Source organism: Prionailurus bengalensis, chromosome D2 (assembly GCF_016509475.1).
Source record: "Prionailurus bengalensis isolate Pbe53 chromosome D2, Fcat_Pben_1.1_paternal_pri, whole genome shotgun sequence".
Taxonomy (NCBI): Eukaryota; Metazoa; Chordata; class Mammalia; order Carnivora; family Felidae; genus Prionailurus; species Prionailurus bengalensis.
Window position 1 is genome coordinate 46719271 of NC_057351.1, and position 71413 is coordinate 46790683.

General features: G+C 50.0%; 1 protein-coding gene, 3 long non-coding RNA genes and 1 other non-coding gene across 5 annotated transcripts; 3 read left to right on the forward strand and 2 right to left on the reverse strand.

The window, feature by feature from the left end:
• Nucleotides 1-12313: 12313 nt before the first annotated feature.
• Nucleotides 12314-12386, reverse strand: TRNAR-CCU. The gene has a single exon. It is a non-coding gene; the product is annotated as a tRNA-Arg (tRNA).
• Nucleotides 12387-20985: 8599 nt separating this feature from the next.
• Nucleotides 20986-21546, forward strand: LOC122492968. Its single transcript, XR_006299795.1, has 2 exons — nt 20986-21211; nt 21446-21546. It is a non-coding gene; the product is annotated as an uncharacterized LOC122492968 (long non-coding RNA).
• A 1941-nt stretch (nt 21547-23487) lies between these two features.
• Nucleotides 23488-41142, forward strand: LOC122492966. Its single transcript, XR_006299793.1, has 3 exons — nt 23488-23889; nt 40630-40733; nt 40980-41142. It is a non-coding gene; the product is annotated as an uncharacterized LOC122492966 (long non-coding RNA).
• LOC122492967 lies at nt 34622-36127 on the reverse strand. Its single transcript, XR_006299794.1, has 2 exons — nt 35589-36127; nt 34622-34838 (listed from the first exon to the last, which is right to left on the reverse strand). It is a non-coding gene; the product is annotated as an uncharacterized LOC122492967 (long non-coding RNA).
• Nucleotides 41143-45224: 4082 nt separating the features above from the next.
• CD2H10orf71 (chromosome D2 C10orf71 homolog) lies at nt 45225-50373 on the forward strand. The gene is given in 2 exon segments (XM_043596833.1): nt 45225-49125; nt 49128-50373. Coding segments are annotated over 2 exon segments (4254 nt in total). The 5' UTR covers nt 45225-45404; the 3' UTR covers nt 49661-50373.
• The last annotated feature ends 21040 nt before the right edge of the window (nt 50374-71413 follow it).

Here is a 71413-nt window from a genome sequence, read left to right on the forward strand (position 1 = left end):
AGGATCCAAGAGACCCAAGGAAGGATGATGGGTTCTACCTCCCTTTCCTGGGTGCTGACTGTCCCAAGTCAGCACTCAGCTGAAGGAGTTCTTCCAATAGCAGGAGAAAGGGTGACGCCATCACTCCTCTGTCCAGAGCTGTGCTCATCATCCCACTCAGACAGAACTGAACTTGATCTTCTTCCTGACCACCCCCTGCAACACACACACACATACCCCCCACCACCTCCCCTATTCTCTGGAGCATCCCGGTATGAGGCCGGCCAGTCCTCTTCGGCCCCCATGTCCCCTTGTTGTCAAGACCTGTTGTGGGACTTCTGGCTGCCTCCCTCCTCCCTCTGCCGCTTCCGGTCAGACCCTCACTGCACCTGCCACACTGTCAGAACAGCCTCTTAGAGCTCCATCGGCCTTGCCCCTTCCCTTCCCAGACTACCCCACATCAGGAGGTCTCCCCGACAGGCAGCTCCAAGAACAAAGCAGGGCGATTGGGTGGATCTGGACACTGCCCCTCAGCCTGCAGTACAGGAGGGTCTCTAAGAATGCTTAGGTTTGGAACCTGCATTTGTCTTACAACCTTGAGCCTGGAGAAACAGACCCACGCCTGCACGTTCAAACAACCCGGAGAAGAGTTCCACCACCCACTTAGGGTGCCTGTCGTGGCACCCACTCCCTCCAAGCCCCAGAAGCTGGCTCCTCACACACCCGGAACCGATCCGGAGCCAACAGCAGCACCTGCCCCAACACACGCACTCATGCTCACTCACACACACACACACACACACACGCTCACACCCATGTGCACACGCTCGTATGTTCTTACACATCTGTCTCCATGGCAGGTAAAGAGGAAGGCGGAAGAGAAAGGCCGTGCCCCCGCTGTGTCCAGCTGGGAATGAGAAGCTCCACCTTCGCGAGTGGCTGGCCACCGTGTTTCCCGCACACACGGGAGAGTGCCCATTGCCTCCAGCTCCGCCAGAGGACTCTTGGGAAATGCTCTTCCCAGACCCTCACACGGGGGAATGGCAGTGGCCAACAGCCTGTGAGAGAGCCCAGTCTGACTCTAATGGCTGCAGCTCAGCACTGGCCAGGCGATGCGGGTCCACTCCCCCTGTCAGTCCCCGGGGCCGTGGGACAGGAAGGCGGTGCACCAGCACATCTAGAGCACCTGCTCTGAGCAGGCCCCGATCCCACCTGCTGCTCCCACTGTGGGCACCGTGGTTACAAGACAGCACCCCCTGGGCCCTTGCTGGAGAGGCACATTCTCAGAGCCGTCCCAGATCTGTGTTCAAGCAAGACTTCCTCCACTGACTAACATGGAGAGCTCCCCCACACCACCACATCTGGTCCTCAGAGTGTCCTCTATGTCACAGCCAAACTTGCTCCTCCTCTGTGGGGGGCTGCCAGGAAGCAGAAACCCAGGCAGCTGAGCCTCTGGGATCAAGCAGTCTTCCCTCCGGCCCATCGCATTAATAACTGTCATAATAACAAGCCTTGTCAGGAACGGTAGAGACAGGATTTGAACCCAGACCTGGTTACAGGTTTGGACAGCCATAAATCAACGTGAGCTGAGAATAACCTCGGTGGTTACCAGAGCCAACGGTACTCAGAGCCACAGTAAGAAGCGGGGGGCGAGCCAGCTCGCCAGGTCCTCTCAGAGGTCCCTCCCCCAGCCTCTCATTCATCCTCAGGAAATCCCACAAAGTCTTCTCATATATTAATCAGATTTGCAAAGCAGTTGACAGGGCAGTGTCACTCTTGCCCCATTTGAGCTTCTCAGCAGCTCTGGCCACATGGGGAGGTCAATGTCTAGAGACGGTGCTGTGGCGGAGGAGGGTTGTGTCCCCCAGACCTCAATAGGAAGGCAAAGTAGACCTGATCTGGGGTCTCCTTGGAGAAGGAGAGAAGCCCGGAGTAGTCAGGGCAAAGGTGGTCTGGATCCAGGTAGTGCTATTGAGACCTGAGGTATCTGGTAGGGTAGACGGAGGGTTGGGACAACAGAAATCCCAGGGCAAGCTCATGCCTGCTAAACTGTGAGTACTGGGTCCCATTAGAATTGATGCTAAGGCCCGGGCACCCACAGGAGGATGGGAGACTACAGTTGGGTGGCCAGGTGGCCAGGCCGGCCCCATCCACTGGTAGGGGTGGTTCTGAAGATGGCCATCCCAGGATGGGCCTGGAAAGGACAGAAAGAGAAAGCCAGTGGCATCTGACAAAGAGGTCTTTAAAACAAAAAAATTTAAAACATGACTCTCACGTAGGTAAAAAGATGTTCAGACAAATTAAATATGCTTAGGTCCATGCCTAGGTTAGAATCCCAGCTCCTCTACCTATAAAGCCTTGTGACTGTGGGCAAGTTTCCTGGCTACGGTGGGCTGAATGGTATCCCCTAAAATATATGTCCACATCCTAACTCCAAGAACTTGTGAAGGTGACTTTATTTGGAGAGTCTTCGCAGGCCCTAAAGCCAGTGGCAAAGTGTCCTTACAAGAGGCACTCAGAGGACAGAAGCATACACAGAGGTGAAGCCGTGTGAAGATGGGGGCAGAGACTGGGGTGATGTGGGCACAAGCTGAGAATCACCTGGAGCCGCCAGAAACTGGCAGAGGCAGGGCATTTCTCCAGTAGGATCTTGGAAGGCAGCTCAGCTCTCCAGGCACCTTGATCTTGGACTTCTGGACGCCAGAATGGTGAAAGAATAAACTTCTATGTTTCAAGCCATTCGGTGGTAATTTGTTACCGCAGCCACAGTGCAGTGGCATATAAAACAGGTTAATATCTGCCTTTTCCAGTTATAAGTTATAGAGGACTAAAAAGGGAGTGTTCATAAAAGAAAGAATGTAAGCATCCAACACTAGGAGATCGGCATAGGTCACATGCGTTCATGTAAAGGAATAGTACACAGCGGTACAAGAAGTTTAGGGACAATTGTCAGGGATGAAACAGATGTACACATCATAATATCAAGCCAGAGAATCAGAATATTAAATTATAAATGTATGTGAATCCAATTTTATTTTTATTTTTTTAATGTTTATTTATTTTTGAGAGAGACAGAGACAGAGACAGAGACAGAGTGTGAGTGGGGCGGGGCAGAGAAAGAGGGAGACACAGAATCCAAAGCAGGCTCCAGGCTCTGAGCTGTCAGCACAGAGCCCAATGTGGGGCTCATACCCATGGAACATAGGATCACGACCTGAGCCGAAGTCAGACGCTCAACTGACTGAGCCACCCAGGAGCCCCAAATCCAATTTTATTTTTGAAAGTCTGCCAAAAAAGGGAAAAAATCACATTGATGGTCTTTGGGCAATATGACACCAGTTCTGTCTTTTCTTCTTTGGTATTTTCTGTATTTTCTAAATTCTCCTCAGTATTACTTTTATTATAGACAATGAAGGCGCTATCCTGAAATTTTCTTCCTGCATCTATCAGAGTTGTGCAAGAGTATCTAGAGGCCCACTTTGCTTCCAGCAAAGTCCTTACAGCACCGCCATGGGTCGCTCCTGCTGTTACTCATTTTGTAGGTGAGAAAACCAGGCACCAAGAGGTGATGGCCCAACCCCAGAGCCAACCCGGGGCCAAATCTGGGAGAGGACCGTCTCCGACCTGCCTTCTGAGACTTGCTGGGCCCAGGAACCCATAAGGACGGCCACCGCTTTGTCCTCACTTCCCTTCCCTGACCACCCCCAGGGCTTGGCTGTGTCCTTCAAGCCAGGGTGGCAGATCAAAGTCTCAAGTGCCCTCCAGGCAGAGATAAATAACAGAGAGCGTGATCCTAGGATTCCGGTTTCTTATTTTTAAATGAAATGAAGGATAAATCATTTCTGCTAACTGTTTTTACCTGGCTGCAGGAAATGATGCATCGCCATCTTTTAAAAGAAAATTAAGCCTTTAATTCCATGGCACATGTAATAAAATGGCACTTCAGCTCTCTGCCCTGAATATATGGCCCGTCGTGTCCTAATTTACTATTTCGACGCTGCCTGAAATGTTCTGAAGTTATTAATGTGGCAATATATTCAAGCACAAAACCCGGCCTTCAAACGCTGCGAAGCACTCAATTAACACAATGGATGGCCGTGTGGGAGCCAAAGAGGTAACGGCAAGAGGCACGCCACGCGAGCCCGGCTGGGGTGCCACTGCGAATCGGAGCCTCAGTTTCTCCCTCTGGAGAACAGAGATGGTGGTACCTAGTTCACAGGTGGCCCTGAGATCCCGAGGAACACCCTTGTCCTCCCTTACCTGGATCTCTGGCTGCACTACCACCTCATCTCTGCCAAGGATGCCCCAAATGCCAATCTCTTTATCCTGCCTCCCTCGCAGCCCTCCCGTGGGTTCAACCTCACGGGGAGCGGTTCAGTCCCGGCCTCTGAGCTGGCGCGTCCCACTGTACTTTGAAGAGCAGGCACTTGTGACCGGGGAACCGGCCCAACGATCCGTGCAAAGATGTCCTGGGACGAAGTTGCAACGTAAGAGAAAGGACGGGGGCCTGGGGCTTCTGTGCCCGTCCGCTTCTGCGCTTCTCCCCTCTCCCCCACAGCGTGTGGCGCTAACCAGCATGGCCATGGCCAACTTCCAGCCGACATCACAAGCTCTCCTGGATGGCTAGCAGCCAGAGCCGCCGCTGCGTGTGTGCGTCTGGAGGGGGCCACCTGAATGAGAGCCCTTCTGTTGTGCAGAAACTTCCAAACAGGCCCAAAGGTGCTGCTGGGGTCGCTGGGGTCAGGGACTCCAGATCGTTCTGGGGTCCAGCCCCCTGGAAGGTACAAGGCAGCCCTGCCATCCTACCCCTTCTCCAGGGTAAGGCTCATCTCTTGTTCAAGGGACGGGGAGTAGGGATGGCACGTTTAACCCTCAGCGAACTCACGAAAGGAATTACAGACCTATGTTTGCAGAAGGCGAATGTCCGCTTCTCAAGTGCGGACATGATCGCTTAGCCATGGGTGTGAGCAAAGCTCCAGCTGATTACCAGAGCTGGTGGCCCAAGGAGAAGCTGACAGCCACTACTGAGACCAATCTTCTCGAGGAGCCAACTGCCAAGTGACTAGAGCAAATTATTTGCATAGCAATAGCCCCTCTCTCGTGGGATTGCTGTGATTATTGAAGTGAGCCAATACATAGCGATCACTCAGTCACAGACACGTGGTCACCACCGGTTAACCGTGGCTACTGGGCCATTGCACGGTGACTTCCCAAAACATACACATACCGCATGTACCTGGCAGACAGTGAGTAAATGCTCAATACGAGAAGGCCTGCTTGAATCTCTTCTTCCTCATCCCTCACACCCAAGCCTTCAGAGCCAGATTCTATCCCAAGTGATCTCCTCCCTGGTCTCCTTGAGTCTCTGGGCCACCGTCTGTCTCACCAGGACCTGCACATGTCCCTCTGACTGACCCCCTGCCCCCGTCTCATTCTACAACATTCTGTATTCCATTCAGCAACTGCAGGAGTCTTTTTAAAATGCACATCAGATCCTTTTGGCCCCCTGATTGAACCCACCGTTGGCTTCCCATAACACTGGATGAAATGCAAACACTGTGCCTGGCCTTCAAGGCTCCACACTTTTAACTCGAACTCCCCACCCTAACCCCCAAATTTAAGTTTGGGAAAGCAGGGACCCTGTCTGTCTTCTTCACTGTTATATCCCCATTGCCTGGCCCATGATGCTTACAAGACAAATGTTTTCAGAATAAAAGAAGGCCACAAACCCAGGCAAACTCACTATATATTGCATTGTAACACTGAACAGGGCAGTGGGCACTCATGAGAATAAATCACTGCAACTAAGCTAAGTTCACTTCCTCCTCCTAAACTGGGAGCCTGTGGGGCTCGGGGAAGTGAGGAAAGAGTTTGTGCATACCCAACTATATTTCCAAGGGGCCAAGGTGGCCTGGAAGAGAAGTGGCCGTAGAGGGGCCACCACATTCATCTGCACAGGTTGTGGGCTGCACAAATCCGGGAATGCCACTGATACAGCATAGGGTGCTCCTAGAGTTTCCAGGTGGGGCATTGCAGCAGCCTTGGCACCCCCAACCTGCTCCATTGGGAGTGAGCCCCACTGAGCCCCCTCCCTCAGCCCTGTCCAGACACCTCTGTGCTCCTTTGCCCTCACCTGGTTTCCTTCTTAAGAATTCTCAGAGCAATAAACCAAAGAAAAATTCAAGTGATCCTCACCTGGGGAGGAGGGAGGATGGAGCATCAGACAGGGATTGTGCAGACTTGGGCACGATCAAACCCAGCCTTCAATCCTGTCTCTGCTGCTTACGGTCTGTGTGCCCTTGAACGCATCACTTTCCTGGGCCGTGGGCTGCCAGCGCACAGAGACGCTCAGAAAATCTGAGCTGGGCTGAACTGGGTATCCGTATGGCAGGGCTGGTGGAGAGATGGGAAACACAGCAATTCCACCAGTGTGAGGAGCTTCGCTTCACAAGAGAGTCAGCACGCACTTGCTGGTCTGCAGTCACCACGATGGCAAGCACGAAGTTACCATTATTCCTTCGTGCACATGAGGCCACTGTAGCTCAAAAGGGTCAACGGCTGCCCCAGTTCCCACAGTGCTGGCGGTGAGACAGTGATGTAGCCTGGCCCTAGGGATGAGCCTTACAGCTCCTGTGAGGCAGCGGTATGCCCAAGGCCAAGGGGGATAGTAGTCAGAGACTTTGATCTTGAAGACTCGGACCAATGGGCTCTCTCCAGCCCCACCCCATTCCACACCTGCCTTCCAGTCCTCTCTGTGGGGTCCATCCCAGTGCCTAAAATTGGAGTGGGAGGGAGGGTAGGCCTCCTGAAAACAAAATCCCGACCCTATAACTGAACTTGGCTGTCAAGTCACAGCCTGACGCTAAGTCTGAAACCCTGGGACATCACTGACAGTGCTGATGACAGCCCAGCTGGGAGAGCAGCTATATTTAGCCACATGCTTGACCTAAGATGTTATCAGGAACAGAACCACAAGGTTGGGGAGCGGGAGGGAGGGGTAGAGAGAGCCCCCACCCTGTGCCGCCCCAGCTGTGCAGCCTTGATTAACTGCTCGGGTAAGTTTCCACTTTCTGAACAATCTTTGTTCCCAGTGTTAGGGAGACTTTGCGATTTGCCAAGCGATTCTGGTCTGGAGCTCCATATGCAGCAGGAGGTGTTCGGCACAAGAGAGGTAAGAAGCGTGCTGGCCGTGGGTCACAAAGCCAGGCTTTGCTTCTGTGTGTCCGGGTGCCTGCACCGGCGGGCAGTCTCTGTGCGGTGCATCGGTGCTGGGAAGGGGGCCTGGGCTGTGCCGCAGGCTGGATCCAAATCCCAGATAATGATGCTCCCCGCCTCATACAGTTTTTGAAAATATCAAATGAAATAGGACCTGAAAAGTGTGCAGCACAATACACTCTGCGACTTTCTCTCCCCTTCTGTCTCCTACTAGGTGGGATTTCGTCCATCTCTCCCCATTCTGCGGATGAGGAAACAGAACACAACACTCAGAGAGGGTGCTCTGCCTAAGGTCTCAACCGGGGGCTCAGCAATATTTGTGTTGCAGACACATCAATATTTCCCATCTCTGGGTTTGACCTGTGTTAAATGGTCCAAGAAAATCGAGGTTGGGGGCGGAGGTGGTGGTGCTAATTTCCCAGAAGCAATCTTACCTCTGCTCTTTGAAGTGTCACGAAATTGGCTGGAGATTGCTCCCGTCAGCAGCAAGGCCCAAGGCTGCTGAAAACACTTTTAGCACCTGATTAAAAAGGAGCCTTCTTTTCCCGGGCAATTACCAGCCTGCATCTCATGATCTCATCCCAAAGACGAGAAAGAAGAAAGATGGAAGGCTGGCCTCCAGATACTCACCCCGCAAAATGCTGAATGGCCTGGCCATGCCCACTGGGGGGTATGCCGGGCACAGCTTGGGCGAGGTGATCAGAGCTGCTGGGTTTGCCATGGGGTTCACCTGTGTCCTTTCCAACTCTGACAGAGGCCTCCTACGTGGGCTGTGGCAGCTGTGGTCTCAGTCATAACCAGGGACATTTCTGTGTATATCAGGCCCCATTTCCTACAACTCATCGTAGCAAGAAGCTGTAAAAAGGAAATACTCAATGCTGCCAGAGATGTGGTCAAACAGGCAGGCTTTCCCACTGCTGGCGGCAGTGGAAAGCAATTTGGCAAGATGTATGCATACAGAGCTTAATAATGTGCATCTCTGCTCCGGTAATTACACATCTGCAAATACATCTTAAGGCAGTGAGTCCAAACAAGAGTAAATCTTACCTACAAACATCTTTATGGTGGCATTTTTCTAAGGAGCCAAATACATTGAAATCCCAGAGTATGGAATATAAAGCCATTAAAAATAATGTTTCACGGGGCATCTGGGTGGCTCAGTCAATTAGGCATCTGACTCTTGATTTCAGCTCACGCCATGATCGCAGGGTTGTGGATCGAGGCCTGCATTGGGCTCAGCGCTGAGCGTGGTACCTGCTTAAGATTCTCTCTCTCTCCCTCTGCCCCTCTCCCCGACCCGCACTCTCTCTCTCTGTCTCTCTCTGTCTCTGTCTCTGTCTCTCTCTCTCTCTTGCGCTCTCGCTCTCCATAGCAATGGAGAGAACATGACCTGCAATGTCAGCAGCCCACCAGCAGGGGGCTGAGGGACAAAGCTGGGTGGGGGCCAGGGCTGTGTATGTATCTCAGAGTCCCCAGTAGCCAGAAACAGAAGTGGGGACACAGGAACGTTAAATGAATGAGTGGATGCATCCGTAGGCCCATTCTTGGCCCTCTTTGCAGCGTTAAATTGGGAAATGGGATTTTCTGGGCAGTGATGGTGGAGTTTACATGCATTAGATCCCGCCACGGAAGAACAGTCCACAGCTAGTGCTATGGTCTCTGGTAGATCACTCTAAAGGCCAATTCCATCCGGCTGCTCTGCAGAAGAGAGAAGCCAGCACTGGGGTTTGTCGCACACACACCACATAACTCTGGACCCGGCTCCTTCCCTCTCAGGGCCTGCATTTCCCCAGAAGTAGAATGAGGAGGTAAGATGATCTCCTTCCATGATGCTATGATCCCATTAAGGATCACTTGAATATATAATGAATTCTCAACACGGACGCTCTTCTAAAATATGAGATATTTGTTTCTTATGTTGTACATAGTAATGTGTACAAAGAACTTCGGGTAAGATCCTTAGAAAATTTTCTAATTAGAAAATAAGATCCTTAGAAAATCCTTAGAGCTAAGGAGTGAGCTCACAGTGGAAATCAGCTTCTTGTTATCTTTTCGGTAAGATAATAATGCAAAGTCTGACCCCCAGGCCTGCCCGTGGTGCACACACACACACACACACACTCACATTCATACATGGATGCATATTCTGTCATACTCACACACACATCCATATACATTTCATCATCACCTCCACTCCCTCCCCACCCCCCACAAATTACTGTATTGTAAGTGTACGTGGAAAATGTTTAGGAATGAGACCAGCCAATGGAACGTAAAAGGAAAAGATGAAACTTGGGTCTGAATTAGGAGGAAATGACACTGGGGAAATGGAGGCCACAAGCTCCCCGGGGGGTTTAAAATAGATCAAAGTCTGGGCTATTTTTGTCTTTCTGGGGCGGGAAGCATTCAGGGGTGATGGTACTGACTTTTTGCCCAGAACACTTACTAAGGGCAAAGAGGCATCCTGGCACTGCTTTCTGTTGTCTAAACTGGTGGCCCCAATCACCAGGGCAGGGTCTGTTCAAAGACACTTCTCTTAAGGACTACAACATACCATTCTCTTAATCTGAGCTGTTTCTCACTGAGGGCCAACCTCACGTCAAGTATGGAATACACATTGTTTATTTAATCTGTACCAAAACTGCCAGGTCAATATTATTATGCCCACTTTATAGAGAAGATCACTGAGGCAGAGGGTGGATTAACAATGTGCCCATATCATATAACTAATAAGAGACCAAACTGGACTATGCAGTCAGGGGTCACCCCTTTTCTCTCCTCTGGCTGCCTCGCCATCCCCTTTCATCCGGAAGGGTTGGGAGAGCATGGATGGGTGGCCGACATTCCTTACAGGAGGTGGAAAACATTCCCTGAGGTCACAGCTCTGCCTTTAAGTCTTGCTCCTTGTTCAAGCCCAGCCGCTCTGGAGGTTTCCTCTCTACTCTGGGCTGACCTGGCATTTCGACAACAATCTCTTTTAATAGTTCCTGCAGGGTGTGACCCGGGTCTGGTGGTTTGATCTTGCTCCAAATTAGAACTTCAGTCAATGGCAGTCCTGTTTTCTGGTGTACACAATTCTCGTGGATGACATCCATGGGTGGTGACATCATATTTCTGTCCGATTTGCCTACTTGGGCAATCCTTTGTTCTTCCCCTTTAGTGTAATTTAGAATCCTAGACTTTAATTGTAGGACTTTTGTCTGGCTGGGGGTGGTGGGGGTCAACGGTTGTCTTTAGATGGGGGTCATTTATGTACTTATTAGCCAAATATACTCTAATTTATATGAACAGCATATATTTCTTTCCTTCTATCCTTGGATCTCCACATCCGTGGCAGTGAAGCTCGAGGCGGGGATAAGAACCTCCTGAACACCCAGACTCCACGCTCATCCTTCTCCACCCCTATGTTCTCTGGGGAAGTTCATGGGAGTTCTTAGACCCAGAGTCTGGAACCATGGCTTTGAGTTCTAGCTCTGAGCCCCATTCAGTGTCTGACTTTGGGCAAGTCATGCTGTTCTCTGGGTCTTGGCTTCCCACCTATGAAACATAAGGGATAAAAGAGGTAATGTGTGAAAATGCTTTGTGAAGACCAGCAGCTGCAGGGGAATCTTCTGGAGGGCTTGAAAAACAGAACTCTCTGGGGACCACCCGCAGAGTCTGACCCAGCAGAGCCTGAGAATCTGAGTTTCTAACAAGCCCCAGGATGCTGATGCTGCTGTTTCAGAGTCCATACCTGGCGAACGGCTGGCTAGGAGCGAACAGACACACTGTGAGAGATGCATTATGGCGACACAGGGCAGGGTCTGGACGCCTCACCACCACCCACCCACTTTAGGGCCGTGTTTCCTCACCCCAGATAAGTATCATCTGCGGAACTCATGCAAAAACAAAACAAAACAGATTCTCCTGCGCCGACCCAGACTTACCAACAAGTTCCAAGGGAGAGGCCTGGTAATCTGCATTGGAACAAGCCACCTGGCCAGTCTTATCATCAAGATGGTTGGGAAACACGGTAGCTTAACCGCTGGTTCTAGATGCAGAGGCTTTCTGCGAAAGCAAATGGTCCATGTCCCCTCCAAGTGGGGACGTGGCTAATAAGTGACAGCCTCTTTTCCACAAGGGAGAGGTGTCCCCAGCCTACCAGCGGATACCTTGTAAGGCATGCAAGCCAGACTTCAGCCTGGAGCCTGTTTCGGATTCTGTGTCTCCCTCTCTTTCTCTGACCCTCCCCCGTTCATGCTCTGTCTCTCTGTGTCTCAAAAATAAATAAACATTAAAAAATTTTTTTAATAATAAAATAAAATAAAATAAAGCCCCATTAAGTGATGTCTTTAAGTTCTGATATTTTTGAAAAGATGCTCACCGTCACTAATCATTCGGGAAATGCAAATCAAAACCACAATGAGATACCACCTCATGCCCATTAGGATGGCTACTAGCAAAAGCGTTTTAAAGACAAGAAGAAGTGTTGATGAGGATGTAGGGAAGTTGGAGCCCTTACGTGCTGTTGGTGGGAATGTCAAGTGATGCAGCCACTATGAAAAACCACATGGCAGCTCCTCAGAAAATTAGAGAACCAATCTCACTCCCAGGCATATGCCCAAAAGAAATGAAAACAAGATCTTGAACAGCTACCTGCACACCCATGGGCATAGCAGCACTATTCATAATAGCCAAAAGGTGCAAACAACCCAAGTGTCCATGAATAGATGAACGGGTACAGAAAATATGATATATACACACAGTGGAATATTATTCAGCCTTAAAAAGGAAGGAAATTCTGACGCAGGCTACAACATGGATGAACCTTGAGGATATTATGTTAAGTGCAACAAGCCAGTCACAAAAAGACAAATACCTCATGATTCCACTTACACGAGGTACCTGGAGTTGTGAGATTCAGAGAGACAGAACGTAGAATGGGGGTTGCCAGGGCCTGAGGGGAGGCAGGAAGGGGGAGTTATTGTTTAAGGGGTGCAGAGTTCCCGTCTGGGATGCTGAAAAAGTTCTGGAGATGGATGGTGGCGACTGTTACCCAACAGAGTGAACACACTTAAGGCCACAGAATTGTACACATAAAAATGGTTAAGATGATAATTTTGTTTTTAAGTAGGTTCCACGCCCAACGTGGGGCTTGAACTCACGGCCCTGGGATCAGGAGTCACATGCTCTACCGACTGAGCCAGCCAGGAGCCTCAGTTAAGACGATAAATTTTACGTTAAATGTACTTAACCACAATTTTTTTAATGACATTTATTTAAAAAAATAATAACCTGCTCTTTTATGGAGATGACTAGGGTCTCCTCCACGATAAGGTGGATTTTATTTGAACCACGTGCCGAAGTCAGGACTAATGCTAAGGCAAGCGTGGCATGCATGTGTCAGTTTTCAAAACAGCTCCTACCAAAGGCACTAGAGAATCCAGGAGACATTCCATCCTCTTCCCAAACACAGAAACAACCTGCAAGGGAAAAATTGTAAGTGAAGAAAGTCTCAGAAGGTCATATATCAATGCCAGGCACATGTTTATATGATTGTGTTTTGCTCACTCACCCCCGATGCTTTCATTCATTCGTTTACTCTTTCACTGTACAAACAATTGCCAGGCACCGGGGCAGGAGGTACCCAGAGCACGGTCTCTACCTTGGTGAGCTCATGGCCCAGCAGGTCCTTTTGGGGAGAAGTGGGCCAGGGAGGGGCACGAAGGAAGAGGACAAGTAAGGGAGAACCAGAGACAGGAGAGCCACGGAAGCTCTCACAGGCTGCAGTGGAACGTTGAAGGGAAACAGATGGAGAAAGTTCCCTGTGGAGCCTTGTCTGGGGACAAGGCTTCCAGGAGGCCCTAGGCTGTATCTGGTGCCCATCCCCCAGCACACAGGAGGGACCCAGCAAATGTCGTCTTATGACGTGTCAGAGCAGGGCTAATTTTTTTTTTAATTTTTTTAAGTGTTCATTTATTTTTGAGAGAGAGAGACAGAGAGACAGAGTGTGAGCCGGGGAGGCTCCTCAGAGAGAGAGGGAGACACGGAATCTGAAGAAGTCTCCAGGCTCTGAGCTGTCAGCACAGAGCCTGACACAGGGCTCAAACCCACGGACCGTGAGATCATGACCTGAACCAAAGTCGGATGCCCAACCGACTGAGCCACCCAGGCACCCCAGAGCAGGGCTAATTTTATGAGAAGCCCAAAAATGCCACCTGATCTGGGCCTGGGAATGAATTTAAAAAGCAGCCCAAGCTGCGCATGCCTCTTGGCCTGGGTGGAGGTCGGCGGGAGAGACAGAGGAGGCCCTGCCCACCCACCGTGGGGTGCTGGGAGGCCTCACTACCCATCCGAGACATTTCGGAGGGACAGCGCCTCTGCACAACTCTCTCTTCTCTAAGCCAGCGATGGATTGTTTTCATTTCATTCGGAATGAACAGCAAGACTAAACTGAGTCCAATTTCTGATCAGTGTCATTTCTCAGGCTTGCTCAGAGAAGACAAAATCCATTAAACTACCCGCCTGCTCCCCTATGAGAGGCACTGAGCTCCCCGTGGCAGCGAGATGGGAGCTCTTGAGGGTAAAGACTCATTTTATGTGGATCAGTGACTGGCTTATTGTAGGTGCTTAATAAATATTCAATCATAACAATCTTAATTACTGGATTACATCATGTCTGTCTTAGGGTGGGATATAAATAAATAATGTCATAATAATAATGAGGCTCTCACGGAGCGCTGCTCAGTTTGAGTTCCCACCACTTCGCAGGCGGTTTTAATAAATTTGGGTGGATTTCATATTTCATGAAGACATATCTGCTCACAGCAGGTAAATGCTTCTGAAGATAAGCCTTATTTAGTATTAATGCCAGTAGGACACGTCCTGGTTTATGTCCTAGTCAAGGTTTAATTCAACACAACATGGCTCCCGGTTCTGCAAGTATTCGACGGGGTCCAGCAGCAAAGAGGGTGGCGGAGTTGGGGGTTCGGGGCCCTGGTTTTAGGGGAGACATTGAGACAGGCTAGCTCTGCTGCAATCAGCCATCCCTCTCCAACACCGTCTAAACCATCCCCTGCTTAGAAAGCAATTGCAAACACCAAAATCTTCATCCTGACAGGTTAGGTAAAGGAGCGAAGTTACCGGACGGATGGTAGGAGGGCGTGTGCCTTATCTGAAGGGGCAGCCTCAGCCCCAGCACCTCCTCCCACGCATGAATGCTACCCAGTGGTGCCCAATCTTCCGTTAAAAAGAACCAGAAATGCTGCTCTTGCCACAAAAATCTGGTCTTTAAAAGCCACTAGCCGATCCAGATTCTGTTAGAACAAAACCCTCCCGCAGCCTTCTGGGCCACATCCGGCCATGGACCACTCTAGGTGAATCTGGGGCTTAGAGCTAAGAGCCAGGGATGTGCAAGCAAAGGTATATGCTGGTCACTCCACGAAGGTCAGGAAAGAGCCAGAAATCACCCACCTTAATTGTTGAGCACCTGAGGTCTGTACTATCTCTGTTATCTGCTCTATCAGTCATGTGACTTCCATAAATCCCTAAGACCCTCCTCCCTCTGCTGGAAAGTGAAGGGTCACAAGGTGGCAGAGCCTTCCTCAAAGGGCTGCACTAAGAACCAGCATCCCATAAAGTGATGGGGGAGCATTCTGCAGACCAGACAGCCCCACTGGTGCCAACAGAACGGTGACTAGTGGATGCCGGGAAGCTGTGAGAGAGTTCCCTGAGGTCTGGCCTCTGGAAGCCTCGGGAAACTTCTGGAAACTTGTCTTGGGGATTTGGGATCAAAATGTCCCAGTTAGGGAAGCTGGAGGGGAAACGGTAACCTGCAAAGCCAGTCATCTGAGAGTGCACAGATTGACCCTGTCTCCACCTTGCAAGTTGCTTGAGTCAGTCCCTGTCCCACTGTGGCTGTCCTCTTCCTTCTCTGTGCCCTAAAACTGGACAGGAGAATGCAAATGAACCTTCTCTGGTGGAGCTGAGGTGCCTGAATGAAGTCTTGGTGTCCTCTTTCCCCCCCAACAGGAAACTAGATTAAAAGTATATGAGCTGGGCAGCCCATCTGTGGTTGTGAGCACCCCCCACCTCCTTCCTGGGACCCTCTGCAGCAAAGGCAATGCCTTGGGGACTTTGGGATATGCAAGCGTCCAGGAAACAGTATCTGCCCCAGACACGGTCATCACATCACAGCACTGCCCGCAGGGGAGTGACCTCCCCAGCCCTTGGGAGAAAGTAGACAGCTACGGGCTTTCTAGAGAAACTCCTCCTGCACCGGGGTATTTTTAGCCCCACCATCCCATATAGCCATTCCAGGGGTGTTAACATCATGGGTGAAATTAGCCACTCACCTTTGCCAGGGGAAGGTGGCTCCAGCAAGGCTAGTGGGGTGGGGGAACTGAAGGTGCCCCACTAAAACTCTGGACTCAAGTTTCCTGCAAGTTGGTCCAACTATGATCTCTTGTCAAAAGTAGGAACAGGTTTTCTTCACCCTGCTGCAAATCATCTCAGTGAAAAATGCATTAGCGTGATTTTTAAAAAGAAAAAATCAACACACACACATATTCCACTTATGAAACAGCATCTGTTGGTTTTAGGTATCTTCTATACCTAATGCTTAGTGATACATTACTGGGGAACTTTTTTTACATAGCTACCTTTTTACAGGGTTTTTTTTTTTTCTTTCCTTGAACATACACATTTTTACTTGGTTACTTAACAATCTACCATAAATATTTTCTTCTATTTTAAGCCTTCAATTTTTAAGCATAGGCTGAGCCAACCAAACTCTAAAAGTGAACATTTAATTGTTTCTGATGTTTTGTACACCTGCCAACATTTGTAGAGATGTTGGCCTTCTTGAAGCTACTTTATATCAAATAACCCTAAGTGAGGTTACCAGACAGACTGGAGTCTACAGGATGGGCCAGGCAGACCCAGGTGCCACCTCCTGTGCCACGTGGCCCCAGGGACAGTCTCAGATCTCACCCTGGCTCCCACAGAGCCTCCTGACTGCCGATTTCTCTGACTTCCCTGCAGCGTCTCTCTCCTTCCCCGGAGCTCCCACCTCCCCCCCCCCGCCAGCTCACCCTGACCCTCTCTTTCCACTTTTTCTCTCCTCCCTGCCCCAGAGAATTTTCTGTGTTTTTTTTTAATCATGGGACTTTCCAAATGTATACAAAAGTTCAAAAGATAGTATAGCAAATGCCCAATGCCAAAAATCATGTTTCACGTACTCCGACCCATGACCCCATATACTGCATTACTTAGAAGTAAGTCCCAGATACCATCTCATTTCATTCATAAATATTAGTGCAGGTCTTGCTAAATAATAAAGCTTCATTCTTTAACATACCATGGTCATGCCTAAAACATTACTGCAATCCCTGAATACCGTCAAATACCCAGGCAACACTCAAAATTTTCAAGTTTTATGAATGTTTGTTGTATTTGTTGGAATCAGAATCCCAAATGAGTCTAAATGTGGCATTTAATTGGTGTGTCTTTTTAGTGTCCTTTAATCAAGTGATTCTACTTGCCTCGATTTCAATGGTTTAGGTGTAAAAGAAATTGGTCACTTGCCCTGTAGAGTTTTCTATACCCCAGATTTTTCTCTGTGCATCCTCACGGTGTCATTTAATGATTTTCTCTGTCGCTGGTATTCCTTTAATCTGGTAGTTAAATCCAGAGTTAGAGACTTGTTCAGATTTAGGCTTGGGTTTTTTTTTGGCAAGAATACTTTATGGGCAATATGTATTTTCTTTGGGGGCCCCATGGAGGATTGTCATCTTGACCTACTATTCTGCCAGGGGTTTGAAAATGATAATATTTAGTTCTACCCTTCCCTCCTTATTAGAGAAACTTTCCTTCATCCATCCTTTGGGTCCTTGAACTATTTTGTACAGCTCATACAGGAAAATCAGGTGAGGTACTCAACCCTGCTCCACTTTTCAAAAGAAGAAAGCCACCCCCTGCACCTGCCCAGGGGACCACGGAAGGTGGCTTGAGTTTTGTTTTTGTTTTGTTTTGTTTTGTTTTGTTTTGTTTTTTTCAGTATGATTATAGCTCCTGGGTTCAAGCAAATTCGGTATGTTTCAGCACATCGTGGTTTTCATTCTTACCGATAAACACACTGTGCCACTTTTCACTGGTGGGGACCAATTCAAGTTGGCGCTGTGTTCTTTTGATATCTTCCCAGGGGGTTTCTTAGCCTGCCTGCTTTTCGGTGTGACAAGGAGTTTCATACTCTTTCTCCTACGTTTTCTGCCTCAGCTCAGAGAATGCTTGTTCTTTTTAATGAGAAATCACGTTTAGAGACAAAAATCTTGGTGCCAAGGAGACTCATTGCTATTATGCTAGCTACTATGTTACTGCCTTTTTATTAGGAAATACTTTTCTTTTTTAAGACAAAGTTGATATACTTTCCATTTATATTGATTTCACATTTGATCTCTTTATAGTTTCTATATAGTTCTTGATAGTTACACGCTCTCTTCATATTGACATTCAAATATACAAGTACTGGGTCTTACTGGCCATTTTGATTTTATATTTGCATCTGTTTTCTCTAAAACAACTTGGCTTTCTAACGACATTAACATACTTACTAATTTGCTTTTTCCAGATCAATCTACTTATATTTTTGAGACCAGTTTAAGATTTTACTTTACAGTCAATTTGGTGTTAGTCTGTATCCTGATTATGGATGCTAAGTCAAATCAGTGCATTTTAAAGTCACTTGAAATAATTCCCCTCTGTGAAATCTTGCCCACCTACACATTAAGTTCATTTGTTTCACTTTGCTCTAATTTTTAGGGACTGCCTTTTTTTTTTAAGTGTTTGGACTGATCTAGCCTTATAATCTGTCAGGCACTTACATGGCCACGCATTAAATCTACCAAACAAGGTTAGACTCAGAGAAGCCCAGCTCCTCCTCCCATTCCCAACCACCTGTGCCTTCCCTTCCCTGCAAGTAAATTTTCTGGGTTCTTATTTCTCCTATTGCTTTCCTTTAATATAAGCAAACACATATAAATACCCACACATTTGTGGGTATGTAGGCGGCAGTGAGGGGCAGGGTCACAGCCAAGAGACAAGCAGCCCAGCACCGCCCACTAGAGGTACAGTGTGAGCCACATGTGTCCTTTGAAATTTGCTAGTAGCCACATTAAAAGAGTGAAAAGAAACATGTGAAAACAATCTTAATAATAATATTTTATTAAAGCCACAACATGCAAAGTATCATCATATCAGCCCAAGATTCAATACACCGTTCAACACAGAGCATTAGAAAGGAGATCTTTTACACTTTTTTTTATTTTCTTTGGCATTGCTTTGGAAATCCAGGGTGCATTTACACACTTAAGGCATGTCTCAGTTCGGACTAGCCAGGTTTCAAGTGCTCATTAGCCACCTGGGCTTGGTGGTAGCTGAAGCGGACAGAGTGGCTCAGGGGTCGGCATGTGGGACCTGTGAGCCAATCTGTCCTGCCCGTGGTTTTGTGTAGTCTCATACGCTAAAAATGACTTTTGCCTATTTAAATGAAACAATCAAAACAAGAATATTTTATGATACGTGAAAAGGATATACAGTTCAAATTTGTGTGTCCATAAATAAAGTTTTATTGGAACACAGCCACACCCATTTGTCTACAGATCATTTCTGACCACTTTCCATGGCCCAGCTCAGCGGTTGTGACAAAAACCATGTGGCCTCTGCAGAGCTGAAAACATTTACTTTAGCCTTTTACAAAAAAAGTTTGTGGACCCATGTGTTAGACAGGAGAGCACACCTCCCCCAACTCCTCCTGATTCTAGACTGCCAGATCCTTCCGTGTGGAGAGGTGACTTACATAGACTCCAGAAGCACTGGCGGCCGACCTCTCAGCTAGGCCACCATGATTTTGTTGGTGTTTGGTAGCATTTTCATAAACTGGATTTACTTCATTTCACAGCAGGTTCTATTTCTTACATTGAAATCTTTCACTAGAAACTCTTAAGCAAAGAATTCCGAGGGGAAGGCCTTAAGGAGAGCCCCTCCAACCCAGGTGGCTCTCAGGTGACTGTGATACCACCATCCTGGCACTGGGCTGGTTAGGCCAGGAGAGCAACGGATGGGGTGGAGTGGGGGGGAGAAGGGTGGGGTGTACCCGAAAACTTAGCCAGTGGACTGTTTTCCAGCTGTGGGCCGTAAACAGGGTCCCCCCAAACACGCGCCTCGATAAATCTAACCCCTCTGAGCTAGGCACCAGACATGCATTATCAAGTAACAACCCTTCACAAAGGAGCCAAGCCAGAGTTCCCGGTAAGAAAATCCATTCGAAAGGAGGGGTCTGAGTGCTCAGGCCCCTCAGCAGGTGAGCAGCTCAGTGGGGCCTGAGCTCCAGAAGTATGCTCCTTACAGTGACAACCCATCCTGCCATCAGCCCTGAGGATATACTTTCACTGTGCCAACACTGAGGCACAGAATCCCCTCGGTTCCCATAACAAATCAGTAGCTAAGGAGGTGCCCTGGCCAGACTTTGCTCTCTCACCAGAAAGAAGCAAGGAAAACAGGTGGATGGAAGGAAGCCATGTTCCCCGGACTTGGGCTGGGAGAGTGCTTGTGTTGGGGGTTGGGGGGGAGGGGGGCGGGTGCAACAGAGATATACAGACTGGACAGGCGGACAGACAAACCTTCATCTGCAACCTCAGTGCCAATGTTAGCTGAACAACATCCAGGATCGCTGCAAGCCTCAGTTTGCCCATCTGTAAAGAGCGAGTATGAACAGACATCACACTAGGAGAGCGTGAGGATTTAGTGAAAGAACGCACAGGCAGTGCCTGGCACATTATGCGTGCTCAGGAAATACTGGTTTCCTCATCGTGTCTTTGCTTAGCTCCCTGGCAGGTAGCAGTCCGTGGGGATCGAACAAAATGGTGCCGGGCCCGGCGATAAAGAGTATACAGTGTATAGGTTCATTTGGGTGAAGACTCAAAACAGTGCAGGGCACCGAGTAAAGGCTTTATAAGTCTTATCTAACATTATTATCTTGTTGTTATCATTAAGCCCAGGAAATGCTCCACCCTTCTGAAGAAGTTTATTCGAACAACTCCTAAAGAAGGCTGAGAAGAGGCACCTGGGTGGGTCCGTCGGTTCAGCATCCGACTTCGGCTCAGGTCATGATCTCGCGGTTCGTGAGTTCAAGCCCCGTGTCGGGTTCTGTGCTGACAGCTCAGAGCCTGGAGCCTGCTTGGGATTCTGTGTCTCCCTCTCTCTCTCTCTCTCTCTGCCCTTCCCCTGCTCACTCTCTGTCTCTCTCTGTCTCAAAAATAAATAAACGTTAAAAAATAAAAAAAAAAAGAAGAAGAAGCCTGAGCACTAGTGAAGAAAACCTCCTGACAAGCGGTCCAGTATAACCACAATGGTGGAAGAAATGAGGGAGTTGCCTCATGCCATTTGCAGGGATGTGACTTCAAACGCCCAGAACCAGAAATTCTGCACTGTCCTCATTAGCAGTTTTTGAACATTTCTGAATAACACAGAGGCAGACCAGAGTCATTTTGCTGCAGGGTTAGGTCAGTAAGCATCGCGTGCGTCCAGGCAAGAGCAAGGCCATTTTCATCCATGCAGTCAGGCAGCTGGGCACCTCCCACAATGTCCCAGAGGTTCTGCTGAGAGTGGGGGCCAACGACGTCACCGCAAGGATGGGATGCCGTAGCACGCCGCCTGAGGACAGCTTTATTTATGCTCTTGCAGAATGTACATGCAGGCCTTGTTTTTCTGGCTGATTAGGGAGCCAGCTCACATAGCGTCCGAGGTTCTACATTTAGAATTGTGTCTTCATTCACATTCTTTCCACGCAGCTCACGGCTCCTGGACTGGAAGAGAGTGGTTACTTTTGCCTGGGCCCGTCCCCTGGGAAGATGCCAGCTCACCTCGAGCTCCTGGTCCAGAGTTTGGGCCGAGTTCTCTGGCTGTGCTCTGGGCTGGGGTGGTCCACGCCGGTGTGCCCACCATGACCCGAACCAGATGTGGAATCCATGGCCCAGGGCAGGTAGGGCCCATTCTGGGAGAAATGGGATTCTACAGCGGTCAGCTGTGGTCAGGCTAGCCGGATGGGGCCCCCAGCCAAGCTCTGAGGGTTTCTGCTCCCAGCCCAGGCTCTTGCCAGGTCAACTGTGTTTTATTGTTCTCTCCTGACCCCTCCTGCTGACGCTAACAAAGCTGCCAGCCACTGTCCTGCCCCCTGAAAGTTCCCTGGGTCACCCTCATGTCTTTCTTTTCTCAGGCAGCCACTTGAAGCAAACACCGCCAGGTCCTGCCACACTGCAAACCTCACCGCTTCTAAGACTCCAAACCAGACATGCGGTCATGCTGTCCACCTGGGAAGAATTAAAAAAAAGTAAGCTGGGGAAGAAACATGCTGAGAAGCGGGAGGAAAGCGGGTTAGGAAGACCAGGGCCCTGCTTTGCCTCCTGTTACTCACACCCCAAAGCAAACTCCCCCATAAAACGAGATTTCGTGATGCAGGCTTCCCTAAAATCTGGAACAAAACGATCTGGGTCATACACACATAGCGTGCGAACTGGCTGTGAATCGTGCTTGCATGTGTAATAGGGGAAAAAAAGGAACTAGAACGTCAAACCCATGATTTTACAGGTATGGTTATTCACCACAAAGCTCTGGTTTGTTTGTTTGTTTTTTTAAAGTCGATTTGAATTCTCTTTACAAAAATATAACAAGTAAGTGATGGTACGGGTGGTTGAAGGCATGACAAAATCGTCCCAAAAAATGATTAACATTTGAGAAGCTTTGCCGTATACAAGCGTATACATGTACACAAATTGATTTGATCTTCAACCCAACAGAACATAGGCAGTCTGTCCATCTTAAAGATGAATAAACTGAGGCACAGAGAGGTTAAGGGATTTGGTTGGTGTCAAATAGCTGGGAAATACAAGGGGCCAGGGCTCTGAGTCTCTTGTGTTGTGCTATGCTGTGTTGTTTCGTTTGCTTTGCTTTGGTTTTAATGCTGGCTCACATTTCAAGTTGATTCTTTTCATTGGCCAGGTTGGCTAGTGTTGGTTTTGGCAAGCAGGGGAGGCGGGTGGGGCGGGTAAAATCAAGGGGCTCGCTTTGAGTCTCCCTTAAGCCATCTCTGAATACTGATCAGTGAGCAGGTGTCCCTGCGGTCGGGTCCTAAGTCCCCAGGGCAAAAAGCAAGTAAGTTTTAAGGCTCTGGGGAGGAAAGGGGGCTGGATAACCCTGCTGTTAGTGGTCAGACCCCTCCACCTGCAGGGCAACCAAGTCTTTCGGACTTGGTTCCAACTGACGTTCACAGACCCAGGTCCCTGTGACCCTGGCCACCAGCAGATTCAAGGCTGGAGGTGGTGCCAGGCCCTGAGTTAGGGCTGGGACAGAGGTTGCTGGCTGTGAGGAGCCCACAGGGGCGGGGTGGACGGGAGGCAGTCCACAAATAGATACAGAGATACAGTGTGGTGCAGACTTTCGGGGGCTTTGAGCACCTCATATAGCGGGGCACCTGGTGGGGACCAGCCCCTGGGGTTTCCCCGTCCACAGGCAGGGGAGCACAAAAAAACGCTCTTGAAAAGAAAGACAAGAGCTCTTGCTTTAAATCCTAACAGTGAGCAGACTGTCACAGGGCCAACTTGGGGAGGGTAAGGGAAGGGGAGGGCTCCCAGGTGTTGGAACGGCATGAACAAAGGCAAAGGGGTTGGAAGACGTCTGGGGTCTGCAGGCAGTTTGGAGAGCAGGGAACCCCAGGCCAAGACTGAAAGTGGCCATTGGGCCAGCCCCTCCCAGAGACGGAGAAGGGGAGCTCTCAGCTGCAGAACGAGACCCATCCACCAGCACTTGGACCCTACACGCCACGAGGCCTGGCCCGGCCAGGCTCACCAAGTGGGCACTTACCTTGCCTCTTCCCTGATTATTTCCCATCCTTCTGAAACTCTCACCCTGAAATCCCAGCCTGGCCGTCCCCCAGCCTGCAGCTGGGCGTGTTATTTTGCTCCAAAAGCACAGCAGAGCGCGGCTCCTTACTCGAGGAATGCAGGCTGCGGTCCTCCGAGGCGATGATGAAACAGGCTATTTCTGCCCCCGGGACATCAGCAGGCCTCCGGGCGCTGGCTCCAAGGCTCACACTATCGTGTTTTTAACGTTTCCCTAGACAAATGTTTTCCTTCGCACCCTGGGATCTTTGTATTTGAACCTGGGTGCTGAAATAGCTTTAGAAATCATTCTGGATTGAAGTTGGAATCATGGTTAGGGTCCAGCTCAGCGGCAAGCAATTTCTCACTCCCCAAGTTATCTATTACCAGTGGCCGATCTGGATGTAAAAATAGCTGGTGAGGCTGTTTGTTTAATCTGACTGTTACCTGACACCACGCGGGTGTTGCTGTGCGGACTGTTTGCCTCCTTCCCCACCAAGAACACCATTTGGTTTCCCCCGGCTGGGTCTCTATGTAGGCACACTTCATGAACTTCCAGTGGCTGGACAACTTCTGGCCACTGATTTTCCTCAGGTGGGCAGGTTTGTGAAAAAGATAAGAGGTCTGGGTGTTGCATCCGTGGCCCTCTCGTCTTTGGGCAGCCAGCGAACGAGGGAAGAAGTTCCGGCTGCTGGGCAGAGCCGGACTGCTGGAAGAGTCAGGGTTGTCCCCCGTTCCTGGGGAGGCCGGAGAGCAAGCAGCTGGGACACGCGGAGAGCGGAAGGTAGGGCGCAGACAGACACTTGTCTGGTTTCTCGGCGTGGGCAGGGAGGCTCACGCTCCCCGCAGCAGGGACATTTGCTCTGGGCCACCGGCACCGTCGGGGCTGGAGCTCTGTGTCCGGGCGCCGGGCAGGGCGGTGTGAGTGGGAAGGGCACGCTGGAGGCTGAGGTTCTCAGCGGGGTGCTGGATTTCCGTGTGGACCATGAGGGGTACACCGTTCAGGGTGCAGATGGATGTGTGTGACTTCATCCTTACGTGCGTGTGTCTGGGCACTTTGCTCTCGCAGGGTTGAGCAGGCACAAGCCTGTGGATGAACCCAGGTCGTGCGTTGCCAGCACGAGTGTGCACTGGGACGTTTCTGGCCCGTGGACTCTGAGAGTATGTGTCTCCCGAACGTGGAAACCCCCACAGTGTTCTCCCACACCCTGGGGGTCCTCGACCAGACTCACGCTTGGCCATGTTTAAAGTCATATCTTTCTCTTCTCTGGAAGAAGAATTGATCGCTGAGGAGAGTAAATACTGAATCTGTGTGGAAAACTAGACAGCCTTCAAAAATTATTAATTAGGGGCGCCTGGGTGGCTCAGTCGGTTAAGCGTCCGACTTCAGCTCAGGTCATGATCTCACGGTTTGTGAGTTCGAGCTCCACGTCGGGCTCTGCGCTAACAGCTCAGAGCCTGGAGCCTGCTTCAGATTCTGTGTCTTCCTCTCTCTCTGACCCTCCCCCACTCACACTCTGTCTCTGTCTCTCTCTCTCAAGAATAAATAAACATTAAAAAATTTTTTTTAATTATTATTTAAGATTATAAACCCCTCCCATGGATGTTGATCATGGATGAGGCCATGTATATGGGGGGGGGGGTTGGAGGCAGGCACGGAATATATGAGAAATCTCTATACCTTTCACTAAATTGCTCAGTTTTGCTGTTAACCTAAAACTCTTCTAGTAAATACAAGTTATTTTTTGAAACTAAATTATAGGCCATTTCTCTCAATGCATCTAACCCAATTATAATGAACTCTATTTGAAGTAATAGTTTTAAAGACTATAAGTATAAGAATCCTGGAAAGTAGATTAAACACACATTTAATTTGCCAGCATTCCAGCTTCCTCTACAACAGTGGTTGGTAAACCACGGCTGTGGGCCAGACACCTGGTTTGTAAATAAAGTTTTATCGGCACACAGCCACACTTGTTCATTTCCATTTTGCCCATGGCTACCAAGGCTGAGGCCATATGGCCAGCAACGAGGAAAACATTTACTATGCAGCCCTTTACAGAAAAAGTTTGCTGACCCCTGCTGTATGAGAACACTCCTGAGACGGGCTGATCTGGTACCCACACCAAAAAAAAAAGGAGGGAAATTTCCAGCTGTTAAAACAGCCTGTAAGCTGGACCGACCCTTCAGGACCAGTGGCCAGCTCTGGAGCCCCAGCCCCTCCTCAGGGCTGGTTTTTCCAGTCTGGCTGGTAAAGAAAATGTTCAGTTTACCATTGGGAGGTTAGCTTTGCTGTGGAGTGTGGCCTGGGCTGAGCAGGGCAGATTGTGCTTATCAGGATGGTTTATAAATAGACACCTCCGGGTGACCCGAGTCCAGCGTGTTTCTGCCCCTGGGTCTTCGGGAGGAGAACAATTGTGCCTGCTGTTTGGTGACCAGAAGCCAGTTGGGATGGGAGCAACTGTGTCTACTGGGAGGAAGAGGGCTGGTGGGATGTTGGGTCCTGGAAACGGGGGCTTGGATCCCCTGGAAACCTGGGGAGAGGGGGTGTGGGGAGGAGGCAGGGAAGGCTACAGAAGGCTACCAGTCCTCAGAAGGTGAATGCACCCACCTCGGTGTCTTTTCACCAGTGTGCAGGCAAGTGTCTTGGCATCTTCTGCTTCTTTGTTCCTGACCCTAAAGAAGCCTTAGAGACCCTTACAGAAAGGGGAAACCCCGAGTCTGGAAATAGACTTTTTCCCCCAGCCTATGCCAGAAATCTCAGTAACTGAAACCTGCCAGCCAGTGGAGACAGGGCTGGGCCATCTTCCTCACTGGCTCTTGGGATTTCACTCCGTCTGAGCATGGTTGCTGGAGAGATGCAAAGGGCTTCAAGAGAAAGGTGGCCCTCACGGAGACATCAGAGCTGACATTTCCCGACAGGCTACACAGGGTCTTGGTTTTGTTTCCATTTGAGGGTTTAAATCACATTTCACCGAAGCCAGCCAGTCTGTAACCCTACAACTCGATTGTATGTTTCATTCAGTGGGTCGAGAGGACCCCAAATACCTCTTCATTTCTACTTGGTTCCCAGGGGTTGCACAAGCTAGTGAGGACAGATGGAGGGGGATAGTACAGGGGATCCATCAAGGTACGTGGAGAACGTGGAGCACCGCTGAGATGTGTCACCCCCAACATAAGTCATCGGTATCATTAGGGCGCGTTCCCTGGAGGGGGCTGCACGTCTCCTGTTCAAGGTGGAGCCAAAGCAGTTGTCGGCTGACCTCGGTTCTCAGGTGGGAGACAGAAGACCGCTTGGTGCCTAGTGCATTCCTTTCCAAGCCTGCATCCGTCAGCCTTGGAGAGCTTGACAGCAGTCAGAATGTTTGGGAATCTGACAGCAAGAGGGTCAACCAATTGTGGCTTTCTCCCCAGGACTTGACAGACAGACCTCCCTTTCCTAGTTGGAAAGGGCAAGGGACCTTTCTGGACCACAGCACGTGAAAGTGAGGAGGACACCTTCCCTGTGTCCTCTGTTCTCGGCGTGGTCGTCCCTTAAGGCTCTGGCTCAGAGAGGATGAGCACAGTGCAGGCGCCTAAGGCCTAGAAGAGCTTCCAAATCCCACAGAGATGCCTGCAAGAGCCTGGGGGCTCCACAGCCTGGATGCTGGTGCCTGCCTCAGTTGGCCCCTTCTGTCCCTCAGGACCCCCTTCCAGGATGGGCTTGAGCTTACGCAAGGCTACAAGGCTGAGCTAACGGAGGGATTGCAAGCCTTCACCTGAAGCTGACGGAAGGCAAGGGGGAGAGGAAACTGAGATTTGCTTGAGTGGCCCAGTGCTTTCCGCACTCCCTGCTGACTGTGGAGGCTCGTTTCAGGCCTCGTGCCCCTGAGCCCCGCCTGCGACAGCCATGTCATGCTGGAGCCTCCCCTTGGTCTGCCATCTCCTGGGGCAGCCTGGCCACATGCAGGACCACTAGCTGGTCCCTCACCTGGCCCTGTCGGCCCTTCTCTGAGGCAGATCAAGCCTAAAGGCCGCAGAGGTCAAGGGGTCAGGATTCAAACCCGCTGGGCTAAACCCGCCAGCTGTGAACGACTTCTCTCCCTGGGCACCCACCATTTTCATCCCTGGCTGCCTTCCTCCCACGTGCAAAGCACTTACAAAGATTGTCCGGGTTTTACTGCCAAGGTCGCCCAGTATGGTAGGTTTCAGGATCCCCTTTGCAAAGCTTAGAGAGGCTCAGTAACTTGTCCCAGGATGCACAGCTAATAAGGTGCTGAGATGCAAAACTGGGAGCCGAGTCCAAAGCCCATGTCTTTTCCACATCCAAATGAGTCTTTATGAGGAGGCCAGTCCACTTACCAGAGTCAAAACCTTCCTCAGAGAAGCCCTGCAGCCCAGACAGGCTCCTCCCTTAGAGCCTCACAAGTTCCCTGCTACTCCGAGCAGCCCTGCTGGAGGTGCTCAGCAGGGGCTTTGGGGTGGGGCAAATCTAGATTCAGTCTGGCTCCACCTTTCTTAGCAAGCCCCTGGGCCTCAACTTCCTCCTCTGTAAAATGGGACTACCAACCAATGGGAACCCATCTCAAAGGCTCCTTCGTGCATTAACTGAGCAGACATATGAAAAGTACCAGGCACACAATAAATATGACGACTGTTTCCGCAACTGCCTTCTTTGCCAATTTGTTTCTCTCCTGCTTAAACTGCAACTTGGATCTTTTCCTTCCAGAGGTCCCGAAAGAGAAACCCCAATGAACCAGGGCTCAGCTGATTCATGCTCATTGCTCGGCTGTAGAGCAGCTGGCACCATGGAGGACTGACCCATCCTCACAGTGACCACTGGACATTCACACGTCATTATTACCTTCCCTCTCATACCAAATTGTGTCCTGGGTCTGTGCACCTTTTAGCACATGGGGTGGAGGACTCAGCCCCAGAGGGAAGTGATGTTCCCACCCACAAGGCAACGTGGGCAGCATCTGGACCACTCCGTGCACACCATCATCAGCCAGGACGCCCTGCTCTGCCCCACCAGCCCCTCCCGAGGGGGAGAAAGGAGGTTAAAACTTTACTTGATTTTACCTAATGTAAATTTACCTCATCTTAATTTAAATCTCAAGGGCAAGGGCGGGGGTCCAAATTGTCATTGAGCGTGGAAGGTTTCCCCAAATTGCTTTGGGGGCCTGCCCAGGAGCTGCAGACGAGCTGTTTAAGGGGAACACCCTACAAGCGCCAATGCTGTGCAAGGTCAGCCAAGATCCAGTCTAAGAGTGAGGGAGCGGAGTGGTTTACTAAGGCAGAGAAACCAGGCAGAGAGAGCACACCTGGGGGTGGATCCCAGGACAGGGAAGCCCCCTGGGCACGCTGGTCAGTCACTGCCTTGCTTCTCTCTCCCTTCTACGTTGGGGAAAGGCAATGTTGTCCTAGTGACCACCATGTCCCGGCCCTAGGTTAGGCAGGATGTGTGGTGGGGGTGATAGCGACATTTACAGATCGTGCCTAGCTGCCAGCCACCTCACAGATGTGAATTCACTGGGTCCTCACAACGACCCCATGAGGCAAGTACTACTGTTAGTTTCATTTTACAGATGAGGAAACTGAGGCACAAATACGGTTTATAATTTGCAGAGGGCCACTCACAGCTGCCATAACCAGGAGCCATGTCCAAGGGGGCCTGGCATCAGTGTCTGCCCTTCCCATTATGTTATACTGCCCCCCTCTGGAGATTAGAAATGATGCCAGCTGGCATTTAGTGAGCACCTACTATGTGCTTTACACACACGTGTTCATTTAATGCACTCAGCAATCCTGCCGGCGGGTGTTACGCAGTGGTAGATAGGGGATTCCTTCTCTGCGCTTTCAAAAGCCCAAGATCTCAGTGGCGGTAGCTTCCATGTATTGAGTCCTTATGCTGCATAAGTGTCCTCGGGGCTCTTGATATGTTTTCACCCCCGCCCTTCACAACCACCCGGTGAGGTAGCTATTGTTGCGGATGAAGGATCGGAGGCTCAGAGAGGGGAGGTAACTTGTCGAGGTCACACGGGGAGCCCTGGTCTGACTCTCAATCTCGGGCACTTTCCACCACCCTCTGCTGTGTGCCCAGGCGGGACCCGGGTGGGTGCTCACACACACACACACACACTGGCAGCCAAAGCTTTCTCGCGGCTGCCTGCCTGCAAGCCCCTCCTGGTGAGACCTCTTTCCTTCCACCTCCTGGACGGGCAGCTCACACTCACCTCTGCCTGCTCTCCCCTCACAGGGGATGGTCCCTTGAGGAGGGCAGTGTTTCTGATTCATCTCTGCACCCCACACAGTCACAGCCTCCCCAGAGCCGGGCCTAGAGCGAGGCATACGCAGTCCAAACCTCAGGGGTTGACACCCATGTGGCCCAAGTGGCCCAAGAGCTATGACTTATCAACACAACCTCCCAGAAAGGGGCACAGCCTCCAGCTTAGGGCAGCGGTGCCCCTAGTGTGGTCCTAAGACCAGCAGCACCAGCATCCCCAGTGCCCCACCCCCACCTCCCGAGTCGACATCTCCCGGGTGGGGCCCAGCACTCCAACAAGCCTTCTGGGGCCCTGAGAAGGACCCCTGCCTTACAGAAGGAAAGGGGACAAGGTCCCCACGTTGTTCTCAAACATGGTAGGAAATGCTCCAAGAAGCTGATCTTTTCACATCGACTGGAGCTGTGGTTTTAAATAACTTTGTCTGAAGAACATTCTTCAGGGTTCATGTTTAGAAGGGTAACCTGGGTGGTCACATCTGAATTCTTTTTCTTGCCACTGTAAAGCATCCCATGAGGGATTCCATGAAGAAGGCGGGATGGTTGTCAGTCCCTCATGGCAAGGAAGTTGTCTCTCCTTCCCTGGAGGAGCTGGGCTCTCCACTGCCACGCCCCTGGGAGAAAGGACAGCTGTCATCTACCAAACAGGCATCTGCCATCTACTTCCAACCTCCAGCAGGAAGCGAGAAGGCCAGGGACAGCCAAGCTCTGGTGTGTGTGTATACGTTTGTGTGTGTGTGTGCACGTGCGCATGGGGTTTAAGGGTTTAGGAATTCCTGGGTTTAAGACTTCCTGATTCTCCAGGCAAGGCCCCTCCCCCATCCCATAAAGTCATGCCTTCCTGGCTGTGCAGGGACAGGGAATATGGCACCCTCCAGTATGCTCCCTGAAGGACAGCCAGGTCTAGCTTTGCCAAAGCAGATGCTCCCTGATGGGAAGAGGAGGGCCATAGAAGGTAGAAGAGAAGGTGCTAAGAGAGAAGCTTGCTGCCACTTCCCACTCTGCATGGACACCATGGCAGATGGAAGCCCCCAGAAACCCAAAGACTCTCTCTGCCTTGGCTGCATAGGAAGGGCAGAGTCAGGTAGCACAGACACCTGAGTCTGAATCCCAACTCTGGTGCTCTCTCGCTGTGTGACCTTGAGCAAGTTCCTCAGCCTCTCTGACCCTCAATTTTCCCACCTCAGATTCCTTTGGCATGAACCCTGCCTAGCTTGCCTCTGGTTGTGACCACTGAGCAAGACCGTGGATACCAAGTGTGTGGTGGGTAGCAGGAGCTGCATAAATGGGGCAGACACCTGGAACTGTCCAGCAGGGTGCTGATGCTCACAGAAGGCTCTCCCAGCTCTGCTTCTCTGCTTCTGCCACCCAGCCCCATGGCTCCGATTTACAGATGGGTGAACGCTGCAGCACCCCTGACCCCATGGTCTGGGTGCCCTGCCCAGAACCTCCTCTCCTGCCCAAACCTGGAACGCTCCAGGGATGCTTTCATGGGGTGCCCTCTCCCAAATTTCCTGGTTCTCTTCCCAGGGGCTGGAGACAGGATGGGTGCCGAGGGACACCCTCCTCCCAACAAATCCAAGTGTTTTTTTCTCTGGGAGCCGCTGAAGGGGCCTCCTCTCTGGACAAGGCTCCCCAAGGTGGAGTTCAGGTTATTGGGTATAATCAGGTTATTGGTGTGCCTGACTCCACAGCTCATAACAAGAGAGCCATGCTTGCCAGTAAGGGGCATGGCAGGCTTTCACGGCCTTTGCATCATACACAGAATCTCAGGTGTGATGGGGTGCTGGCAATAGGACATCCTGTGACCCAAGGTCGTGAGATGAGCTCCTAGGAGACCTGAGGGCAAGAACCAGGAGAGTGGGGGCTGCGGGTGGCCAGGGGTGGGATGGTCCTGAGCAGAACTCCTCAGCCTCCATGAGGCATTTCAGAAGCTCCTGGAGGAACCCCCTTTAAATGCCGGTTGTAGGCACTCTCTCCTTCCCAACAGCCTTGGGTTCAAACCCCACACCCTCAGGCAGTAAACCCCTCTAGACTCCAGGTTCCTCCTCTGTAAGGAACAAGAGTAATTGCCGCTTTTCAAGGTTGTTGCAAATATTAATTACATAATAATAAACATTAATCAATAATATTGGGGTATATGAAGTACTTGTCCTATGCCAGGCACTTAGTACAGGGGGATGTCTCTTATTCATTGATTCACTTGCTCCTTTGACAAAGGCCCAGGCACTGTGCAGGGACTGGGGACACAGTGCCGAAGCAAGGGCAAGGCCTGGCCTATAAACCCACCACCTGAGATGGTCTCCTCCCCTCCCCCACATGCATCTGGGCAGACCTTGCCAGGCACAGCAAGTGCCTCAGCTCTCCCCCTCTCCATCCAAAGGAAGGCCCAACGTCACTACAATTGAGCCTAACCCGGAATGCCTGAAATTACTGATCCAGAGTAGTTTATAAAACACACTGCAGATCAGAACTCATTATTGGGTATAAAAATCACTTACCAAATTGCAAATAGGTTTTCTTTTAAATAGAAGGATAGAACAGAAGGTATCAGAGTAGTACAGATAAGCAGAGTGAATTTTGCTTCCTGAATTTTCCTTGATCTGCAGTTGGCCCTCGAATAACGAGGCGGTGAGGGGCACCAATGTCCATCCCATGCAGTCAAAAATCCGTGTATTTTGACTCCCCCAGAACTTAACTACTGATAACATAAACAGTCGAATACATATATAGCCTGTACTCTATTATTACAATAAAAGAAGCTAGAAAAAAGAAAATGTTATTAAGAAAAGCATAAGGAAGAGGAAACACATGTATGGTACTATACTGTATTTATGGAAAAAGCCGCGTATAAGTGGACCCATGTTGCTCAAAGGTCAACTGTATATGTCTCTGAGCAGGTTCTGTGCTGTGAGGGAAGTGTATTTCCTACTCTGTGTTGAGTGAAAAACAAGCAGGTGTCAAAAACCTCCACTCTTGGGAGACATGTGGAGAAAGGCACGCACATAGCTCCCTTCATGCCCAGTGGCCAAAAGGTAAAACACAGTTCTGTGGTGGCTGGGGCTCACTGGGCCTCTTCCTGGGGCGGTGTCCCTCCCCCTGGCCGGGGAAGGACCCAGGACCTGGGGAGTCGGGTGGCACTAATCACCTGGGGACTCAGGTAGTGACTGCCTCAGGGACCAATTTCAGGACCCTTTCTTTCCTCAGCTCTCTCCAGCGTGGGGAGCAGCCCAAAGAGGATGGGCAGAGCCAGTTTGTTTCTTATGGTTCCTGTTTTACAAATAGGTAGAAGTGACTTGCTCAAGAACAACCCTGCCCTGGTACCAGGCCTCCAGCTCTTTCTACTGTCTAGAACTGCCTATTTGATTGCTAGCTCATTTTAGTTCCTACCGTTTCCAGAATTCAGGGCAAGACGTTCTTGGAAATGTGGAAGGTATGAATGAATGAATGGATGAATGAATGAATGAACAAATGATGTTCCAGTGGCTGGGCTAATGTTTTCTCCTTGATTCCACAACAGCAGTTCTCAGCCAGTGCCGAATCTGCCCCAGGGAACTTCAGCAAATAGTGCCAAGGTTGAGAACCCCCGTTATTTATACACAGGTGCATAACATTGGCTCCATTTTACAGATGAGAAAACTGAGGCTCAAAGACTTGCTGTAATTTAGCCGAGGTTATACCCAGGGCATGTAGACGAGCACCAGAGCCTGGACAAGACCCAGGTGGACCCACCATTTTGGTGGCCCCTGTGTTTCTGAAAGAGCTGTGTGTCCCCCTTCCAGAGACTGCCCTGCCCTGGCCTGATGGTCAGTATAGCCCCTGGAGTTTGGGTTTGGTCTGTCCACTGAGGCCATCTGCCGAGAGCACCTGGTGGATCCACTTCTCAAAGCCCAGTGATGCCAGGCCTGATCTCCTTGCTGGTGGAAGGGGGTGTCCAAAAACAGCTCTGGCTGAGTCTAGCACATCTGGCCACTGGGAACTCCAAGGAGTGTTCCCCGACAGTGGCCGGCCACCAGAAATGGTCAGAAACAGGGCTGCGAGATCCCTGCCCAAGGATCCTTATCAAAGTGAGAATCCAGAGGCTCCCGGAGCCCCCGTACATGGGATGGTCCACTATCTGTATGTCAGACCAACTGCCACAATACTGGGTCAGCAGTTGGGTGTCAGCCACTGAAATCAGCCGGTGCTACAAAGCAGGAACTTTGCCCTGGACAGCCAGTTAAACATTACTCAGCCCCCCGGTCACACAACCAGGGAACAAAACAGGAGCCAGCAGGGTCAAGTTGCTGGGTCTTTGAACTCAGCCCCTCTTTCCACCTCTCTCGTTCCTCCCCTGGCCTCTATATCTTGCTTCTCCCCCATTATCCTGCGACTGGGAGCTCCACTGGGCGTGTGGGGCACTCAGACCAGGCCTGGCCTTCCTTATGCCAGGCTCCCTGACCTCTAGCTGCAGACATGGGTAATGCTCAGAGGCCCCTGAGGAAATGTCCCGTCCAGACACGGCAGACTGGTGACTCAGGAAGGAAATGCGATTCAGACTGAGCTGAGCTCCAGGGAGAAAGCCTCTCTCCTCCCTTGCTATCTCCTGAGGGCAGCAGAATGCCCACAGTAGCTGTGCTCACCTGCTCACAACTGGCTCTGTGAGTCCAACGAGCCTGGCCAAGCTGGTTCCTCCAGCCACATTCCCTGCGATTCCTGGACTCCTACATGTTGCAGGGCTTGGAAACCCCTCACACATGTGATGCGATTCAGGGAAGATTCAGACACAGGCCAGGCCAGTGCTGCCGTTGGGGCCCCTGGTGCATTCCTGCACACTGTATTCCTGGGGCTGGAGGAAGCCAGGCTTGTCCTCTCCCAGGGCACAAGAGAGTGGGGTCACTCTGAGAGCCTTTGTTTTTCCAGGTCTAGTTCCTAGGCTGGGGCCATTCAACCAGGCCAGGATGTAGGCCCACCCTCTTCCCCTGCTCACTCCAGACCATTGGAACCAAAATGGCCAAACCAGATGCACAATGACCCGTGTACAAATCAAAGCTGCATTTTCCATGCATGAGAGACCCTGACTAACGGAAGCCAATCTGAGGCAATCTGAGGTATATGTGGCCCCGTGCCCTTGGAGATTCACCTGAGTTCCACAAGGCAGAGCCCAGGTCAGTCCTACCACTGCCATATCCCCAGCTCCAGAACAGGGTGGCACACAGTAAGGCTTTGGGGATAGTTGTCAAGCGAATGATTGCATGAAAGACCTTCAAGTTTGCTTTATGAGAACCCATGTTTTCTTCCAGCACAATGTAATGACCTTGAAATTTCTAATTTCCAAAAGTTAAAAGGACAGAGCAATCATCACACTGGGGATAGCCGAGGAGGAATCATCATGGGGCCAGGAAGCAGGGCCCTGGAGAAAAGATTCGCAATCCCAGCTCCAGCACTCCCTAGGACACAGCGAGTAACCCAGGTAGCCTCAGTTCCCTCATCTGTAAGGCGCGGGATGATGGGTTTTAGTGAGGAATGAGTGAACACAGGCACGTGCCCTGCTCCCCCTTCCGAAGGACCCTAACTGAGGAAGTCGATTTTGCCACCCTCGTTCACCTTGTAAAATATACGATGTAGACAAGGGCGTTCTCTCGGAAACTGCCAAGCGGGAGGGCTGTTGGCAATGGCACAGGGAGGTCAAAGAGCTTGGCTCTGGGCAGGGGTCCAGAGCAAGGCACTGGCCTGGTGTGGGGTGGGTGGGGAAGGCTGCCTGTGGGCCGTCTGTGCATTCACAGACTAGAACAAGGCCCGTGAGCACACAGATAGGGGGGCTGTCGTGTTTGCTACGCTGAACTGCTCCTCAAGGCATGCCTACCTCAACACTCAAAAAACCACCCAGAAAGAATACCAAGAAGAATCAATTCCGATTTGTTAGGGCCTTCTGGGTGTGATAAAGCCAACCCCTGTCATCTCCACCAGCTTCCTGCTTCCACTTTGCTGAGAAGTGAAAACACCATTCAATTAAGGTAATTAAATCCACCCAAAGAGCCAGGGCTCAAAAAAACCACACTACAGGCAAGTGGTCAAACCCAGCAGCAAAGCAAACCCCAATGGCTTCCTGTGCAAAGACAGGAACCAGAGGAGAACGAAACGGCCTTCTTAGCAGCTGGAGAGCATCCCTCCTGGCTCTGCAAGGCCCACCCGAACCTGCCTGCCGTCTGCCTTCCCCGACAGGGAGGACCTCTGCTCACCAGCTGAATCAGCACGTCCATTCCTGTGGTTCTCACGAAAACTGCAGCTGAGAAGATCCGTGGGAGGTGATGAGAAACAAAAACCCTCCTCTTCTCCATCCCGGCCCTCGATCCCCCCTTGAACTGCAGCCCACGAGCCCAAGACACGCCCATCTGCGCCCGAGCCCAGGGACCAGAGAGAGGGTCAAGACTGCTTCCTGGAGGAGGCGCGGAGTGATGGTGAGCCTGAGCTGAATCCCAGCCTCGGTTCTCTTCTTTACAGGCTGTGTGACACCGAACAACGTTCTGCACCTCTCTGTGTCTTTCCTTCTCCACCTAGAAAATGGTGACAGTTCAGGCCCGCTCACCCCACCTCATAGAGATGATGGGAATCAAACACATGTGTCCTGAACTGCAGGGTGACGTGCAGACATGAGTCATCCTGTATTGACTCACTGCGTTGGCCTCCGCCGAGGGTGACCCGCTCTGGGTTCCAAAAGTCGTGAGGACCTCGGGTTGCCAGATAAAAAACAGGATGTCCCGTGAAATTTGAATTTCAGGTAAACAATGAACACGTATTTTTAACTTAAGTATGTGATGATTAATTTTACGGAGAACTCTGATACAAAGTGTATCCCAACGATTACACGGGACGCGTTCCTACTAAGCCAGTTGTTTACCTGGAATTCAAATTCCCTGGGTGTCCTGTATTTTTAATCAGCTCAGTCTGGCAACCCAGCCATGACAAACTGGCAGTTCCTCCCTCGCTTTCTGTGTCCGACTCTAGGAACACACAGGCCTGGGTCCTACGCCCAGCTCTGTCTCTCACCAGCCGTGTGGCAGGGAATATTCGCTTCACCTCTCTGAGGCTCCATGGTCTCATCTCGGAAACGAAGCCGATGGCACACAGCCACCCGGACGATTCTGGTGCTGGAGGTGGGGCCTCCGAGCGGGGCCCCGGTTCTGGGGGCCTGTCACACTTCTTCAGCCGCAGGGCTGGGATGAGTAGCGGTATGTAGGGCGTCTGGAGAAGGGCGTGCAGAGGGCGAGGGGTACGAGTCCCCTCCTCCAGCCACTTCTTGTCCACACTGCCTGGGACAGACCAGCAGAAGTCGGGCTGCGTGTCGTCTCAGGCCTGGGCGGGCTCCAGCCAGGAGTCCGGTGGGAGGCGAGGAGACCGCGGGGTGGCAGAGCTTTCGGCCCTCCTGCGACCACACCACACACTTGCAGCAAGCCTCGGTCCTCACACCCTTACGAGCCAGGAAGCGCGTTCAGCTGCAGCAGCTGAAAACTGTGCCGAGTGACCACCATGCACCAGCGATCCTCTCAAAGACGAACCAGGTCGGGGCTCTCACTCCAAGGAGCTCAAGACTTTGTTGGAAAGATGGATTTACAGCAGATACAGTGGAATAAAGCCGTTAAAAAAAAAAAAAACTCTACAAGGAAGAGGAGAGCTGAGGAGGAAGCAGTCAGCAGTCGGTGGCCAGGGGACACAGACAGACATGGCCAGCAGCGAGAGTAGGACTCCAAGGAGCCAAGCCAAGAGTCACCTGGGCCTACTGCTCCTTCATCAGTGCACCGCAGGCCTGGAGAGAGGCGAGCATGGGGAGAGCCCCAGCTCTGCCACCAAGAGGGCCTTTGGGGTCGCGCAGAGGCATTTGTAAGGGACCAGAAGAGAGGAAACTGTATCTGCAGAAGTCGGCATATTCCAGTGCACGATGGTTCGACAGCATCCTGCAGTGTGGCACAGAAAACAGCACCACACGAGAAAACATTTCAGAAGAGACAGAACCTAGTGATGACTGTGCAGAGGGCATTTCGTTGCACGTCAGGATAAAAAGCTGATTCGTGAGGATGCACACTCAGATGTGGTTTGTCTGATAGGTATTCTGACCCCAAAAGATGACCCTGGCAATAAGGAAAAAACAAAATACATCCTCAAGTGTTAACTCTCCCAGGCTGAAGGCCACAGGGGTGCAGACATGCCCCCAGTTCCCCCACCAAGCAAGTCTTCAAGATGGATGTGTCACCAGCCCCTTTATCCCGCCCCAGTGGCTGAACGGGAAAGTCTAGTCCACTACTTCCTGCCGGGGTACCCCAAACCCCTTGTGCATCCTGATGCTTTGCAGAACCCGCTCTACCCGATGCCAGCTTTCCCAGCATCTGGCATCAGCAGGCGGAGTGTCGGGAGGACCAGAAAACAGAGTGCTGTGGGTGTTCTCCAGGATGGCCTGTACAACACAGGGCAGAGGCCAACATGTCATCTGCTGGCACCCACGATTTAGATAATGTATCAGTTAATGACTATTTGTGATGTGACCGTAAACAACACCCCAGTTAATGTACTCAACAAATATTTACTGGATGCTGGCCCTCCGGAGGGAATCAAAGTCATCCCCCAACTGGAGCCCTGAGTGCAATTAACAAGACAAATGGGAAAATGGAGAGCTCATGAAGTTGCTTCTTACTTCTCCCGGATTAACCTGAAACTCAATCCTAACTTAAATGGTATATGCCATGGTGCAAATGGACGCCTTCCAGCGTGCCAGCCTGGGAGCCGTCTCTAAGACAGCTCTTCCACCTGTTCCCACCTCTTACCACAGGCAGACTTTACATATTTTAGGGCTGGGAATCAAAAAGTAAATTAAGTCCACTTGAATTCAAATTCACTAATTTGAGATTTGTGATAATTCTGGAATTAATCAAATTATAATTGACTTCCCATAAAATAAGTCCTGCTGAGCCAGTCAGCAGTGTGAATAATATGACAGAGGTAAAATGATTTGCTCACTCATTTACCAGATATTTCTTGCGCTGTGCGCTATGCTCCCTGAGGGTAGCCTGGAGAGCCAGCCAGACAGGGACACAGCCACAGAGAAGCGCCCAGGTTATCAGTAAAGACAAGCATTAAATAATAATCGCCCAGTTAACTACTTAAGTACAATTATATGAACTACTGCAAAGGAGTGGGTATGGCCAGATATGAAAGCGTATAACAGGGAGACTTAAAATAGCCTGAAGAAGCTGCCTTATTGAAGGGTCCCGTGAGCTGGATTCGGAAGCATATGTAAGAGTTAAGCAGGTAATAGGGAAAAGGTGAAAGTAAATTATTCCAGGGAGAGGGAACAATGTGTGCAAAGGCTCTGAGGCACACTCTGGAAAGCCAAGGGGGGGAAATAGTTCAAGAGGAAGATGGAAAGGAAGGCTTTTTGTTAAGGAGGCCGATTTTCACTCTTGAAACCTGGGAAACCATTGAGGGGTTCTAATAAAGAGGCTGACACGAACAGATTTGAGTTTTACAAGCTGTTCCTGAATGCGGTGCTGAGAATGAATGTTACATAGCCCAAGGGAGTCCCCAAAGCAGTGAGTGGGGCAGATTTGTCAGCCTCTAAAAAGTGTGTTTCAGCAGCAATGACACACTGAGTCCATGAATCCAAGCGCAGAGTGATAGTCTCCCTAAATGTTCACAAAATAAACGTCACCACATCCTTCTACATCTACCTCTCGGCCACATGCCACATGGACTGATTTCGTCCTTATCTCTGAGCTGCATCTCAGTGGAGTGGCAGGCAATGAAATGGACCAACTATCTAGTGACACAAAAGGGTCAATCTGAGTTTTTCAGATGGTCTTAATATCCAACGTCAGCAGTCCTTCTCCATTCCAGTGGAATGTCTCCTTCATTCTTGTTCCTTCTTTTCTATGCCTAGTTTGAGCATTGCTTCCATGTTGACAAGCTCAGTCCACAAAGGCAAATAAGATTTCTTTTCTGGGTTCAGGGGATTTTCTTTCCAGTTGAGAAGAAAATGAAGCTACCATCACTTCCCGGGATATGTGGCTTATGATATGTGACCTGTGACAATACGGCATGAGCTTGAAATAGGGAACCTGGCGTGGTGTGAGGACAAAGGACAGCCTAGGAGTCAGGGATGAGGCCAGACAGATGGTGGTAGACACAAAGCCCTCTGTGAGCCTCCAAAGAAATGTACTCCACAAATCTGAGTTAGTATGATTATTAATATTATTAATAAACTACCACGGACCAGATCAATTATCCAGGAGCTGTGAGGTGTGGAAGGTCTTGAGGAAGCCCCAATGGTCTGCATTTAAAATTTGCATAATGGATTTATCTTAATTAGCTTACACTTTATTCTGTACACTCTTCGAATTCTCCTGGGCAGCTTTTTGGTTCTTTTAGCTGTCAAAATAGATACTCAAGCCTCCTGCCAACAATAAATCGAACACTGTGCTACAGCTTGCTGAGTGGATTCAAGTTCTGCCACTCCAATTCTCTTTACTGCAAAACCTGAGTTATGAATCCACATGGGAAAGGGCCTTTGGTCAGATATGACTAGCAAAAAATAATTCACGACTGCGCCAATCATATTAGAAATCCCAACAGCTTAGTACAGGTTCCTGAAGATTCCTTGGACCAGAGATGAATTAATGAATATTGGAAGGTATAGATACTGGCCCTATATTGTTTTTCACCAAAAAATGCCTATGTCTGGAATTTTGTTGAGCTCCAGTGTAGATTAAATATATACATATATATGTGTATTTATATATATACATATATATACATATGTATTATATATTATAATTATAATATATAATAATATATAATACATTTTATATTATATATTATAATATAATATAATTTTATAATATATAATATTTAATCTCAAGTTCAGATTAAATATATACATATACATGTGTATTTTTATATTTACATATAAATATAAATACATATAAATACATATAAATATTACATATACATGTATATTATAATTATAATATATTTAGATATTCTATAATATATTATATATAATTATATAATATATAATATAATTATGATATATATAGTATATATATACACATATATATGCATACGTTATATAGACATATATTTTTTATATATATATATGTCTTTAAATGTCAGTAAGATAGTTCGCTTTCAAAGCCAAGTGTCTTACTGACATTTAAAGACATCTTTTGCACCCAGTATGTGCTTGACCAGTTGGTCAGTTGGGTCCACTAATATTATTTTTCTTCTTTCTAGATGGGGCAATGATAACAGTGAATGCAAGCATGAGAAGAAGTTTTAAAACTACAGACCCTAAAACCCAGCGAGGCAGGCACCTGCAGTCCCCACTGCCATAACAGGTATGGAACCAACCCAAGGAAACACTTTCGGTTGTCAGCCGCTGTGCTGGCTCCACTGGACATCGGGAGACGAGAAGGAGAGGTGGAGGGTGAAACCAAATTTATGACTGTCCCATCTGAAGCCAGGGAAATCAAATCAGAATTGAAGAAGTTATCTGAATAAAGGCCTCTCTTCTTCCCAAGGCAGGAGAAATGTGGTTACAGTAGCTCCCCCTTATCCATGGTTTTGCTTTTTTGCGATTTCAGTCACCTGCAGTCAACCACGGTCTGGAAGCATGTATAGTCCTTCTTTCTGACATACAGTCAGAAGGTCAGTAATAGCCTAACCCTACTTCACGGTGCCCACGTCATTCACTCCCTGCCATCTCCTCACATAGACATTTTATCATCTCACATCATCACGAGAAAGGTAAGTACAGTACAGTCAGATTTTGAGAGAGAGAGACCACATTCACATAACTTCTATTATAGTATATTGTGATAATTGTTCTACCTATTATTGTATACTATTGTATTGTGATAATTGTTCTATTTACTATTGTATACTATTGTATTGTTGTTAATCTCCTCCTGCATCTGATTTATAAAGTAAGCTTTATCATAGGTTAAACATAGTATGGACAGGGTTCGATATTACCACCCACAGTTTTCAGCCATCCACTGGGGGTCTTGGAATGTATCCCTCATGGATAAGGGGAAACTACCGTATTTTCTGAATACTCCAAATATCAGTGAACATCTTTTATTAGTGTGTGGAATTACGACACAACCCAAAATCAATTAGGGTTCTTTGGCCATGCACAACAGAAACAGAAACTGGGCAAATTCAGCTGAAATAGATGAGTATTAAAGGGAAAATGGAGCCCTTGCAGACTCCAGGTGAATGGTGAAGTCCCAGCCTGGGCAAGAGTGACCAGACAGCTCTGCCACTGGAAAGAACGTCCGAGCACATTTCCATCCCGGCATCACTTTAGAAGAAACAGTACAAAGGGCCTGGCCTGGGTCTCACGTCTGCTCTTGACCTGGGGAGATCTCGGCAGGCACCTTGAACTTTCAACCCCACCAAGACTAACCACAGCGGAGACAGGAAATTGTCCCAAAGTTATCAAGTGCTTTTACTCAGAGGAGATGGATGGAAGCTGAGCGTTCAAAAAATAACAAATATCTGCTAATGGGGGTGGTATTTAATTGGCTGGGAGTTGCTTACTTTAAGATTCTAAATTTAAATCTCTACTGTCCTATTTTCACGTAAATGTGGAAGTATGGAAACCCCAGTATTACCATTATGGAGCACAGCCATTGCCAAGACCAAGACCTGAGCATTCAGGATGCCGGAAGCCTCCCTGACTGTATTGGCAGGACCTCAAGATCCAGAAAACTTGACCCACCGTGGTCGAAGCCACTAAAGTCCCCCGCCCCACCCCAATCACACAAATCCAGAGCAGGTAGCTCTGGCACAGACTCACCGCTCAGCCATGTCATTGATGACCCAGGACTGTCCTGCCCACCAGGTCGTCCTCAGCATATTGGTCTTTAATTGTCATTGCTCGTTCCTCAAGATTGCAAACTGAAGGCCTCGGTGTTGTGAGCTGAGTTGTATTCCCCAAATTTTCACATGTTGAAGTCCTAACCCCCAGGACCTCAGAATGAGATCTTACTTAGAAATAGGGTCATGGCAGCTGTAATTAGTTAAGATGAGATCATTAGGGTGGGCTCTAATCCTAAAGGATTGATGCTTTTATAAAAAGGGGAAGTTTGGACAGAGAGAAACACAGGAAAGACAGTGAGAAGACACAGAAAGAAGATGGGCATCTACAAACCAAGAAGAACGGCTTGGAACAGACCCTTTCCTTGCAGCCTGCAAAAGGACTTAACCCGACTGACACCTCGATCTGGGACTTCCAGCCTCTAGCACCAGGAGATACTTTCTGTTGTGTAAGCCAGCACTTTGTGGTACTTCGTTGTCAGCTCTAGCAAACAAACACACTCCATTCCAGGATTTGTGTCCCCGTGCGAAGCAGGAAGAGAGGGCATCAACAGGGTGGAGACCACAGGGATTGTTCCTTTGATCAGAAAGGCCAGAACTTTCCCTGACATCCAAATGCTCCCCACTGTGACCAGAGGCGTGCCGCCTAGAAGGGGAAGCCTGTGAGGAAAGGAGTGAGGCTGGCCAGCCAGCAGGGCCCGAGGGCTGAAGCAGATGTCCTCTGCCCCCTAAAAGGCCTGTAATATGCTTTCTGGGAGAAGCAGCCCTGATTTTCAAGGCAGGGCTGAGGAGCACGTCATTAGAGGCTTTTGCAGAGTGCATTGGGGGTTTGCTAAAATTTGTGGTCCTTCCTCTCTCCAGCACAGCCCGCTCAGTTCTCCCATTCATAAAACCAGGTCTGCCTGCCAATGAGTCAACACTGGAAACCCACCGGAGGGCTGTGGTCGAGACACAGGAAACAAAAAGCCCCAAAGAAGGCTGGCCTCCAGGACTGAAACACAATGCTGCTGGCCCAGCAGCCTCAGGCCTGGGCAGGACACCTCGTGCGCTGTCCCCCATGTGGGGCCAGGACAGGACAGGGACACAAGGTGTGCAGACCCTACCTCCCTGATGGAAGCATCTTCATGTTCCGTCCCCTAAAGCCCTGGCAGTGTTATCCCTCCGACCAGCCAGCCAAGGAGGGAAGAATTCAGCCTTGCCAGCTTCTACTGCCGATGGGAAGGAAGCCACTGTGTGACAGTGTCATCTGTCAGCTGACAACTCAGAGCACCCTGCCAGATGTTCACCGTCCCAAATGCCCACCACTTGGGCCCATGCTAGGGTCTACACTTGCTACTTTAGCTGACTTGTCATGTGCTCCTTGACTTTTCTCCTGCCTGGGCCAGGCCTGTTCCAGGCAGCGTAAGTATGTACCTCGGGAGAAGCGCAGGGTCCCCAGCGGAAGCAGCATCTCAGACAGGACCCAGAAGGAAATTCAAGGTACAGCCCCACACCCATTAGGATGGCTACTACAAAAAAGAGAGAGAGAGAGAGAGAGAGAGAGACAGAAAATAACAAGTGCTGGCAAGGATGTGATGACACGGGAATACTATTCAGCCTTAAAAAGGCAGGGAAACAGGATGGAAATGGATGATCCTTGAGGACATTCTGCTAAGTGAATCAGCCAGCCATAAAAAACCAAATATGGTGTGATTCCACTCGTATGAGGTGCCTAGAGTAATCGAATTCATAGAAACAGAAAGTAGACAGTGGCTGCCAGGGCTGAGGTCGGCAGTAGGGGGGAGTGGGGAGTGGAGTTGGCGTTTCAGACAGAGTTTCAGTCTGGGATGTTGTAGAAAGTTCTGGACAGGAATGGTGGTTGCACCAGTATGAACGTACTTAATACTACTGAACTATGCACTTAGAGTGCTTACGTTGGTAAATTTTATGTCCTGTATATTTCACCACAATTTTTTTTAAAAAAGAGGAAAATCTAATGAAGGGACCATAACAGGCCATAAGAATTCAGGAGACCCCAGCACATGGAGCTATTCAGGAGGAATGGGAGATATCCCCCCACCCCGCCCCCAGGAGCCCCCAGGGAGAAGGGGAGCAGTATTGCTGGGCCCAGAAAGAGACCAAGGCCTGGGGAGGGGCCATAGCAAGGGAGGACCACAGCATTGCCAAGACCCCACACCATAGCCAGAATCAGGGATGGGGGAGAAATGCCAGGGATTCTAGGTCTTTCCAGGCTGCACCCAACATCTCCCAGTGGTCACACCCAAGGGCAATTTAGACAATTTAGAGAGTTGAGGGGCCCCAGTGATGCAGGCTCTTGGGGATTGTGCCCTCTTGGGGTGGCTCCAGGACAAGTTCAATGAGCAGAAAGACAGTCTAGCGGCTCCTGAGCTCCTGGCTCTTACAGTATAATGATGGGATGGGCAACTTAACTTTAGATTATGCTCAGTACCACAAAGAGGATGAACCAGGTACAGTGAGAGAAAGTGGGGAGGGGACACCCCCATGGAATGTCAGGGAAGACCTCTCTGCAAAAATGACACATCTTAACTTTAGACATTGTCTTGGGCAGGGTTCCCCAGAGGAGCAGAACCAATAGGATGTGCACATACAGAAAGAGATTTATTTTAAGGACCTGGCTCTTGCAGTGATGGGGGCTGGCAGGTCTGACATCTGCGGGGCAGGCTGGAGACCCAGGGGGGAGTCAGTGTTGCAGCTGCAGTCCAAGGACTGGGGGCTGAATCCTCCCTTCCTCTGGGGAGCTCAGTCTTTGAGATGCCGCTCACCCGCAGCATGGAGAGTAAGTAATCTGCTTTTCCCAAGGTCTATTGATTTAAATGTTAATTACATCTTAAAATTACTTTCATAGCAACATCTAGATGTGTTTAACCAAAAACTGGGCACGAGGGCCCAGCCAAGATGACACATAAAATTAACCACCACAGGCACCATTACCCATCTGGACCAGTGTGTAGCTCTCACAGGGAGCCGCTAAGTCGGATAGCCTGTTCATACCCTGCACGTCTTTCTTTTGCAGAGAAAAAAAAAAAAAATCCCACTTTGCAATTGCATCTGGTCACCAGGAAGCTCTAGTTTTGTGGAAAGAGGGCTGCATCTAACCCCTCTAGAACCGTCACCCAGAGGCACCCGCTGGCTGACCCGGGGACAGTCTTCCTAGCTGGCGGACGATGCAGGGGAATAAGAAGTGCACGGACGGGTTCAGCGACTCCTCGAGCATCGGCAGTGTGCTGGACGATGCAGACAGGGAGGTGAGCAGCCTCACAGACCGGGCGTTCCGAAGCTTGTGCATCTCAGAGGACACATCCTTCCACGACTCCGACCTGACCCTGTCCCCGGATATCACCCGCCAGGTGTTTGGGAGTCTTCACCAGGGAACGGTGAGCCACACCCACAGGAAAAGCGGTATTTGGAGCCAGTTACCGTCACAAGGCACCGAGCATGCGGGCTGGGCAGCCACGTTCCAGCAGCTACCCAAGTACGTTCAAGGGGAGGAGAAGTATCCCAAAAGCAGCCCCCCACTGACGCCAGCCCAGAGGAGACTGGAGGTGCCAGTTTCCGGCCTGAGGAGCAGCAACAAGCCTGCTTCTAAAGTGTCATCGCTAATTAAATCCTTTGACAGGACTGAGAGCCAACGCTGTGACAGCAGGCCCCCAACCAGTAAGCCCCCGGCTCTCAAGAACCCCCCCAAATTTGCTCCTCTTCCAGAAAGTGGCGTCAACTTCTGCTTCGATTCTGCCTTTCTGACTGTCAGGAGGGTGCCCGCTGAAGTCTCTGGAGCCCATCAGAGTAGCCACCAGCCTGGCAAGAAGCACGGAGAGCAGGAGTCCCCCAAGAACCCTGAGATGGCCTGTCACAGCTCCAGCAGCTTCCTCCCAACACCTGAAAACACGGCCAATGCGTTCGAGTCAAAGTTCCCCTCTCCTCCCCACAAGCCATCCAAGGGCGAGTCTGGAAGAGGTAAGGAGTGGCCTCGCAAAGGGACCTTTCTTCATAGTGAAAACAGTGCTTTTGAGTCATGGAATGCCCACCAACCACGGCTGCCCGAGAGAAAGGAGGCTGCTGACCCTGTCCCAGAAAGCAAAGCCCCCAAGCATTACGAGAACACGCCCTTGTTAAAAGAGCCCCCGGCCTCTGAGCACAAAGTCTCCCCCTGCCAGGCCCGGGCCAGCTGCAGTCAGGAGGAGAGCAGGCTGGCAGCAGGGGCTCTCTCTGCATCGGGACCCTGGGGACCTCGGGATTCGGGGCCCCAGGTATTCAGTACAGAGGGAAATTCTAGCTCCCAGCCCGACCTTCAGGGGAAGCCCACCCAGCCACCATGGAGGAAACCAAAGTCCGGCAAAGGAAAGAAGGAAAGTCTACAAGATGCATCGGAAGAGAAGAAGCAGGCCACCAGAAGAGGCCCAGCCTTGTACACAAAGCACAATCCCCAGGGACAGTTTCCAGAAAACGAGGCTCTTGACATGCCCATGGACCCCAACGAGCATTACAGCCCTCCTTTCAACATCAGTAAGCTTCTGACCCCCATCATACCCACCAAGAATATCCTGGAGCCATCTGACTGCCAGCCGGTGGAGATAACCCCATCACCCTCAGGACAGCTAAACGGGTACCAAGAGAAGGAACCCAGTGAATGTCAGTCTCGGGACAGCTACAAATCCAAAGCCCCTAGCCTGCTGTTCAACCTGAAGGATGTACGGAAGCGTGTCAAGAGCACATATAGTCCCTCACCTCTCTCGAAAGGCCTCGAGGAGAAAACCAGGGGCAAGCAAGAACCCGTGAGCAATGGGATCATCCTTCCCAATGGGCTTGAGGAGAGCCCTCCAAATGAGCTTTCTAAGGAAAGGGCAGCTGATGCCCCTTCTGTGTCACACATCAGTCCCCAGATGGACCCTAAAGCGGACCCTGGTACAGCCTCTGTGGACAACTATCTAACTCTTAACTCACCTCCAGCCATCACCCAAGCCCCCTTCTCCATCAATGGAGGGGGAGCTGACAGAAACAGCTATGAGAAGGACGATGGAGAACCGGAAATGGGCACCACCAGGTCTGGGAAGTGTCCAGAGTCCAGGGAACAGTGCCCCAGGAAGCACCTGTCTCTGCGACTTTGCAGTAGAGAGCCTGAGGCAGGGAAGGCTGCAGAGAAACCAAAGACTCCCAGCCTAGAAAAGGGGTTCTTGAGATCCGTGTCTCAAGAGACAGAACCCGAGAGAGAGGCAGGACTTCCGAATCCAAACTTCAACCAGAAATTCTCCCCAGGGCCTCTCTCTCCCGAGGAAGAAGATGTGTTTTACAGTGACAGCCAATCGGATTTCATGCCATGCTTCAAAAGTAAGGCCAAATTCAGCACCAGCTCTTCAGACCAGTCCTTTGCCTCCTTTGAGGACCAGCAGAAGACGTGGTTCACGGAGAGCCAGCAGGAAGACAGGAGGAATGACGTAAGTGCAGGTGACAGTCAGAAGGACGAGAAGGAGAAAGCAATAGGGAAAGACGAGACACAGCACGGTGCCTTAAGTAACGGGCAGGTGTGCGTGCAGGAGCACAGCCAGGGGGCATCGTCGCAAGGAGAAGGGGAAAGCTCGTCTGGATGTAGACCCAGGAAGGCATCGAGAGAGGAAGCTAACTTCAGAGGCACTTGGATCGCGGGAAGTAAGGATACAACCAGAGACCCTACCCCCTCGCCATCTTCCACTATGAACAAGCACAAACTGTTTGCAATTAAAGACAACACCCTCAGGGCCACCCCCGTGATAAAACCCATCATGTTGCCCCTCCTGAGGGCCATGTCATCAGAGGACCCTCTGGGCAGCGGCCACAAAGAGGAAGACCTGCCAAAGCCAGGCTGGGGAGAAGAGGCTGGTCTTTGTGGCCCTGAGAGCCAGGAAGTGGCCAACACGCCTACAGCCGCTAACACGCAGGGCACACACTTGAAGCACATGGCCTGGGAGAGCACAGAGGACCACCGGCAGGTGCCAGCCCCAACGGGGAACATCGCATCTCCTCCACTCGTGGCAGAGGCTGAAGGGCTGAGGCCACCCCCAGAGGCTGCACGTCGAGTTGTGGCAAACGATGGCAAGAACAGCTGCACAGTCCAGGGGAAGCTAGATGCTCCAAGGTGCATCCCCACCATCGCTTTGCCTGAGGGCGACCCGGAAGACCAGCCACCCCCACAGCAGCCGGGAACCTGCTGGGAAGAGCACACACAAGATTTCAAAAGTCACTTATTGTCTACACCCCGAGCAGGGCCCCCAGGGAGAAGACTGGTCCCCGGTGAGATGGCAACTTCCCCCAATGCCAGCTCCCCGGATGAGAGCAGCGCGTGCTCCCCTGCCGCCAGCAGCGTCTGGGACGATGCCTCCCAGGCCCCCAGCGAGCCGGGCCTGCTGCCGGGGGAGCCTCCCCACACCAGTCCCTGGGCCAGCCCCTACTCTGCCAGGGTGGCCCGCAGGGAGGACCTGACCCACGCCCTCACGTGGGAGGCTGGCTCGGACCCCCAACTGGAGCCGCCTGCAGAAGACCTCAGGACACTTTCTCCAAGAGGCTCGATGCTGGACGCGGCCGCCGGCTCAGCAGGCCTCCCTGAGAAACCAGAACTTCCCGCCCCGCTGGAGAGGGCCGCCAGCAAGCCTCCTGCAGTCCCACCCAAAACAGAGAAGGCCCTGCGGCGGGCAAAAAAGCTGGCCAGCAAGAGGAGGAAGACCGACCAACTGCAAGAAAAGCATGGCGAACCCCTGGAAGAAAAGCCGTGCCTGGAGGACCTTGAACGAGGGCCACCAGCCCCCGGAGAGAGGCCCCGACCCAGGTGCCCCGGGGTCCGCTCCCTGCCCCCTCCCATCCACCGCCACTCAGTGTCTGCCTTCTCAGAGCCCATCAGGAGGCAGCCTGGGGATCCCAGTCCCTTACTCCCCTGCCCCCTTACCCTGCCACCCAGAAGGTTCTCCAAGACCCCCAATCTGGAGAGTACTTTGTCTTCGATCTGCCACTCCAGGTGAGAATCAAGACCTTCTATGACCCTGAGACGGGCAAATACGTCAAGGTCTCCATCCCAACCTCGGAGGGGGGCTCCCCGGAGCCACCCCCGCCAGATACTCCGGATGCTCCCTACATGCTGTACCCCCACTTCCGGCCCCTGCCCGTGACGGCCTTGATGCCTCTGCGCTGCTCCTCTCAGCTGTCTGCCCCCACCTTCCTAAGTCAGGGCCCTCACACCCCCGAGGCAGCTGGGCCCGGGCCCCGGAGGGCCCGCGAGGCCGGCCTGCAGCTCCAGCTGGGCCCTAGGGCTCGAGGCGACCCCACCCGGCACTCCGCAGGCCAGCGCCCTGATGCTCCTTCCCCAAGCCTGGGGGAAGAGGGGGGAGATGCCTCACGCCTGGGCATCATCTCCACCAACGACCTAGAGGACTTCGCCACAGAAGGCATTTCTTGAGAATTGTGTCTGATTAACCTCCCCGCCCCCAGATAAACCCAGAAGAACTTACTTCCCCTTTCCCCAAAACAATACACACACACACACACACACACACACACACCAACACATACTTAGCCATGTGAGATCCCTAAGTTCCCAAAGGAAGTAGGGATTCTGAGAAAACCCCACTTGAAGGGCTTCTCTCCCTGGGAAGGTGCTATTTGCATGACCGGGTCCCTCCCAAGCCCCTTCCCAGATCCTGGATCTGCTCCACTGACCCCCCTCTCTCTTCCCCTCCCTTACTCCCTGGCTTCCTCTGGCTATGCCCCTGGGGCGGGTCCAGAGGATTCCTAATGGCTGCTCTGCCCCAGCTGCCCACCTTCTTCTTCTCAAGGGCTGGCTCATGCAGTGAGCAAACTCCCAAGGCCCCCAGAATCGCTGCACTGCGCTGAGCTGAGCCCTGCCCGCAAGCAGACCACCCAGCCCAGCCCCTCCAGGTCCAGCGTGGTATAGACAACAACTCCACCCTCGTGCCAACGCAGCAGCCATTTCCAGCTCACTGCAGGCAGAGATGGCTGAGGACTGACCCAAGGCAATCTTGCAGAAATGTTTATCTGGATAGAATGGGTTTTCTTTACTGAGGAAGCTTTCCTCTGAAGGCTATTTTCTGATCGACAAAAGGCTACCTTTTAAAAAGTGAAACACGTTTGCAGATGAAATTCTGTCCTGGACTCCTGTCTCTCTTCTCTGGGTCGGGGTGGGTCTCCACCAGTGAGTAAAGTGCCTTGTGCCTTCCAGGCCTTCCATCACCACTGGGACGCAAGGGCTTCGTGTCTGAACAGAGCAGCCTTGGCACCCACCACGGTCCCGGTGTCTCTCCTTGAGCCCTCGGCACCTGCCCATGCCATCTTGGGGCCAGGCTCTCCGTTCCTGTTGGGAGACAAAGAGGAGGAAGACCCAAGCCCACCATCAAGGCTGGCCCAAGGAACTGAGTCAGGCCCTAGCTGTCCCAATCTAGTGACCAGTGCCTGTGCCCTGTACTCAAAAGGAAATTGCATTTTCCCGACTCCCTGGCCTTTGGGGATGTGGAGGGAAGTATGTGAATCAGGTCAGGGGAGCAAAATACAATAACCGTCTCTGTACTTCCGAGAATAGAGAGAGTCTGTGAGCCGATGCCCACTGCGGGCAACTGTGCTAAGAAGGAAAGCAGGCCTGTCCCCACAGGCTTCCACCCAGGGCATCTGCTGAAGCAATGTAATTCTTGTGCTATGGGAAAGACGGGAGCAAACACGTCTCCCTCTCTGTTTAGAAAGGGCAGCTGTCGAGGCAGCTGTCGGGACTCTGCTGCCCACGTCCCAGGGGACCCCACAAAACGCATCATCCTGGGTCTTTTGGCAAAGATAGCTGTTTCCGGGCTGGAAACAGACGGGAAGGCGCAGAACTCACCAAGTCCCGGACTCGCACAGATACAAGGACTCTGAGCATATTCCTGATCACGATTTGGACTCGGGATCTTATACCCGTTTGTTTTCCCAATAAGGACGGCCACACCTTAATTTCACTGGGCAAATACTACACAAGTCCCCCAGCTCAGGGCCGCGGTGAGTCAACCAGATGCTTAGGCAGGGACACAGGCAGGCCGCTGTCCGAGAAGTGTGGTTCCCAGGAGTCACCCACTGGGATGCCAGTGAGAAGAACGAGCTGCAATCTTGGCTCTGCCACCAGGGCCAAGCATCCCCTCACCTTGCTTTCCTCTTACTCAAACATGGAAAGTGATACCTCATCTTAGAATTCTCAGGGTCCAGGAAAAGAATTGCCCCAAAAAAGTAGAGTCCCTTAATTAAAAAACAACCATAGTGGTAGTAACGATGTCCCCACAAGGAAAAATATACTTTTCTCAAGGGGAGCTTATGTTTGGCGAGGCAGCCATCTTCTGTCTTAGAAACAATATAAGCAGGGCTACTGATGGAGCTAAAAGCATAAAGGTAGATATTTAGAGATCAAGGTCAACTTCCCTATGAATGCACAAAAGGAACAGGGCGTCCGGCAGCATGCAACATGCACACAGAGAGCAGGGATTCCTTGGACACCTGGCTCCCCAGCAGGTCAGCCAGAAGGAGGGCCTCCATCACTTACAGCAAGGTGCCTATATTGCTAAGAAGCAGGTAATGCTTCCGAGGGACAAAAGTCAATGAAGACCAACTCGGTTGTAAATGCTGTTCTCCTCTTTCCTTCCTCTCTCCCTCCTTCCCTCTCTTCCTTTCTTTTTCCCTCTCTTCCTCCCTTCCTTCCTTTTCTCTATCTCTCTCTCTATTTTCTTCCCGCCCCCCTTTTACAGACATTTTTAGAGTTCCCACCCTATGCCAGGCACTTCACTGGACACTAAAGATACACCATGATAATAAGATCTGGTAAAATCTAACAGAGAAGAAAGATAATTATAGTCCAGTGTGGTAAGTAATTTAATAGGGTGGTCTGAGGAGCACTTAACTCAGCCTGGGAAGAAAAGGGGTTTCCTACAGGAAACGGCACCTACACTGAGTTAGGAAACACCAAGTAATACATCAGCTTTTGAAGACACCAGAACTTCCCAGTTGTTATCTAGCAAACAAAGATGACATTTGTCAAATACTAATAGATTTGCCTTACCACACCAAGGCACAATGATTTAGCTAATTGTTACTTAGTATTTTTAACCAACACAGGAATGAAACCAGTGTAGCCTCAGAGGATAGACCTTTGTTGATATGTCCCTTCAGCTTCTGAATTAATATTTCACTCCTCTGAGTTGCCCAGAAAAACCATTATTTCTACCACTGTGTTTAATAGAGCAGTGGTGAGAATTGTGAAAACATATTATTTGTAGAACTTGTGGGTCAAGGCCATGCTTACATTTTCTATTTAGTGCACGGGCCCTCCTATGAGTTTTGGCCCCTCTACATGTTTCTGGTAAAGGTACACAGATGTAGAGTACCTCGAGGAAACAATCAAAGGTCCTGGGGCTACTCAGCGGAACGTGACCAAGGGTTCACATTGTCAACCACATGGCATGTGCCAGCCCTGGAGCCAGGAGCTTTGAGACTGGCCTTCATCCTCAACAGACCTAGGAGAGGTACCCTCATTAGCCTCATATTACCATAAAGGAAGCAAAGGCACTGAGATGTTGAGTAACTTCCCAAAGTCACACAGTCACTGAGGGAGGGAGCCAAGCCAGGAACTCAGGTCGCTCTCACTCTTACTGGGTGGACACCCCACTCACGCTTCTCTAAGTGTGGCCAATGGATCGGCAGTCTCCACGTTACCAGGGAGCTTGTTAGAAACCCAGAAGCTCGGTCTGCATTTCCACGAGATTCCCCGGTTATTCATTTGCACATTAAAATTTGAAAAGTGCTAGGAGCCTCTGGCCCAGAAAGGAAAGATTTCAGGGACCTGCATCCAGGCCCTCATATCTACAACTTTGCCATGGGCACGGGAAGAGAGCCTTACACGTCGGGTGGGAGAGTTGCAGGGAGGCTGGTTCACACCCACTACAAGAAGGGCATGTCTCCTAACTACAGCCTCCCATTGGCTAGAGTGGCTTGGGGGGCACAAAGCCCCCCGTCACCGGAAATGTGCCACAGAAGCTAGCGAACCCTTTTCTAAGACAGGGATGGATTCAATGTCAGACGGGTCCTAACGACATCTTTTGAGACCGCAGGCTGCATGTGGGGCTCCCGCATAACAATGTCATGAGTCTAAAGGCTACACAGGGGGTGCCCCCAGGAGTGAGAGATATGAGCGAGACTTTGGCATTTGCAAGAGGAGCTGTAGGCAAAACCCAAATTCTACGCATGTGGAAAGCGCTTTGGCCCAGATAACACCACAATGTTACACACAGTTGTCTTGTGTGGACCTTCTACACCATGCGGATATGTAGTCCCAGTTAAGCAGAGAGAGCTCCGGGCCGTGTCACCGGAGCCTGTCACCATCTGCTTACCTGTCCTTAGTACCACCGTAGCAGGGCCATCCGAGCAGAGGCCTCCTCCCTGCACTGGGACTCCACGTGGATCCATCACTGCATTCTGGTAGTGCTTCTCTCCCTCACCTGCCGGCTCTCCGGAAGGAAGCCTAAGCCTGTCTGGGCTTTTCCATCACCCAGGCAGCTGTTAGCCAGACAGGTCGGCTCCACTGCTGACTCCCCTCATCGGACACTCTACGTGTGGGAAAAGGACAGTTGTAAATGGAGAAGCTCCCCAGGAGGTTCTGCTATACCCTGATTCATAAACGCAGGTTTCCCACACGAATGGCCTGGAGCTGCCCAGGCCCAGAGTTCCAGCCAGTGGAGACCCTTCAGTGGAGGAATCTGAGGAGGAAGGACACATCTGGGTTTGCCTATGGGCAGGGAGGACACAGAGACACTCCTCCAGGTGGAAAACTGCGGACAGGCAAAGGCACAGCGGGTTCTAGCACTGTCCATGCAGCCACCAGCCCTACCCAGAACCAGGCCCAGGCATGCCCGGAAGCTCTGAAAGGCAGCCATGGACTGATCTGCTCAGAAGAGAGGAAGAGGGGCATTGTGGGGAGCGAGGGCTCCCTTCCAGCATGGTGGAGCCGGTGACCTCACTACACAAGGAGATAATGGAGGATTAAGGCGCTATGCACATTAACACCCCCAAGCAAAGCCAGCCTTGCTGTGTTCATCATTCATCCAAATGCAGTTTCATCTGTAAGCCCTTTCACTGTCCCAACATTGTTCTCAAGCTCCTCCTGGGTCCCAGCCCTGACCTCCATCTCTCGTTGCCATTCTTCCTGAGCTCGGAGATGCCCCTTGCTCTCTTTAGAGCCCTCTCACCACTCCCCCCCTTCATAATTTGCCAAGTGACATTGTTGGTGCCTGCCATCCTGTCTTCTGTGGTCAGTCCTATATCTTCCTCTGGATTTGGAAAATTTGGGGCCGATGTACTCTTCTTTCACATTTACAAACTCTAGATGACATGGTCAGTCTCACTCTGCATTGCTGTGCGTTCAGCAGCTCTTTCTTCCCTGCTGATCAAAATGGAAAGTGCCAGCAAGCCAAGTCAAGAACTAACCAAATGGTCTGATTCTAGCAGAGACTCTTAGTCAATACTGCCATTAGTGGAGCCCCCATCTTGCTCTTCCTTGAGCTGCTAGCCAGTTGTGTGCTGTGTTAGGAGTATATGGAGGGCCCTCTGTCCAGCCAGGCAATCACTGCACCAGGCAATGTGATTTCAATGGCCTCCCCACCTGTCGTGACCCCCATACATCCACCATATCTCTTCTGCCAAGTTTGCTGATTTCCCAGAACGTGGATACCTTCTGATGGAAATCTTCTGACCAATGCTCAACATCACTATTCTTGAGGAAAGTGTAAATCAAAACTACAAAGAGGTATCACATCATATCCCTTAGGATTGCTAATATTAAAAAAAAAAAGGCATTGGCAAGGCTGTGGAAAAATTGGAACCCTTGTCCATTGTTTGTAGGAATGTAAAATGGCGTGGCCCCAGTAAAAAACAAAACAAAACAAAACAAAACAGAATGAAGGTTACTCAAAAAGCTAAACATAGAATTACCAGATGATCTAGAAATTCCACTCCCAGGCATATGCACAAAAGAATTGAAAGCAAGGACGCAAACAGATATTTGCACACTCATGTTCATAGCAGCTTTATTCACAATAGCCGAAAGCTAGAAGCAACCCAAATGTCAGTCAACAGATGGACAAAATGTAGTATATCCATACAATGCAATATTATTCAGCCTTAACAAGGAAAGAAATTCTGATACAGCCTATAAGAATGAACCTTGAAGACATTATGCAAGTGTAAGAAGCCAGTCACAAATGGACAAATACTGTATGATTCCACTTTTATGAGGCACCTGAATAATCAAATTCATAGAGGCAGAAAGTAGCATGGTGGTTGCTAGGAACTGGGGGAGGGAGGATGGGGAGTTGATGTTTATCGGCTGCAGAGTTCCAGCTGGGGAGGATCAAAAAGGTCTGGAGATGGTTGGTGGTGAATGTACTTAAATGTACACTTAAAAATGGTTAAAATGGTAAATGTGATGGTGTGTATATTTTGCCATGGATTAAAGAACAGAACAAAAACATAAAGCCTTTTGACCAGCACAGACATCCCATTCACCTTGAGGCCCCAGAACAGCGATGGCATTTAAAGGAAACCATGCGCCTCATGGGGACAAGAACAGACTGGGCTCCACCTTCTCCTGGAGACAAAGGCACAGGGACCAGAGAAGGCAGAATTCGGGACTGTGGCCCAAATCGTGAAGGGATGGGGGCCCACTCAGAACCACATTCTGACGATAGCAGTGCAACTATCCCTGACTCCAAAGAGAAAAATGGATGAAGAAAAAACTCCAGGGCTCTCCCCCATTCCTGCCTCCCCAGCTTAGAGCCACATTGCCGACTTCCTGGTGGCCCAAGCCACAGGCCCCATCCTCACTGCTCCCAATCTCCTGCCCCCAATTCAGTCAGACCTCAAACCCATCCACTCTATCTCCAGGCCTCTGTCAATATGCACCATTCGTCAGCGCCCCACCACTACCCCTCACCCTGACTGCTATTAGAGCCCCCTCTCTGCCCCTACTCCTCACACAAACCCCTTCCAAACCACCCTCCCCACAGGGAATCCAAAGACCTAATGCCCCACCCAGATCCAGAATCTTCCTGGACTTCCTGCTCACCTCAGCAAAGAGCCAGCTCCAGAGGAAGACATGCCTCCACACACTGGGACCTTGGATCTCAATGGCTTCATCACCTGCCTCCTTAGAATTCAGTTGTCCTGGGCATCTTTGAGTTGACCAAATGGGCCATTTCCAGCCCTTTGCACATTCTTTGACCCCCTCCACATTCTTTGACCCCTCCACAGGAGGCTGGATCTGTGCCTCCTTGGCCACTGGTGTGTGCCCAACAGGATAGAGTTGGTGTGCCAAGGCCAGGTCAAAAAACTCCATGCCACAATCACCAGTCCCTGGAAAATACACTCCTCAAGTCCCCAGCTGCCACGGAGCCATCCATGTACCCTAGCTCACTCTGCTGTAAAGAAACCAACACAGGCCCATGTTCAAATGGTCTGGAGAGGCCCTGAGACCATATGGAAAGGGAGAGACCATGATCCTCCCATTCCAGCTCCTGCTTCTGGCTCCTGCTCCTGAGCCAGAACCACCTCACCAAGCCATTCCCAGATTCTTGCCCCATAAAACCGTGAGAGATAATAAAGCAGTTGCTGTTATTTTAAGCCATTAAGCTTCAGAGTAGCTGGTGACAGAGCAAGAGGTGACCAGAGCTCTCTCTTTCTGTCAGCCTCCATTCCCTGTCAACTCTCACCCTCTCCCTGCCACCCTCCTCTTGTCTAACTCCTGTTACCCTAAGGTGCCCCAGCTTAGACGCCATGCTCCTGACCATGCACCTCACGTCCGCCATGTGAGGTGTGCTCCTGCCATCACAGCACATATTTTAACTGCCTATTTAACTGTCTCCCTCACCTACTCAATGGCCATTTTGGGAAGGAGGCATCTTGCCTGTCCACACAATTGCTGCATCCCCAGTGGCTAGCACAGTGCAAGATCCAAGGTGGGCAACAGGCAAACATCATTGAATTCAGTGGGATTCTTACTAAATGGAAGAGTTGAAGCCAGTAAAAGGGATATTTTGGGAAAGCGACTAACGCCATTTTGACCTTATTTCCTCATTTTCCCACCTAGCTATTGCCAGCATGTAGATGAGTCAACCCCATCCCTAACCAGAGCAGGCACTCCGCTCCCCTGCCCCTGTATCATGGGCAGCCAGGCAGGCTGTGGCCCCACAAATGGGGTCTCAGGGACCTGAGGCCCAGGAACAGATGTCCCACAATGGACCCCATAAGTCAGCATTCACATTTATCTAATGTTCTTTGCTGAGAAACTCACACCTGCCGACCAAAGGAGGCCAAAGACTTGCCCCGCACTCACAACGATGTGCAAAACCCAAATTAGAAATGAGTTATTTGGTTTGGCGATGAGGGAAATAATGAAGACATTAGACAAATTGTATTAGGTGAAAGCTGCGAATGAACCTGAATTCTGTGTTTCTTGCCATGGGAAGGCTCGGCATCAGACCGCTGTCTTCCAAAGCATTTCATCATGTTTGGCTACCAGGTGGGAAGGCTAGGCTGGTATAGATGGGGTTTAACTCTTAGGTCACCCAAAGAAAATTAAGGCTGCTCTCTTTCGGGATAAGGAGGGTAAATTTAGCTGTCGTCCTCTCCTCGCTTCCCCTCAATCCAATGATACTGCCTAATTTGAGTTCCACGGATGGAGAAATAAATATTATTACAGGGGAAAATGGCTTTAAAAGATAAACAGCATCACTACCTCAGGGAGCCACACATCTAGTTTAACTCTGTAGGTAGTATTTGAATATTATCAAGCATGGAAGAGCTTTAGAAAGTCCTAGAGGAGACACTGCTTGACATCTTCACATCTCAACTTCTCTATGAGTTTTTGAAACTGCATGATTCTCAAGTTTCTTGGGAAGTCAAATCAGCCACTAAGATGTCCCTAAAAGTTCCAACCGCTTCCTGTGAGTGTGTTCTTGAGGAGTCTTCAAGAACTTAAAATTAGAAGACCGCAGCTAAGAACATTTGTTAAAGGACCCCTGACCACACCATCTTCCCAGAGCATGTTTCATGCTAACAGGGCCGGCCCACCCAGCCCAGGGAGAGATCTTTCCCCCCAATCTGTGCTCTGCATAGCAGTGAGGGAGGGAGCAGGGCAGAAGCCACCAAAAGCAGGAGGAAGGAAAGGAAAAGACATGTTCTCCCCTCCAAAAATTCCCATAACATATTTGAATCTAATCTGAATCCTCCAAGCTTTGGCAGAAAATGCTAAGAGAAAGGATTTTTCTAAGTAACTCTGAGTCCGTTGTTGCTGGCCCTGGAGAAGATTTACTAGGTCCAAAATACACTCAGGGCAACTCCCTTCTCTCTGTCACCTGAGCAGGGACTCCAGAAAACCAGAAGAGATCTGTCCCTCCAAGGTGACATCAGTAGGCCCATCCAATTTGGCCATTTTTATTTAAGAGTCTTTGGGATTTTTCATGGAAACTCGGTATCAACAGAAATTGTCTTAAAAAATAATTTTATCAGGGGGCGCTTGGGTGACTCAGTTGGTTAAGCGTCCAACTTCAGCTCAAGTCATGATCTCAGTTTGTGAGTTCCAGCCCTGTGTCAGGCTCTGTGCTGACAGCCCAGAGCCTGGAGCCTGTTTCAGATTCTGCGTCTCGCTCTCTGCCCCGTCTAGCTCATGCTCCATGTCTCACTCTCCCTTTCTCTCAAAAATAAATAAACATTTTTTTTTCAACGTTTATTTATTTTTGGGACAGAGAGAGACAGAGCATGAACGGGGGAGGGGCAGAGAGAGAGGGAGACACAGAATCGGAAACTGGCTCCAGGCTCTGAGCCATCAGCCCAGAGCCCGACGCAGGGCTCGAACTCCCGGACCGCGAGATCGTGACCTGGCTGAAGTCGGACGCTTAACCGACTGCGCCACCCAGGCGCCCCAATAAACATTTTTTAAAAAAGAAAAGATAATAATTTTATCAGGGTGCCTGGGTGGCCCAGTCGGTTGAGCATCCAACTCTTCATTTTGGCTCAGGGTCATGGGATCGAGCCCTGCATTGGGGTCCACACTGAGCATGGAGCCTGCTTAAGATTCTCTCTCTCTCTCTCTCTCTCTCTCTCTCTCCCTCTGCCCCTATCCTCTGCTTGCTCTCTCTCCAAAATTTAAAATAATAATAACAATAAATTTTGTCATATTTCATGAATGATCTCCTAACTGAATTTACCAAACATTGAAATTAACCTTTATCACTACTAAACTACATGTGGTGAAAGCATTGTTTCTTCTGCTTCCCCTCTTGGCTTCTTACACATTAAACAAGTTTTAGACACTGGACAACGAGCAGCATAGAACTGTGACCCTGAAGACAAGGAAAGCAGATAAGGTGAGCCCCATGATTTCACCAGCTTGTTGTCTGGAGGCAATTTCCAGGCCACCGTTCAGGGAGGGGAACCCAAACAGAGCCCAGCAGTCTGGCTTTGTAGATACAGAGATTAGAATTTCAAGAGGCCAAGAATACCAGAATTTTCAGGGCACAGTATTAGAGATGAGGGGTTTTACAGAAGGTAAGCTCTGGAAATTTGGAAAAGGGATCCCCTCGAGTCTTTGGCCAAGTATAAATATGCATATGTTTGAGAGGAAACCACCAATGCTGGGGAAAAAAATCACCAGAAAATGCATAGATGGAACAATTTACAGGCTATTACAAAGTTGAGAATAGTTCATCTCCCACTAATTGGGATTTAAATGCCTCCTAAGACACAGGGAATTAGGTAGAATCTCCACTACTAACCAACCCCTTAGTAGTGGAGCTAAATCTTAGAATAAAAGCTCTGGGGCACCTGAGTGGCTCAGTCGGTTAAGTGTCTTGGTTTCATTTCAGATCATGATCTCATGGTTCATGAGTTCGAGCCCCACATCGAGCTCCACACTGATAGTGTGGAGCCTGCTTGGGATTCTCTCTCTACCCCGACCGTCTGCCCCTCCCCCGTTCGCTCTGTGTCTCTCAAAATAAATAAATAAACTTAAAAAAATTCACTACATCTGCCTTTAAAAAGCTGGAAGGCAAGCACAAGCCTCTAAAGCTCCAGTGTCCAATATGGTAGCCACTGCCAAACATGGCTATTCAATACTATGCACGAGCCATCTAGAAAGTGCTCAAGAGCCACATGTAAGTAGTGCCTACCATTTTGAACAGCACAGATTCTAGAACGTTTCCTCATCAAGTTCTTTTTTTTTTTTTAATTTTTTTTTTCAACTTTTATTTATTTTTGGGACAGAGAGAGACAGAGCATGAACGGGGGAGGGGCAGAGAGAGAGGGAGACACAGAATCGGAAACAGGCTCCAGGCTCTGAGCCATCACCCCAGAGCCCGACGCGAGGCTCGAACTCACGGACCGCGAGATCGTGACCTGGCTGAAGTCGGACGCTTAACCGACTGCGCCACCCAGGCGCCCCTTCCTCATCAAGTTCTAAAGGATCCAACAGATTCCAAGTAACTGAGTTGCTTATCAGACAAAACCCAACTCCACTTAGAGGAATGCAATAAAATCCAGGCAACCAGCAATATAAAAATCACAATGTTAACCAGCCAATCATATATTACCAGGCATGCAAAACAGCAAGAAGATAAGATTCATTACAGGGGTGTCAGGGGTGGGGGACCATTCACTAGAAACAGACTCTGAAATAAAAAGAGGAATGGATGAGCAGATGAGGAGCTAAAGCAGCTATTCTAAATATATTAAGTGTACTCCAGAATGCAGAGGAAAACAGCGTAATGGGGAAGGAGATGTCAGATGTAAAAAATTACCCAATGGATCTTCTAGGGTTTAAAAATACAGTAGCTCAGGGGCACCTGGGTGGTTCAGCCGGTTAAGCATCCGACTTGGGCTCAGGTCATGATCTCACGGTTTGTGGTTCGAGCCCCGGGTCGGGCTCTGTGCTAGAAGCCTGGAGCCTGCTTCCGATTCTGTGTCTCCTTCTCTCTCTGCCCCTCCCCCAACTTGTGCTCTCTCTCTATCAAAAATAAACAAATGTAAGAAAAAAAATTCTGATAAAAATACAGTAGTTCAAATGAAAAGTACACTGGATGAGATGAAAAGCAGATTGTATAACCAGAAGAAAATATTACTGAACTAGAAGATACAGCAATAGAAACTACAAAATAAGACACATAAAAAGACTTTAAAAAATTAACAGGGCATCAGCAACTTGTGGGACAGTATCGAGGTTTACGATACATTTAAGTGAATTTTTTTAAAAAAGAGAAGATGGGGGGAGAAAAGCATTAAAGGAATAATGACTTCTTTATTCCAAATTTGGTAATAATTATAAGCCCAAAGATCCAATAGATTCAACAAATCTCAAGTAGAATAAGTATAAAGAAAACCATGCCAACCAAGGTTTTTTTTTTTTATTTTAATTCCAGTGTAGTTAACATACAGTGTAACATTAGTTTCAGGTGTACAATGTAGTGATTCAACACTTCCATACATTACCCTGTGCTCATCACAGCAAGCACATTCCTTAATCCCCATCACCTATTTCACCCATCCCCCGCCCACATCCCCTCTGTTAATCATCACTTTCTTCTCTATAGTTAAGAGTCTGGGACACCTGGGTGGCTCCGTCGGGTAAGTTATCTGACTCTTGATTTCAGGTCAGGTCATGATCTCACGGTTCGTGAGTTCGAGCCCCGCATTGGGCTCTGGAGCTCTGCACTGAGCATATGGAGCCTGCCTGGGACTCTCTCTTCCTCTCTCTCTGTCTCTCTCAAAATAATTAAATAAACTTTAAAATAAAAATCCTAGTTCTTTAAGCAGAAGGAAAATGATGCCAGATGGAAATCTGGGAATCTGGGTTTCCACTGAAGAGTTGTAAGCCCTAAAAATGATAACTATGTGGGTAAATTTAAAAGACTTTTCCTTGTAATTAATAGATTTAAGAGGTACTTGTTTAAAGCAAAAATAGTGGCAATGTGGGGTGGGGTGCAGAGCATAAGCAGAAGTAAAATATATGTCCACAATAAAGCAGAGGATGGAGAAAGGTAAAAGAAAGAAAGCTGTTGTCAGGCTCTATAGCATAGCTGTAGAAAAAGCAGAATAATCTTATTATTACAAGTTAGAGTCTGAACCACAAGCCTTCAAGCAGCCACTAAAAATCAAAGGAGATATAGTTAAGAAGCCAATAGTAGAGTAAGATGAATGAATATCACGTGGCAAGAAACGTGAACAGATTTAAATTACACACAGAAACACGGACGGCTTACTGATTTAACGTTCACAGGCATAAACTCAAAGTGGCAGAAGAATAAAAAATGTAAAAAAAAAAAAAAAGAAAGAAAACTGGAGTGGTAATATTCATACCAATCAGAGTAGATTCTAGAATGAGGAATAAATAGGGACCCTTTCGTCATCATAAAGGGGCCCATTAATCAGGAAGACATCACAATCCCAAATGTGCCTGCATCTAATAACAGAACTCTAAAATAAATGAAGCAAATTGAAGTCACGGTGAACTAGCATCCCCTCCCCACAGGATCGGCAGAATAATAAATTCCAGCAATCCCAAGTGTTGGCAAGGACGCAGAACAATGGCAGGTCCCACAGGCTGCTTGTGAGAATGCAAACTCGTACACACACTGTTACCTATTGATGTGGGATGAAATACCGCCAGCCTTCGTGGCTTAAAACCACAAAGGTTTATGTTCACACTGAATACCATGGGTCACACGTGCGGGAGCTAAGACGTGGCTTAGCTGCAGGCCTCTCCTGAAAGTGAGTCGGGATGTCTGTTAGGGCTACGTTCATCTGGCCTTCCTGAGCCGAGGAGTCTGAGAGGAGGTAGAGGTCTCTCCTCAACGCTCCAGAAGGGAAGCCTGAAGACCTGCAGTGAAAGCAGTGACCCGACCCTTAGTTGGACATCAGAGAAGACTCCCCACCTGTAAGGAGCTCAGGCCCAGGCCTGGAATCAGGCTGCCTGGGTTCACATCCCTACTGGACCACTTCCTCAGTGACTGAGCCGGTCACTCTGACCCTCGATATCTTCATCCGTAAGACAGAGATCATTCTAACCCCAGCCTTATGTGACGGCAGTAAGGATTAGGTGAGTGAGTGTCTGCAAAGCACTTAGCCCAGTGCCCAACACCCACGACGTGCTCATCCGTCTGGTTCCCTCCGCCGTAACCCCTCACCGCTCAGCAGACGCCTCACAGTCTGGTGGCAGCCTGGCTACAGACGACCCCTCCGGACTGGGCCAGGGGCTAGGTCCTGCCTGCCCCAGCCACAGCGCCCATTCCAGGACGCTGAGCTCATTCATCCGCTGGCTTCCTTCCACCAAGCAGGCCTGGAAAAGCGGCGAGAGGCAAACCTCCAGGAGTGCAGGGCCCCGCGGCACCTGGGGGACCGCTCTGGATTCTGCTGCGGTGGCAGCTGGAGCCTTGCACACGCAGGAAAGGCCCGGGTTTAATAAAGGATAATTCCTAGACTGAGAGACTGAAGGGGAATTGGATTCAGATGACAAAGCGGACGCGGCTTAATTGGAAAAAAGTTACTCCCTCCTTTCTCAGGCCAACCCCAGGACCAGAATGTGAGAAGCAAGCATGGCAGGAGCGGCCACGGCCTCCCAGAGCAGCCTTGCTCCTGAGGCAGAATCGGAGACACTGTCTGATCTGTGGCCCGGCCAGAGCTCTTCTGGGACGGTGTCCTGGGCTCGAACTCGGACCCCAGGCAGAGAACTCCCTTGAGCTCCCTCTGAGAAGTGTTCACTGAGGAAGGAAGGCTGATACTCTGCCCAGAGCTCCTGGGGCAGGCCCTGGATTTTGCAGTGCCTGGTGTGAGAAAAGCCAGATGCCAGAAGGATTTAGGCTCCCACCAGCACCCCCATCCCACCCACAAGGGCTCCTCAGTCCTTGATGTCACTCTCTAACCTTGTCTCCTTGCACTTCTACATCCTCCCTAGCCATTCTGACCTCTTGCTGCTCCTCTAATGCTGCAGCCCCAGGGCCTTTGCACTGACCGCAGTGGCTGTTTCCTTTGCTACGAATGGTCTTCCCCAGACTGTCCCCTGGCTCTTTCATTCCCTTCCTTCAAGGCTTCATCTTCTGGATCAGGCCTACTCTGACAGCCAAAACCTACCCACTGCCCACCTCATGCCAGGCTCCCCTCCCTTATTCCTCTTTGGTACTTTTTCCACATGCACATCACCTGCTAACATACTACATAATTTAGGATTGAATCATGCCTATTCCTTATTGTCTCTTTGCCCTCTGTGATAAAATAACCCACAGAACATGGATCTCTATCTGTATCCAAAGAAGCTAAAACACAGTAGATGCCTGAATGCATAGCATATGTGAGTATGTGTTGAAGACAGAAGGGAAGAAGGAAGGGAGGAAGGAAGAAGGGAAGGAAGGAATAGAAAATAGGGAAAGATGGGGTATCTGTGACTGGGTTAAAGGAGACGCATCCCTTAGCCAGCATGGAGGAGGCAGCTGGTCAGTACCACAGCAGCAAGGGAAATCTCCAAGGCAGACATTAAGGCTATAAGCTCTAGCCAGCCACCCCTCCTTTCCTCAAGGAGCACGGCTCACCCTATAGGAGCCTGGGGAGCCCCTTTACAGGTAAGCTGTTATTCTCTACATTTTGATGAAGAAAAATCTAAGGTCCAAACAGTTCAGTGCATGCACGGAGCTGAGCTGGGATCCAAACCCCAGGTTTGTCCAACTGCAGAGCCAGACCTGCTCCGCCAACTCCATGTCTCTGCAAGGAAGAGCCCAGCCATGCTGTGCAGCCCGAACCAGTGCAGGAGGGGATCAGAAGGAGCCTTGAAAGGGCAACTGGACGCCCTGGGAGGAGCCAGCCTCGGAGAGGTCAGTGCACTGCACAATGGCTGGAGCCACTTTCCTCACGAGGCATAACTACATCCATCCACAGAAATGTGCCCCTCCCCACAAACCTCTCACTGGCAACTGCTTCACCCCTACAGCTCTCCACCTTCTCCATAAACGCAGAAGAGGTTCACTTCATAGCCCATTTAGCTCTCAGAAATCAGACAGGGAACAGGTGCATCAGGAAAGATGCATCGTACATAGGCAGGTCATACCAGGAATGAGAACCCCACCTAAACTCTGGCCTTGAGTCCTGCAGGTTTGGGGCCATGCCTGCAGGCATGGCTGCCATCAAGGGCACTGCAACAGAAGGTCAAGTTCACTCAAAGTTAGAAAGCTCCATCCTGGGACATAGCAACCTATGTCAGACAGCAATAGTGGGTCTGTCTGGCAGTAGGGGGATCTCACACTGTCTGGTGGCGGCAGCGAGTGGCCCACACCTCCAGGTCTGCAGCAGGGACATCTCTCCAGCTCGAAAAGTCTGCCCAGAGTGTGATGTTACAAGATGGTGCTGAGGGAGGGGCAGGAAGGGGAGCTCAGGGGTGTTATGACTCAAGGCCCCCTGGCCTCCTCGTTCCAGATTCATCCCATTAGTAAATAGAGATGACTCTTTCCCATAAAGAGGGACTCCAACTGCTGCCATTACTAGTCACTGGCAAGAAAACTACCAAATAAAGAAAAGACTGAATGACAAATCTACAGGAGGGATGCCCGACAGAACAATTAGATGTGGGAGACAAACATTCATTCACAGGCATCACCACAAGTCATGTATTGTGAATAAAATAGACATTGAGCTCCGTCAATAATAAAAGGAAAGGAACCCCAGCCTTCCCCACCCCAATAAAGTCACCTACTGTCCCTCAACCTTGGCATTGAGCTCTAGCTGATATCAGCTCCAAGACTGGTGAGGCTGTCAGACGATGCCACAGCCATGGAGAGACACCCAGCTCCCTTTCTCCTGCTCCTGAAAGCAGGCAGGACTCGCACGATCCCACTGTCAACTTACATTTGGGTCCAGCCCCTCCTTGCCATGCTTTAATGAGCCTCCCAACTATTTGCACAACAAATTATCCCAAAACTCAACAGTTCAAAACATTTACTGTCTCACAGTTCTGTGAGTCAGGAATTGGGCATGGCTTGGCCAATATCTGGCTCAGGGTGTCTCATGAGGTTGCCACCAAGCTGTTCGCCGGGCTGCGGTCTTATCTGAAGACTTCTGGGGAAGGGTTTTTGCAAGCTGACATGATGGGCCTCTGATCCTTGAAGCTGTTCACTTGAGGCCTCCCTCAATGTCTTTTCATGTGGCCTCTCCACAGGATGGCTTCATGACTCATCATCCGGCTTCCTTACACACACACACACACAAACCCTGAGTGAGCGGTCCCCGAGATGGAAACCACCGTCTTTTCATAGCTGAATCTGAGAAGCCACATCCCAGCCCAAGTGTCCATCGATAGATGAATGAATAAAGAAGATGTGAGATACACACACACACACACACACACACACAGGAATATTATTCAGTCATAGAACAGAATGAAGCCTTGCCATTTGCAACAACATGGATGGAAATAGAGAGTATATGCAAAGTGAAATAAGTCAGTCAGATAAACACAAATACCACATGACTACACTCATACGTGGAATTTGAGAAACAAAACGAGTGAACAATGCGGGGAAAAAGACACAAACCAAAACACATCCCATAACTCCTATTCATTAGAAGTGAGTTAGGGGTGCCTGGCTGGCTCAGTCGGTTGAGCGTCCGACTTCAGCCCGGGTCATGATCTCACAGTTCGTGGGTTCGAGCCCCACGTCGGGCATTGTGCTGACAGCTCGGAGCCTGGAGCCTGCTTCAGATGCTGTGTCTCCCTCTCTCTCTCTCTGCTCCTTCCCTGTTCTCACTCTGTCTCTCTCTCAAAAATAAATAAATATTAAATAAACATAATAAATTATATATAAATAAATAAATAATAAATAAATATATTTTTTAAATACTTTAAAAAAAAGAAATGAGTTACAAAATCCAGACCCTGCTCAAGGGAAGGGGATTAAATGGGAGGTGGGCATCATCGGGGGTCATTTTAGAAGCTGCATGCCACACTCACTACATGTGGGTGAGTGGGGTGAAAAGATGGGGCCGATGGTCAGAGGAGCCTGCTGGCTGAGAGGAAGCCAGAGAGCCAAAGTAGGTAAAGGAGAGGGAGAGAAGGAAGAATGGAAGGAGGGAGGCAGGGAAAGAAGGAGGGAGACAGGGAGGGAGGTGGAGGAAGTTCATACAAGATGTGATATTTTCTCCCCAAGTTGTGTTACATTTCCCCCAGCAGTACAAGATGTAATGAAAGTAACAAGGAATTTAAGATTTGTGTTAACCCCACATCTGCTCCTTAATTCCCCCATAAACATGCTGATGCAGATTCCAAATAACAGAGAGTAAAGGGGATCCTTGAAGAAAATGGGGCAGTGGGTGTGGCCAGCAGCCCAGGCCTGCTGGTCCATACCCACCCTCTTCTCTCCCAGGACCCCTCCACCCATGCCCACTCCCCCTGCACCCACAAGAGAGGGTGGCCCATAGAGAAGTAGGAACCAAGAAACACACCACCTTTTCGGTACAATGATGAGCTAGCCCAACTCATATGGCATCTGGGGTCCCCTCCGTCCTCAGGGCTCCCGCTCACTGGCTCACCCCAGAGGGGCTGTGGCTCCGCCTGGTTCCTGGGAGGAAGGAGCTCAGAAGGAACATGGGCGTCTGGCCCAGGACTTCCAGTGGGGAGTCAGCTCTGAACAGACATCTGGAGAAAGAGATATAGACATTAATGAAAGTGAGAGAGTAGCCATGCCATCCATTTCCATGAGTAATTGATGACCACTTAAACTGTCAGGAAGGGCAGAGCTGGAGCTCCGGAAACCAACAGAGCCAGGGTGGTGGACAGCCTCGGTGTGCTCCCCGAGACAGGACAGAGGGGCCCCAAAGGCCCTTGTTACTCTGTTCAGGACCTCCTAAGGACTCTCACATTTTCTTCCACGTCTTGTCCTCATTCTGCTACCTACTCATGCACCTCCCAGGAAGCCCGGGAAGGGCAGAGTAGGGTAAGTTTTCCTCACTGTGGTGGGGAAACGGCAGGAGGCCCAGCCAGGACAGTGGAAGACTGAATCGGACTCATGTCCCAAAGGCACCGGAGCGATGGTGTGTAGCTGGCCTCCAATCCCTCCCCATGTCCCCTCTGCCCACTCAGCTGCGTCAAGGAGCTTCCTTGCCCTTTGGCTTCTGTTTGAGCAATGGACAACTGGCAGGAATTAGGGCAGGAGGAAAGTGGGTCAGGAATATGTACTCCCCTGACCCTCTTGGTGGAAGGCTGAGGGCTGGAAGTGTCTAGATTCCTCTCCCTGATGTCCCTCTCCAAGGGACAGAGCCTACTGGTTCTAGTGCCCTCCCATCGGGTTCAGGGATGGGAATGGCTCCCACCATTACCAATCCTTCGGGGCTTTACCACCTTTACCCCACCTACATCCTTGAAAACAGTCCATCTCTTAAGATCTCCTCCATCACCCATGGGAGGGTGCCTGCTGGACCCTGACTGCTAGAGATGGGCTAGAATCTTCCAAGAGCTGGGAGCTGGTGGAGATAAGGCAGGAGTGATAACTGCCATCACCTCCATCACCCATGGGAGGGTACCTGCTGGACCCTGACTGCTAGAGATGGGCTAGAATCTTCCAAGAGCTGGGAGCTGGTGGAGATAAGGCAGGAGTGATAACTGGACAGAGGGGAGGAATGCTCTGGTGACCAGGGGCTAGCCAGCCAGGCAGATCTGGTGGCTGTGCAGAGGTGTCCGGCTGCCTCACAGGCTGGGGTCCGTGTGCAATGCCCACACTCTGGGAAGCTCTCTCCAGCTCCATGCTTGGGACACACAGCTTGCTCACAGGGAGGGCATGAGCCCCACAGCAGCCTTGGAGGGATGGGAAGTGGGATGCCTGGTTACTCTGCCCGAAGACAGGGAATCAAGCTCTCTACCTTGAAGTGGACAGGGGCTGAGGGCCCGCCTCTATTTGGAAGCCAAGAGAAAGTGCACCACCCAATCCACTGGCCAGCACTGCAGTCGGCAGGACACTCTCCTGCCTCCAACCAGGCAGGAGGGCTCATAACAGCTTGGTGTTCACCACGGAACATGCCTTCACCTTGAGACAGCAATAGTAGGAAAGGAAGTGCGGCGAAAGGTAAAGAGCCAGGGCTTTGGCGTCAATGACCCCACGTGAAAAATCTGACTCCACCAATCACGAGCTCTTTGACACTGGAGTTGTCACTTAAACCCTCCCAGCCTTGCTTTTTCCAGATATAAAGTGAGAAGAACAAACCAGCCTCATGAATTCATGCGATCATTAGAAATAATACGTGAGAAGCATCTGGTAGAACGCCTGGCCCAGAGATGGTATCCATCAGCGATCGTTATTTTTTAAATAAAAGACAGGGGTGCCTGGGTGGCTCCGTTGGTTAAGCTTCCTTCGGCTCAGGTCATGATCTCACAGTTTGTGCGTTCAAGCCCCGCATCGGGCTCTGCACTGACAGTGCAGAGCCTGCTTGGGATTCTCTTTCTCTCCTCTCTCTCTCTCTCTCTCTGTCCCCCTCCTGCTGACATATACTTGCTCTCTCTCTCTCTCTCTTTCTCCCCCCCCCAAAATAAACATATAAACTTTAAAAATAAATAAATAAATAAATAAATAAATAAAAGACAAAGTCAACCCAACAACCATTCAGATGCCAAGATTTCCCGGCATCCCTGCCAGGGTAAAGCTGACCCTGTCTCACAAGGCCTGTCCGGTCGGCCCCCAGCCTGTGTTCTCTGCTCCTCTCCCAACACCCCAGTCCTTCCTGGCTTTGCTCTTCTCTCTTGGGACTACATTGATTCTTGACAAGAATACCTCAACTCTCCCATAAGCAGAATTTTCAGACATTATATTGCAACCTCCAAATCAACTTTCTTCTGCCGAATGTAGGGCTTTGGACCATCAGTTGATGAATGGATATTTTAATCTAAATAGCCAATAACTGGGTATCAACATATTTATCAATATAGCAGTATTTGTATTATCCTGGAATACTGGCCCTTAGCCTCAAAAAGACAAGGTGTAAAGGGGAGAAATCAAGTTTCTCACTGGAATTAAAACAGAACAGGATAAGATCCGAATCAGATGCTACCAACAAAACTCTACTTTCATATGGATGTTCATCAAGCAGGTCTAGGCCCTGGGTGTCCATCTGTGCCAGGAATAAACCAGTAGAAGATTACTGGCCAGCCTCGGGAAGGAAACATAGATGGAGGTAAGGCAGACACGCGGGTTAAGAATTAGCTTCGGAAGAGCATTCCACAAGCAGAACCATATACACTAATATAACAACCTCCCCAAAATATGCATTTAAGAGAAAAAAAAGCACAGATTAACAGTGTGTGTGATACACAACCATTTATGTGAAAAGAAGTACATGCACATCTCTGGATGGATACACAGAGCCAGGTAGCAGTGGGCATCTCTAGAGAGACAAACTGAAGAGGAAAAGTCAGCAATGGGGAGAAAGTATAATTTACCTCACTTCCTTTTTCTCTTACCATGTGATTGTAGGTTGTAATATAACGATCCAAATGCAGAAAAGATCCATGCATCCATATGTTAATAGCTTACAGATTCCTCGGTCAAGACAAACAGGCTGGCATTCCATCTTCTCTGGACAATCATTCCGAGAAGTTAATAAAACATCACCAGAGTCAACTTCACATTCTCCTGCTCAATCCTTTGCAGGATCCCTATCAGCAAGGAAGCCTTTTTCACATTAAAGATAATTTCCTCCAGCAAGCACATGAAAAGATGCTCCAGATCACTGGTCATTAGGGAAATGCAAATCCAAACCACAAAGAGATACCAGCTCACACCTGTTAGGATGGCCACCATCAATGAAACAAATTAACAAGTGTTGGCGACGCCCTGGAGAAATTGCAACCCCTGCTCACTGGTGGAGGGAATGCAAAATGGAGGAGCCGCTGTGGAAAACGATACGAAAGCTCCTCAAAAAGCTCAACCTGGAACTACCCTATGATCCAACATCCCATTCTGGATGTATATGTAAAAGGATTGAGAGCCGCCTGGCTGGCTTAGTTGGTAGAATATGCAACTCTTGAAATTGGGGCTGTGAGTTCAAGTCCCGCACTGGGCATGGATCCCAAATAAATAAATAAATAAATAAATTGCAAGCAGGGTCCTGATAAGAT